Source organism: Lynx rufus, unplaced genomic scaffold (assembly GCF_022079265.1).
Source record: "Lynx rufus isolate CCGP_SWC_20201006 ecotype Redwood Valley unplaced genomic scaffold, mLynRuf1.p SCAF_12, whole genome shotgun sequence".
In the NCBI taxonomy this organism is placed as follows: Eukaryota; Metazoa; Chordata; class Mammalia; order Carnivora; family Felidae; genus Lynx; species Lynx rufus.
Genome location: NW_025814826.1, coordinates 54,070,823 through 54,142,911, shown reverse-complemented (window position 1 = coordinate 54,142,911; position 72,089 = coordinate 54,070,823). Strand labels below are relative to the sequence as shown.

Genomic DNA, 72,089 nt, shown 5'->3' with positions numbered 1-72,089 from the left:
AAAAGACGCTGTCAACCCCATATAGAAGGCGATTCCACTTTTCTAGTTACACGGTGCTCTTTTCATCTAATTTCTTCTCATTTTATTATAACCCAGTGCTCTTGGTTATTATCTTTCACTTCCATTCATACATTGCCCCGTGAACTTATCCAGATAATTTGATCTGCTGAAAGAACCAATTAGCTTCTGTATTCTCTAAAGAGGTCTCCTGCCTCTTTGGAGAAAGAGGAGGCAGGAGGAGGAGGGAATTAGAAGACTGATTCCATGGTGGAGTTTGGAGCCTGAGGTTAGAAGAAACAGGATTGTTCTCTCAAGAATAATCTGCTCAGGGGTGCCTAAGTGGCTCAGTTGGTTAGGCATCTGACTTCAGCTTGGGTCATGATCTCGTGGTTCATGAGTTCAATCCCTGCATCAAACTTTGTGCTGAGAGCTCAGAGTCTGGAGCCAGCTTCAGATTCTGTGTCTCCCTCTCTGTCTGCCCCTTCCCCCTCACTCTCTCTCTCTCTCTCTCTCTCTCTCTCTCAAAAATAAACATTGGGGCGCCTAGGTGGCTCAGTAAGTTAAACACCCAACTTCGGCTCAGGTCATGATCTCCAGGTTCATGAGTTCGAGCCCCACATCAGGTTCTGTGCTGACATCTCAGAGCCTGGAGTCTGCTTTAGATTCTGTGTCTCCCTCTCTCTCTGCCCCTCCCCAGATCGTGCTTTGTGTGTGTGTGTGTGTGTGTGTGTGTGTCTCTCAAAATAAATAAAAACATTAAAAATTTTTTAACTAAATAAACATAAAAAAAAAGAATAATCTGTTCATTCCTGCCCCAGTGCTAACTGGGATTCCATACCTATGACTCCTTGAAAATCTCAGGCTCTCAGACAAGGAGGATTGAAAGGATACTACTGGGCTACTGGAGAAAAGTCAATCAACATAATTCTGCTGCAAATCCTGAGGTCCTTTTCTATGCACCAAAGATTTTATGATAATAATATATAAAGTACACAAAAAAATTGTAACCATGTGTGTTGATGGATGTGAACCATCCATCCAAGATGTGGATCATCTTGCAATATACACATATATTGAATCATTGTGTTGTGCACCTGAAACTAAAATAACGTTATATGTCAATTATGTAACAATTAGAGATATATTTTATATACAATATATAATACTAAAATATAAAAATAAATTTGTATACATACAAAATATTAGAAACAAAGGAAAATAGACATCAATTCCAACATCAGCAAGGGGAAGGAAGGGATAAGGAACAGAGACAGCTTTATTGGAAAAAAAAAAAAAGCCCTTTGAAGGTCATGATTGGTTTTTCATTGTCATCCCAGTACTGCATAGTGTGGGGAGCCTTGAGTGTAATACTAAGAAGTGTGACTTTTTTTTTTTTTTCTATCTGGAAAGGAGGTATGACTTAACAGATGGAAAAGAGACTTTGTAGTCATATAAACTTTGGTTTGAAAATCACGGTAATACTCGGTAGCTGGGGGAGGTTTCAAAATGTATTTATTGCTAGCCTCAATTCCCTCACTAGGAAGGATAGTGGGTAACAGTGTCCAGATTATAGACTTGTTTTGTCAGTAAGATAAGAAACTATCCAGATACTTGGAAACACCCAGCATGAATCATGCAAATCTCCAAACACTTAGCTCCCAATTCCACATGATCATATCAAATCTTATGAAAACATTTGTCAGATCGAAATAAGGGCTCTTCAGCATGGGATTCAAACCATCCACAGCCTGGTGCCTATCTACTGCTCCAATTCAGAGACGTAAAACTATTTACTCATTCATTCAACAAATAGTGATAGAACATCTAGCATGAGTAAGGTACTACATCAAATGTTAGGTGAGTAAACTTTATTCTGATGGGAAAAGATGGTGGAGATGGAATTTTATAGATTTAGATTTTCATTATTCCAGTTTATTTTCCAAAATAAATATGCATTAGTTTATAATTATTTTTCAAAACCATACCAGGTCCATATTATCCCTCTTTTATTGATGAAGACAGAAAGGCTCAGGGAATTAAGTAAATTTCTCAAAATAGAACAGGATAAGGAAAATGCAAGCAGAATTTGAATTACAAAATTTTAAAGTGTGTAATTTTTGTTTTGGTTTCTCCAATGTTTTTTTATCTGTGTCTTCTCTAATTCTGATAAAGAAATTTGTGTTTTCAAAAATATTTTTATTAAGGTGACATTTAACCAAACATTGAGGAACACTTGTTTTTTTTCTCCTCTGTGCCCCCATAAAGGAATTTCCTGCCTTAGCCAGAAAACATTGAATGATACAGTTGAGCAATGTAGTTCCTGAATCTTTGTAACTATTTTCTGGCCTGGAGTTTTTCTCCTTGGGAGGTTCAGAAGCATTATTTATACATGACATTTTGAGGTTGGTAACCCTCTTCACAAATTTTCTTTCCTTCCAATGTCAAGGAAAAGAAAATCTCTTTGCATACTTTTTTCCCCTTAATCTCAAGAACTCTTCAGACATGTAATCAATTTTGATCCATTTGGAGAGCACTACATCCATTGAGAAAACATGGTTTCTCTGACCTCTATAACAATTGCCCCAATTTTCCCACCAGAACCAAGGAAGATCTTAATGACATCAAACTCTTATCAAAATGTTCTCACTCATTATGTTAGCCAGGCTGAGCAGTGGCCTAATTGTTCTGGAGTTTGTTTTGTTTTGTTTTGTCGTCTTTTCTCCTTGGGCTCTAGTGTAGACTGAGATAGTCTTGCTTCTGAGAACCAAGGGCATGAATGACAAACCAAAGGATCGGAATATGCCCCACATTCTAAGGAGACTGTTTCTCCTCTAGGAGTCTCCTAAGTTGGAATCTTTTCTCCTAATTGTAGCTCTGAGGCAGCACATTTGACCAACACACAAAGCTGTTGGATCTCCTAAGCTCCGGCTCCTTCTCAGTTTTCCTCAAGTGTTATCTTTCCCCAGATGTTTAGGGATTCCAAGTTGTATGTTAATTTTTGTATGTGAAGTTTCCCATCAGACCGTCTGATGCATCTCTCTGCAGTGTCGGCTGGAGGTAACCACAGAATGTGGCTCTGAACACTACGTGTCCGAGAGTGACTGCCAACCATTCTTTCCTGGAGTGACCAGTCATCCAGGGTACTGTCTCTTATATGTGACACAAGCTCCCACACCCTTTGCTTGCACCTGCAGGCAAACATCCAGGTGAGGTTATATGGCTGTATGGTCAAGGGCCAAGCTATTCCTATGGGCCAAACGAGTGCATTACTTTGCTGGTTGCCACGGAGTTGGTTCTTACTCTGAGTCTAGGTCACTCCCAGGTGTGCAAACTTTTGCTGCCAACCTCAAACTTGTTATCAGACCTCCTTCGGTGTTTTTCGCTGTGGTTTCCATTTTCAATTCTATGTTGTCTATTTCATGTCTTTCAGGGTTTTTTCATGGTTCCCAGTACCTGAATGACTCTTTTGCCAGCATGATGTTTATGGATTTATTTATTTATGTGCCATTTTTGTCATTTTGCACTTGGAGCAAGAGAAGAAGCTATGATATATTTCAGGCTGCCATCTTAAACAAATGAATCGCATATGCCCTCTATATGCTCAAGAATCCACAAACATCACCAACAAACATTGACAATTATTCCACTATTTGCTTTTGCCCTCAGCAAATTGGGTAGTTGAGACCACGTCTGTCTTTAGGTCTATTCCAGGTTGATCTCCAATCTGTTATCAGAAGAAAAACAAAAATGAAGCTGGCCATAGTCTCTCATTTTCATAAGAATTCCCCCTTAGAAATATTCAGTAAAAAAAAAAAAATTAAATGTAAAGGAGAGTTTAAATTGTAGGAAGCTGAGACAACCCAAAAGATCAAACTGCGTAATGAGACTCAAGAATCAGAGATTTCTATCTACTACCAGACCTTACTAATGTCTTCAAGAATATAAGTTGTCACAAAAACACAGGCAGAGCAGGGAAAGGCCCAGGCCTTCAGTGCTACTTCCCAGGCCCTTTCTGCCTACATCAGATGAGTTATGGCCCAGGTTGACTGATGTGGTTTCTAAGTAAAATGTCACTAACTCTCAAAGCTCTTTCACTTTATACTCAGACACTTACCTAGTTTATCCAACCTCTTCCAGGGAGGCACCTCTCATGAATCCATGCATCCCAGATTTGTTTGCTATAAACAAACCTAGACAACCAGGCACATTCTACTAAAAACATTCCTTAGATAAGTATTCTGCTAGCAGAAGCCATTGTTTGATTGACAGGAGGTCTAGTATTAGTAGGTTAAAAGGCAATTAGACTGGGGCACAAGGCTTCTTTCTCAGGAATGTCTCTTCCCAGTTGCCCCTCCACCACTCCCTCCATAAAAGGAGTAAATGGGTTGACTTGCTGCTCATCTCTTCCCTTCCCAGCAAACAGTCAACATGAAATCAGTTTTATCTCATGTGGGCCACTGTCGCATTCAATTCTAATTCAGCAGGTGTAGAAAGAACCTAAATTGTTGCTGTTTTTTTTTTTTAATTCTTTCCTCAAATCCCCTTGAAAATTCAAATAAAAAGTACAGAAATAGAGCAGTTGTGAGAATCATTCTTTATCTACATAGAACATATTTTCCTTTAGTTTATCTTTTTTAAAAATGTTTTGAAAAGCATCTCATTGGCTACTCCCTCCTAACATATTATGCCACTAAATGTGTGGAATCATAATTTTTAGAATTTCACCCTTAAAAATTATGGTTTTAACGTTTAGTAAGTAGCACACTTACATAGAGAAAAACTGGTAATTCTCACAGTAAGATGTAGAAAATAGTTTCCATATTGTTTGCTAAGTCCTATCCTTTGCTAGTGCCTACCTGGAACATTGTATTGAGAAGGATTTGCAAGTTAGTTATAGATTTAACAACAACCAAAAAAACTCTATGGTTAATTGATAATTTGGGTCATGGGCATGGATCTTACCATTCATGATCTAAGCTATCATTAGACATAGTAACTTACAGTTAAGTTGCAGTGACAAATCTGGGAACAGTTTTGATAGATAAATGACATGACCCTGTTTGCCTGAGATAGTTCCGATCTTGACCTACTGTCCCCATGTAATTTTTCATAGTAATTTTTAGTATCATTCACTCTCAAAGGTATCCTATGAAGAGGTTATGTTGTATGGCTACCCTAGTAATAGAATGCAAGAAACTGAATGAGGAGGCATTAGATTGAGGCTCTTGTTAGGAATCTACATAAGAGGTTACAGAAAATAAGATTTAATAAGAGACCTTAGGGACAGTCAAATGTGGAGAGATGTGAGGATTATTGTGGTAAAGGATTGCCTGCATGAGTCTTTAGAGCCTCTCAAACTTGAGATCCCGGTTTAAATATCCTATTTCACTGGGGGATCTGGGTAGCTCCGTTGGTCAGCACAGAGCCTGGAGCCTGCTTCAGATTCTGTGAGTCCCTCTCTTCGCCCCTCCCCTGCTCACACTCTCTCTGTCTCTCAAAAATAAAATAAATGTAAAAAAATAAATAAGTAATAAATAAGTAAATAAGTAAATAAGCAAGTAAGTAAATAAATAAATAAATAAATAAATATCCTATTTCACTGACTGGGTAACCAAAACTCAGAGAATGAGAGTTTAATTTAATTATTCAGTTGCACAGCTTGTTTTTGGCACATCTACTGATTCCCAGATCAATGTCTCTTTCACATACAGCATGCTTATAACACCATTTTCTATCATTTGTCTTGAGAAGCTGTGGTGGGTTGATGAGTGTCCCCTAGAAATTTCTGCTCACCCAGAACCTCACAGTGTGACCTTATTTGAAATAGGGTCTTTACATACAGATAGCTAACAGACATATGAAAAGATGCTCAATATCACTCATCATCAGGGAAATGCAAATCAAAACCACGATGAGATACGGCCTCATACCTGTCGGAATGGCTAAAATTAACAACATAGGAAACAACAGATGTTAATGAAGATGCAGAGAAAGGGGAATCCTCTTATACTGTTGATGGGAATACAAACTGGTGCAGCCTCTCTGGAAAACAGCATGGAAATTACTCAAAAACTTAAAAATAGAATTATCCTACAAATCCAGAAATTGCACTAGTAGGTATTTACCAAAAAGATACAAAAATACTGATTTGAAGAGACACATGCAGCCCAATGTTTATAGTAGCATTATCAACAATAACCAAACTATAGGAAGAGCTCAAATGATGTCCATCCACTGATGAATGGATAAAGGAGTTGGTATATATTCGTTACACACATACATACACACACAATGGCATATTACTCAGCCATAAAAAAGAGAATGGAATCTTGCCATTTGCAATGATGTGAATGGAGCTAGAGTGGATCATGCCAAGCAAAATAAGTCAGGCAGAGAAAGACAAGTACCATATGATTTCACTCATTACGTGGAATTTAAGAAACAAAACAGATGAACGCGAAAGGGAAAGAAACAGGTAAACCATAAAACAGACTTTTAACTATGGAGAACAAACTGAGGGTTTATGGAGGGAAGGTGCAGGGTGGGGGTGGGGGGCTAGATGGGTGATGGGTACTAAGGAGGGTATTTGTTGTGACGAGCATTGGGTATTGTACGTAAGTGATGAATCACCAAATTCTACTCCTGAAACTAATATTACACTGTATGTTATTTGACAGGAATTTAAATAAAAACTTGAAACTAAAAAAGAAAAAGAAATAGGGTCTTTTGCAGATGTAATTAATCTCAAAATTAAATCATCCTGAGTTTGGAGTGGGTCCTCAATCTAATGACTGGTGTTCTTACAGGGAGAGAGAACACAGAAAGACACACCACACAAGGGAGAATGCCATGTGACACCCACGTGAAGATGAGGATAGTGCATCTACAACCAAAGAATGCCAAGAATTGAAGACAGCCAGAAATTAGGAGACAGGTATGGGACAGATTCTCCCTCACCATCCCCTGAAGGAACCAACCCTTTTAACACCTTGGTTTTAGACTTCTGGCCTCCTATCCTGTGAGACAATACATTTCTGTTGTTTTAAGCTATCCAGGCTGTGGTCCTTATTACAGCAGCCCTAGGAAACTAATGTACCAGCTCTTCTCATTCACGTAGATTTCATAAGGTCATTAAATTGCAATCTTTAGAGGGCAAGGATGAGATGATGTTGGTTCATGTGTCTTTTCTTTCATGGAGGAATGAATTTCAGTAGTTTTTTGATGGTAGAGCTAGAAACACAGAAAAGCCTGAATCCTGCTGCATAATTTATCTCTACTTTCTCCATCCTCTCTCCAGCCCCCAAAACCCCCACCCCAACCAAAGACAGTTTCTTGGAGAGCTATATATAAAAGAGCCATTGTCACATGGAAAACAAAGTACTACTTTATTTAGTGGCATAGCACCATGCAATTCCTAGAGCAAAACTCCAATAAAACTTGAGTAAAGTGTATATATCAAGTTTGAGACTTAGGTGGGACCTTCTGATTCCCTCCTTCCTTTGAGTCGTGGGATAGAAAGGCAGACAAATTACAGACTCTGAGTGAAGGAGCAATTCCTTCTTTCTTGGAGAGGAATGAGGAACTCAGTGGTAAGGGGTAGAATCTTCCTACCATGGAAAAGAATACAACAAGGTCTTTTCCCTTCTGCTCTTCAAATTGAACCAGTGCCTTGCATGTAGTTGGGCACTCAATAATTGCCTATGGAAATACAAAAATCACTTCAAATGATGCACATAAAATATGTAACTGCTATCCATTTATTGGACCCAGTGTGGTCTCACTTTTGCTTAGATAAAAGGGAAATCTCAATGTGCTTTTATGTCTGTTTATTCATGTAAGCATATATAAAGAGACTATTAAATTGCAGTTTTTTTGATGGGCACAGGATATCCAAAGATGAATGTAAAATAGTTTATGGAGGTCAGAATCCAATGGGAGGAGCACCTGGGTGGCTCAGTTAAGTGTCTGACTTTGGCTCAGGTCATGATCTCACAGTTCACGAGTTCTAGCCCCATGTCGGGCTCTGTGCTGACAGCTCAGAGACTGGAGCCTGCTTCAGACTCTGCGTCTCCCTCTTTCTCTGCCCCTCCCCTGCTTGTGCTGTCTGTCTCTATCAAAAATAAATAAAAAACATTAAAAAAAAAAAAGAATCCAATGGGGATATGTATAGAAAAAAAAAGCAAAGAACTATGATACTTGTGATATCATTCTATGGGTATGTTCAGCCTTCCATAGATGCACAGGGGAGATATATCTAACTCTGAAAGCCAGGGGAAGGAAGACTGGGAAAGGTGATATCTGAGATAGGTCTTGAATGACACATACAAGGTTTGATCAGAAGAATAAAGGACAGAAGGTAAAATATTTGAGGCAGAGGAGCGTTTCCATGAAATCTCATAGAGAGGAGACAGGGTTGGGTAAATAGAGGAGCCACACTCTCTGAAACACTGGGTGTGTGTAGAGGAAACAGATGAGGTTAGAATGGCAGGCAGGGGTCCTGGAGGGTCAGGAGTGGCAGAACTGCATATCTCAAACTGAAGATTCATGACATCCATGATGATTATGACATCGTCAAGCAAAGGCTAAGTGAAGTTATGTTTGGCATATTCTGATGGAAGAGATTCACTTAAAAAGTACAGTGTTACCCAAAAAGTTAATTTTAATACATATTTATGATCAATAAACTATACAGAAATAATTCACCTATTTTATTACTAAAATTTGTATCAGAATGGATTGACTAATGTTCTAAACACATTTAACGAAATATTATCGCTCATGGTACAGTAATCCTCGAAGGCAAGAACCATTATAATCTCCATTTTACAGACGGGGAATCTGAGGTACGGGGAGAGGTTACATATCTTGCCCAAAATGACACACCTGGTCAGGGCAGGATTCAAACTCAGGCTAAGTCAGGATCGCGTTCACTTATACCAGTGCGTTGCCATGTCATTAATGATGGACTGCCAAGACGCGCATGATGTAGGTGCCCCACCGATTTGGGGTTTATTTGGGACTGAAACCCAGGATATAAAATCAGGGGTGGCTCTACCAGACTGAGAGAAGTCCTACGCGAAAGCCACACATGAAATAACTTGTTTTCCTCTACCTCTACTTGTTCATTTTCTGCAGAGCCTGATCCAAATACCCTGCTCTTGTCATATTCTTTGTCGCTTGCAGACAGTTTTGCGATAGGTATAACCTCATCTTAGTAGTCACTAAACGAATGGGTCCTTGCTTTTCCAACCAGTTTATGTTGTTTATGAATTGCTATATCATCTTGGACTGGAGTCTGAGTTCTCATACCTTTCATAAACCACTCTACATGTGTGACTCACGCATGAGGCGAGTATGGCTGAGTTCTGATGGGGTGAAATCACTTGTGGCATGACAGGTCTAAGCACATGGATATCACACACCCCGTAGAGCACATACCAGCTTTTATGTGCTCTATGTGACTATCCGGCAATGGGTCTTGCAACAGATTCTGCAGATGCCATACCCCCACATGCAATGCCTTTCCTTATAAATGGCCAAGGCAGTCACAGAGTCCTTGAGGCTGAGGTCCTTGTTAAAGGCTGCTCACCTTCAAATTTCAGCTCCACTTTGTTAGCTGTTAGCTTCGACAAACCACTGATGTTCCCAAGCCTCAGCTGCCTCCTCTGAAGATAATAGTGCCTAGGGATTTTTTTGAGGAGCCAAGCTGATAATGCATGCAAAATCCTTGCTGTAGTCCCTGGCTTATCTAAGCACTTCACAAACATTGGTTACTATCATCATCATTATTATAAGTGGCTGAAATCCAAATACATTTATATGTTGATTACTCGTCTGCACTTAGGGCTGAAATAGGAACATAACATTTCGCAATAATGAAGTGTCCCAAATTTCCAAGTAAGTCAGGGAGGTGTTCATTGTAGTCTGGTTTGAAAATCTGGATGTGTGATGGTTGGCTCTCTCATGGTAGCAAATCTTGTCGGTCGGTTTACTTCACATGCATCCCTAACTATACCTTCTTCCACTATTGAAGGCAAGGGGACTCATACTTTATTTCCTAGCCCAGTGTTGAGATTGAAATAGGAGTCTTCTATAAAGAACCTCCTTTCCTAAATTAAAAGACAAAGCCCACCTAGTGTCCAGATCTTGGTTTCTAATGCCATTCCAGTAAAAGAGAAAAGGGCTCCCAGGAGAAATGGCTTATTCTAGGATTGGAGTACAAAGAATACAAGATGGGCATGAAGAACCTTGTGCCAAAAAGTAGGGAAGTGCTCAAAACAACAATGGGGGTGTATCAAAGGGACACAGGAGTGAACTGAAGAAGCTCCCAGCAGCCAAAGCTAAAACAATTTGAGCAAAAAAAAAAAAAAAAAAAAATGCACAAGGTAACATTGGATTATAACCCAAGGCATAAGAGAAATGTCAATAAGTGTATATGAACATAAACAAAAGGTTGGTTAAATAAATGAATGGGAGAGGAGAGGCAAATCTCTGGTGCAGAAACTAAATAATGCCATTGTGCCTTCAGCGGTAGGCTTTCATTCCGTAAGTATTTATGTATTATTATTCGTGACAATAATTGTGCAATGTTAAGATTGATTGGTCCCTGTCTCAGCCCAGTTCTTACGTTGAATCTGCTTGTGCCCACCAAGCACAGTTGCAGACATTATTTCTTTCTATACATCCACCATCCATCAATGACCAGGGCTCACCCTTTCTCATGCATGAAGGAGAACTCAAGGACAGTGAGGGTAATTGTTCAGTCAAGAACCAAGCAAAGGGTAAGGCAGACATGGGTATCTGTCCATAGGCAGTCCTGGACGTGCTTTGGACACTAATGACAGCATCATGAGTGTAGCCCCTCAGATGGACAGAACAGTGCTCACTCAAGAGAAACTGAGCCTTCCCTAAATTCTTTTCTTTTTTTATGTTTGTTTTTGAGAGAGAGAGAGACAGAGTGTGAGCAGGTGAGGGGCAGAGAGGGAGACACAGAATCGAAGCAGGCTCTAGGCTCCGAGCTGTCAGCACAGAGCCCGATGTGGGGCTCGAACCCACAAACTGTGAGATCATGACCTGAGCTGAAGTCGGACACCTAACCGACTGAGCCACCCACGCGCCCGAGCCTTCCCTAAATTCTGAGTCTACTCCTCCTATACGGTCCTTCCAGTTCTGAGGCCCTCATCTGGGGCCACACATTCCGTCCCCCTTTGCACATTGTGCACCCTTCCCTTTGACAAAGCCTGGAGAAATTATTTTCTCATGTCACAGATGGAAGCCTTGCTCCTCTCTTCATATATTCCAGAGTTACTGTGCCCACCTTGAGTAGTTTCTACCGATCACATTTTAGGATTTTGAATCTCAAAACCGTCTTTCTGCTGCCACATCCTTTATTCAAGGCACTCAATGAATGGCCTAGTTTAAAGAGAACCAAATGATGACAGAGCTGGAAACAAAATTAGCTATTTCAAAAGCATTCCACTTCAATCTGTCTTTCCTCCTTCTCTCCCTCCAGTTCTTGAAACATCCACATATTCCCATGATCATAGTGCAAAGCAGGAAGTCTCCAGAGCCTTACCGCAGGCACAGATGAAATGCGGATGCAGACGAAGGAGAGAACACTGTCAGCTTCCGAAGAAACCTTGAAGGATTGGGAGTTGGACACGACCCAGGAAAGGGCACTCCTGGTGGAAAGAGTAGCCTGGAGCCAGGCAGGGAGCAGAGAAGCACACATCCACAGCAACTATAGCTAAATGTGGTCAGTGTGTTTGGGCACAGGTCAGAAATTTAGATTTTTCTGACAGTGTGACGAATGAGGACCTGCTGAAGGTGTCAGACAGGGGTGTGGGGGGGCAGTGATAGAATGGTACTTGCAGAAATGAACTACTATGTATCTGAAGGACAGACAGATGAGAAATGAACATGGAAACAGCAAGACTGGTCCAAAAACTGTGCCACCACATGAGAGGTGACAAAGGGCCTAAACCAGGGCTGTCACCATGGAAATGGAGAATAGTGTGGTCAACCTGAGGCTACGTAACAGTTGGAACCCCTTACCTGCTCACTCTGTGCCAGATACGGTCTTCCAATTTTACCTGGATTATTTTGTTTAATCCTCATTAGAAGCCAACGGGAGTTACATTATTATTACCGTATTCTACAGATAAGGAGATTGAGGTTGGATGACAATCACTGGAAAAACCCTGGGCTCTCTCTCTTTTCCTAGCATAGTCATTGAGATAGCTTCTCTCCAAGAGGGCCACCCACTGTCATTCATTTCCCCCGACCCTAATTGTCATTTCCCCATCAAAAGGTAGAGTCTCTTCAGCCCTTTCACTCCAGGCTGTGCTACGACTCCTTCGGTCACAGAATGTTGTGTGTACCATACTGCCTTTGCAGTCATCCTCAGCCAAAAAACAGGAAAGACTACCAGTGAGAACCACCTTGCCAAGCTCGCTCAACACGAGAATCATGAGAGATGGTGACTATGCCTGCTGTAAGCCACTGGGTTTTAAGGTTGTCTCTGCAGTAACTGATAACAAAAACATTAATGAGACTTCTTTTGTCTCTCAGAAGTGTTCTGCTGTGGACAAGGCATTGCATGGTTAACCTGCGTTTAGGAAGTATAAACAACCGGGACAACCCGAACTCAAACCCAGGTGTATCTGTGCTCTGAACCGTAAGTTCACTACGTAAGAGAGTAAATGGTGTGTGCATTTAAATTCCCTGGGGAAAATGAGATGTTTTATTAATCTCTTCACACATCAGATTACCAGGCACTCTGTAAGTACTGAATTAAAAAGTGTTTGTTAAGTGAATAATTAAATACATGGATGGGTTAAAGAACGGATGAGAATCTGTGGCCCTTAGTTGGTAAAACAGTTGGGGAGACGATGCACTTTTTTTTTTTTTTTTTTTGCAGAAAAATAAGCCAGTGGATACATTTATCAGCTCACCACATGCTCCCACCTCCCATTCTTCAGCCTAAGCTTTAACCATTGTGGAGATGAAAGGGTGCAAAAAAAATCTAGAATAAAACCTAATATGAGGTTTCAGTAAACTCTAGGGTAGACCTTTTTTAAAAGAATGATCTGATTTTTTTTTTTCTAAAACAGAAATTATGCCTAGCTTTTATAATGGCTCAGGCCTTCCTCAAGCACTTTTCTCATAAATTTTAACATTAGCATCCTTGGTGCTGCTTAACTGCAGGTAATGTGTTTTTTCAGCCATATTCTTCTCCTAGAGCTCATTAAAAGCTCTCACTCCCGTAATGATTTCTGGGCCTCCAGTCAGACTTATTAGTGCAAAAGGAGCGATAGATGCCTAAATGTCAGGTCTATTTACCGGCTGAAAGGGCTGTTACTGGAGAGGCATTTGTCTTCTGTGGGGACATGCTGACTGTGGCTAGTTAATTCCAGTCTTCCTGATGGGAAACGGTCCTCCTGAATCCAAAACTATTTAGTCCAACCAGGCTCCAGCTTGGCGCACGGCAGTCCGGGTCATGCAACTTCCCAGTGTGTTTTCAACAGAAGGAGTGATTACTGAAGTGGCCTCAGAAACTGCCCGGCAGGCCAGAAATGCCTCCTGGGCAGGCACTAAACGTGCATTTAGCATTTATCCCCCAAACATAAATAAGTGTGGAAAAAGACAAAATAAGGCACAAGAGGTCTGAACGTAGCACCAAGAAGCAACGTGGTTCTTTGTGAGACTGGGGTCACGCAGCAGATGCCGCTGCAAAACAAAAGCCTAACGAACCATTTCAGACGTAGGGAAAGGTGCAGAAAAACAGAACAAAAATCTGTGCACCCAGCACCCACTTTTAGAAGTAAATAATTACATACACCTAAAATAGATGTTTTTAAGGTTCAAAAGAGTCTATGCATTCGAAACGTTGCCTGGCTGTTAAAAATCTAAAAAGCACAGCACAAGGCTTAGCACGATGAATGTCTACTCCTTCTCTTCCCCTCCTTGCAAAATGTGTAAATAAGCTCTCTGGCAGTGAGACTTCTAGACCAAAAGATACGTGTTTGCGGGTAAGTTTGGGACGGTGAAATTGTTATAAGCGAATAAAGCAATTATTACTGTTGTACTTTCCAAATGAAGTAATGTATTCTTACGGGAGATTTATTTTCTCTTTTTTAAGTAAAGATTTTGTACTGAAATGCTTTGGAAAGCTCCCAGGGATAATTCCACTATTCAAGTACAGTCTCACAGATTCTGAGGGTGGAGAATGAATGATAATTAACTCCACTCATTGTGGAGGTTTTTGTAATCTCCTGTTTTAGTTCGAGCATGGGGGGGGGGGGATATGTCCTTGCGAATCTGTAGAGAAATTAGCCAAGTATGTAAAATCAACTGAATCAGACAAGGTAAATAACAAGAATGTAAAAGGGCATAACAATAATGAGCCACGTTCACTGACCAGCTTTGAGGTGAGAGTCATTGTGCTAAGTACTTCATGGGTATCGATTTGGTTAGCCTTTGTAAGGACTTGGGGGTGTTAGGTACTGCGATCCTTTTTTTTTTTCTTTCAGCCAAGGAAATCCATCATAAGACAGGTTGATATGTCTGGTGTCAGAGACGTGGGAAGTGGTAGTGCTGGGTTCAAATCCATGTTTTTAACCACTGTGCCATACCTTGTACCACTCGGAGGATATTGGCAAAGATGGGGATCCCTAGTCACCTAGGAGAAGCTAAGAGATTGCACTAGTCCAACCTCTTCATTTCACAGGTGAGCAAACAGGCTAAATGGGGTAGCACCTCTGCAAGATTACAGGGCTGAGGCTTCGGTTCGGATCCCTGAATCGGACTCATTTCCTCTTTTTCATATGTCCGAAATAGAGTGGATCGTTTTTCTTCTGAAACCTATTTATCCCACCATATTCCAGACCCATGAGATCCCAGTATTCTCAACCCTGGCTGCCCTGTGGAGTCATCTGGAGAAGATTTAAAACAAAACACAACGAAAGCTCAACCAGATCGATTTTTACCGAATTTACAGGTTCACAGCGGCTCTCATTTCTATCTCCTTGACCTTGGATCCAAACCTTCGGCATCTCAGTAAATGGCACAACCAAGTTGCTCAGGCCAGAAACTGACCAGTTTGAATACTCAGGCCAGTATTTATCCTCGATTCCTCTTTTCCTTCCATCTACAACCAAACCACCGACTTGTGTCAGGCACTGGGTAAATGTTTGTTCAATGAAATCAGACATTTATGGTGTGGGTCTTCATTTGGAAGGGCACAATTTTTTGGGTTATATATGTTTGTGTTGTGTACACACACACCCTGTCTGGACTCCTTCTTCTATCCCTACGTGTCTCCTCTCTGAGAGGATCAAATTCAGACTCTAAAGAGAGACCCGGTACTCCGAGTGACATCCTGACCCCATGACGAGAGGGCTTGGGTCGCTTTTGAGCTCTTACATTTCTGTTTTATTCTTCCCACCCATCACTCCTGCCTTTTACATCATTGGCATATCCACAGGTAATTTGTGTGGCCCTGAGAATTCTCTGCTCTGCAAAGAACTGATAGAGAAATGTCCTTTAAAGCAATAATCCCGGCCGTGTTTTAGTCAAGCAAGCAATAAAGGGCTGCCAAGATTGATTAAACAGAGAAGCCAAGACGCGGCCTCTCCTCAGTCATGAGAGCTGTCTGTCTAGATGACACTGCCCCAGACAAACAGACCCCTCTGACCTTCTACTCCATAGCTTCTGTTTGGTGCTGGGAATAGACCTCGCCGACCCCGGGCTGTGACCACCCACATTAGGGAGAGTCAATGATGGCTAACAACTTAAAAAGTCAGAGAGCCGGAGAAGGACATTTTTCTCTTTTGATGTTCATGAGGTCACATGGCAGGTACGGTTTTTCAAAGTTCATGCTTTGTATTTTTGCCTAAGGAATAAAAAGATCCCAGGGCAGTGCTGTCAACTACAAGCAAATAAGAGCAATATATGGAATTTTAATTTTTCTGGCAGCCATATTAAAAATAGTAAGGAAGGTGAGATTAGTTTTAATCATAAATTTTATTTGGCCTAATATGTTAAAAAGTATCGTTTTCTCAGGGGATAAATATAAAGATTATTAATGCAATATTTTACATTCTTTCCTTATACTAAATCCTCTTTCCACATGTCCAAAACATAATGGATCTTTTTTGCTTCTTTTTTTTTTTTAATTTTTTTTTCAACGTTTATTTATTTTTGGGACAGAGAGAGACAGAGCATGAATGGGCGAGGGGCAGACAGAGAGGGAGACACAGAATCGGAAACAGGCTCCAGGCTCTGAGCCATCAGCCCAGAGCCCGACGCAGGGCTCGAACTCACGGACCGCGAGATCGTGACCTGGCTGAAGTCGGACGCTTAACCGACTGCGCCACCCAGGCGCCCCTCTTTTTTGCTTCTAAAATCTGTTTGTCTAGCCATATTCCAGGTTCAATGTGTATCTTATGCTTATCGCACATATCAACTTGGATGCTAAATTTTCAAGATGTTAAGTGAAATGCAGTCACACTGAAACAATGGTTATATTTAATGGAAAAATATTTTAATTGTTAAAAAATTGTTAAAATTATATAAAATTGGAAATTTAGTTCCTTGGTTATACTATCCACAGTTCAAGTGCTTAAAGCCACAGGTAACTTATAGCCATTGTCCTAGACATCACATCTCTGGAGACTAGAATGTGGTTTGTACTCTTTTATGGTATTCTCAGGACCTTTTAAAGTACTCAGACTTATTGAATGGCATTGACTAGCTATTAACTAAAAAAGATAAGACAAATCACTGAAAGAAAGAAGGAAAGAAAGAAAGAAGAAAGAAGAGATGGAGGGTGGGAGGGAAAAGAGGAAGGAAGGAAGGGAAGGAAGGAGGGGAAGGAAGGAAGGGAGAGAGGGAGGGAGGAGGTGAAGGAAGGAAGGAGGAAGGAAGGGAGGGAGGGAGGGAGAAAGAAAACAGAATAAAAAAGAAGAGCAAGTTTGTTTTACATCTCATAAACTCATTTTCCTCATCTGTGAAATAAGTGCCTTGGCAGCTTCCACGCTTCATCTGTGGACAAATGATTCTGGAGCAAGCAAGGTGGGGAAATGCTGCATAGCACATACTAACCCATCTCACTGGAGATCCACAAAGCAGATCAGCATTATTTTCCTTCATGGATCAGAGATATACAGAACAATCCCTGTTTCACACTATGCTTACACCTTTGGTCTACAACTATTTCTCTTTGCTTTCTCCTTTTGTAGCAATATAATAAGCACATATGAGTCTACTACCCAGTCACAAGTCCAAAACTTTTATAATAGTTTACATCCCTCATCTAAGACAGTCATCATCCCAAACTCTGTGCTCATCATTCCCTTCCTTTCACTTGATATAGTTTTACAACACATATTATGTATTACTAGAGATGTTATATATAATTTATTACATATACATATAGTCATGGTATAGTGAGTTGTCATGCTATATAAAATCTTGACACTTGCCTAACACTGAGTCAGATTTAAAAATCCATAAGCCATCTCCTCATTCAATCTCTCTTCGAGCCCTTGTCATCTCCAGGTGGACAACTGCGTTATTTTTCTAAATACACTGTGCCTAACTTCTGTCTTTCCTCTCTTCATCTTCCACACGGCTTTCAGAGTCATCTCTCTAAAACACAAACTGATCATATAATTCTCTGTTACTAGCATATTTTAGAGATGCTGCAAGCAATAAAGTCCAAAATCCTTGTAAGGACTGCAGAAGTTGTTTAACGTCCCTAACCCTTCCTATCTCAGTAAGACAAAGATATGTTGCAGAGCGGCTTTCCCTTTGCCCGCCGTCTGGTTGTGGAATCTGTTTCTCCATCCTCTTGAATCTAGACCAGTATAACTTGCTTTGGCCAATGGAATATGGCGGAAATGACATAATGCAACTTCCGGGGTTGAGCTTTAAAAGGCTTTGCAGCTTCTGCTTCGGTTCTCTCGGAAAACTTCCCTTAGCCAGGGAAGGCAGCTGAACTAGCTGAACTAGCCTACTGGCAGATGAGAGGTCATATGCAGAAAAAACTGGAGAATCTCAGCCAAAGGCCAGAACCAAGGGTCAAACGTGTGAGTGAGGTCATTTTGCACCTTCCAGTCCAGCCAAATCTCTAGCTGAAACAACACATATGTGAGGGCAGGCAGAATCGGCTTGGGAATCTCCAGGCTGACCCGCAAAACGATCAGACATATTAAAAATCATGATTGTGTTAATTCACTAGGTTTTGGTATGGTTTGTTGTATAGCAGTAACTGTAACACCTTTGTTAAGATCTTTAAATACTGAAAGTGGTGCTCTCAGGAAGACAAAAGCCCTGGCCCTCTGCATTCACTTAGGCAGTCAGAATTAGAAGATCTGACTCAAAAATAATTATGGACGCAGTTTCGTGGCATAGAGTGAACTTCTCAACTTCGTAAAAACCCACAGAATTAAGAGAATCGTATTAGTGAAAATGCTGGCACTGTGAATCACAAGGGACAAAGGTAGTTCAAACTGGGCTCCCAACTTCCTGTATTCAGGAAACAGGCTACTGAACATCTGCAAACACGGGCCATTTGTCTTCTTGTGTCTTAACAGCTCTCTTGAGACATAATTCACATACCATAAAATTCACTTTTAAAAGGTACAATTATTTTTATTTACAGATTTGAAGCCATCCTTACAATCAATTTTAGAATATTTTTGTCATCTCAATTTAAGAAAAGAACATCGGATTTAGCTATCCCTTCCCCACCCACCATCCTTTCCAGCCCTAAGCAACCATTATCTTATTTTCTATCTTTTTACATTTTCTTATTCTGGACATTTCATATAAACGGATAATGCAATATGTGGTCTTTTGTCACTGGCATCTTTTACTTAGTTTAATGTGCTCAAGATTTGTCCGTGTTATAGCATATGTCAGTCATTCTTTCCTTTTCATGGCCAAATAATATTTCATTGTATGGATGTATCATATTTTGTTTATCCAAATATCCAGTTGGACACTGGGTTGATTCTACCTTTTGGCTATTATGAATATTGTTGCTGTAAACATTTGTGTACAACTTTTTGTGTAGACATAGGTTTTTTTTTTCCCTTTGGCCGTATCTCTAGGAGTGTAATGTCTGGATCATAGGGTAAATCATTTGAAGAAACTGTCAGATTGTTTTCTGTAGTAGTGACATTGCCTTTCCACCAGCAATCTAGAGGGGTTTCAGTTTCTCCACATCCTTGCCAACACTTGTTATTGACCTACCTTTTGATTCTAAGCTAGTGGGCTTGAAGTAATATCTCATTGTGGTTTTGATCTGCACTTACTTGATGACTAATGATCTATGGCATATTTTCATATGCTTATCAGCCATTTGTATGTCATCTTTGGAGAAATGTCCATTCAAATCCTTTGACTTTTTAAACTAGGTTATTTGTCATTTTTATTACTGAATTTTAAGAATTCTTTATATATTCTAGATACAGGTTCCTTATCAGATATACAATTTTCAAATATAGCTATAGTCCTTAGGTTGTCCTTTCACTTTCTTGATAGTATCTTTTGAAGCACAAAAGTTTTAATATATTTTTATTTTTTAATGCTTTTTATTCTTTTTTGAGAGACAGAGTGTGAGCAGGGGAGGGGCAGAGACAGGTGGAGAAGAATCTGAAGCAGGCTCCAGGCTCTAAGCTATCAGCACAGAGCCCGCCATGGCGCTCCAACCCACGAAATGTGAGATCATGACCTCAGCTGAAATCTGATCCTTAACCAACTGAGCCATCAGGCATCCCACAAATTTTTCAATTTTAATGAAGCTCAATTTATCTGTTTTTTTGTCTTGTTGCTTGTGTTTGGAGTCATATCTCAAATTCCACTGCCACATCTGATGTCATGAACATTTACCTCTATGTTTTCTTCTAAGAATCCCACAGTTTTAGCTCATAGACTTGGATTTTTGATTCACTTTGAGTTATTTTTTATATAGTGGTGAGGTAAAGATCCAACTTCATTCTCCTGTGTGTGACTGTATCCAGTTGTCCCAGAATCATTTGTTGAAAGCACTATGCTTTTGCCTTTGAATGGTGCTGGCATCTTTGCCAAAAATCAATTTTCCATAGACACCTTGACACACAACTCTTATTGGAGTCACGAGAAAAAATGGATGAGGAGTCTTCCATAAATGGTATGCAGAAGGGTGGTGGCTCTTTTCAGTAAGAAACTGAACACAAAAGATGGGGGATTTATTAACCATCAATGTTTTCCAGGAATACAGAGCTCAGATAAATACAGAGCTGACACTGTCAAACCCTCCTTTTGTTCAATAAGAATGAATATAATAAACTAACCTAAACAAGTAAAAGACCAGCATAAGCCTCCTGAGTGAGACAAAGCAGGATCTGTCTAGGACTTTTGTTGGTGTTGTTCCTGTAAAATAAGCTGAACCATCTGTTGAGAGGTTATAGCAAAGGTCAATTGTTTTAGAATCTTGAAGTCCAGACATCTTAAACAGGGTTATCTGAAATGAAAAATAAAAAATATCAATATAAAAGATGGAATTGGAGCACCTGGATAGCTCAGTTGGTTAAGTGTCTGACTCTTGATTTTGGCTCAGGTCATGATCTCTTGGTTTGTGAGTTTGAGCCCCAACTCAGGCTCTATGTTGCCAGTGCGGAGCCTGCTTAGGGTTCTCTCTCTCCCTCTCTCTCTTCCCCTCCTCCCCTCCCCCTATCTCTCAAAATAAATAAACATTTAAAAAAAATGGGGTGGCTCAGTCGGTCTGACTCTCAATTTTGGCCCAGGTCATGATCTCACAGTTCATGAGTTCAAGCCCTGCATCAGGCTCCACACTTATGCTGTGGAAACTGCTAGTGATTCTCTCTCTCTCTCTCTCTCTCTCTCTCTCTTTGCCCCTTCAGCACATGCTCTCTCTCTCTCAAAATAAATAAATCAACTTTTTTTTGTAAAGATGGAATTAAAGCAAAGAACTAGGAGTCAACCTTGTGAGTCACAGGTTTAGTGGATTCCAAAAGGCTGGTGGAAGAAAATCTTTTGATTAAGCAGTACTTCTGTGGAAATAAATGAAGGCCACCCAAATGAGAACAGGCAAAGACTATTCAGAACTTGCGACCATACGGAAGTCAGCCACCATCACTTATACTTGGCAGAGACTCAAGGCACAACTTAGTGGACCAGCTGTATAGTGAAATAAAAGGGAAGAAAGACTAGGTACGCCCTGATAGGATGCTGTTGGCATGAAGAAATTAGAATGAGACTAACTCGAGTTAGGGCATGCTATTAGTTCCCCTAACTAATTAGGGGAACATTTTTTACTTTTTTTGGAAATGAGGGACAAAACTTAGGGAATCAGGCGGTTATTAACCAAGACCTGACCGTTTGGGGCAGTTGCTGCAGAAACGGTGAGTTGGCCTGCCAGGCTGATTGCTACTGAGGCTGTGGATCAGAACTCTGTTTTTATAGTCTGAGAGTCTGGCCGTTGCCTGTATGTATAGTCAGTCTCCCAGTTCCTCATTTCAATCATTAACTCACTTGCAAGAAGTTGGCCAATTCAGAGAAAGCTAGTGATCCAAATCTGCGCTGCTCAGAGATTGTTAGTCACCTCCATGGTCAACTGTATGCGAGATCTTCCTGACCTTTCAGTTGTTTTGTCATCATTGGGATCATCTGATGAGAGAACAGCTGTGTGAGAACATTTAAGACTCTGGATAGAATACCACAGTTCAGCATAATGATCGCATGACCAAAACCAAAAACAATTAATAGTCCCTATAAAATGCTTCAAAACAAATCCCAGTTGCCCAACCCAAGCCAAGAGAACAAATATCATAGGCCATGAGGACTAACTTTAGATAGCCAAATAGCATTCTCCTTAAGCAATGTATAGCCTGTTCCACCCTATTTTGTTAATCCAAGTACAGTAAGAACTATTAGCAATAGCACAAGTGCCACTATGACTAGCTTAAAAGAAATTTACAGCAATGCAATTGGCCACCAATGAGTAGACATGTCACTCATGCCAATGAGTTGAAAGCGATCTGTATTCCGTCTAAGCGAGAGATGGTATCATTAGTAAGTTATGCAAATTAGTGAGGTTTCTTACACTTTTTTCTACTTGTATGATTCCCACTGATGGGAATAGTATCATGAACAATGAATCAGTAATTCCTACAGGTAGTGTCCTGAATGATCAAGAGTGGCTTTATTTTTGAACCTATGTCTGAGTTGGAATTTCTAGCCATGGTGATTTATAGAATTAAGGTTTCGGTTCACAGACAAGCATTGGATTACTATTCTTAAAGGTGTTAGTCTGAAACAAACAGAATCAGGAATCCTGGTTACAAAGAAAGTAGTACTTGGTAGGGACACGTGAGATCTAGGAAATAATGAGTTATATGTATCATGAGGTCAAAACTAACGCCTTCTATCAGTTGGGGTACATATTTGGGTTCCTGTTAATTTCTTCCAGATGGCAAGCATTTGGTCCATTGCCCTTAGAAAGTTGTGGGAAATAAAGTTTAAAATGATATAGGGTCTGATTGATTGTAATAATTGGTTCTTTTGCATACATGGACACTGATAAAGTCACAGGCTTATTTGTTTAAGGTCATTTTTCCATGTAAGTGCAAATGGAAACATCATTCCTTATAGTCTCATTAGACCATTCCTTATAGTCTCATTTGGTGAGAGGTTTTATAATGGGATACAGTGATAGATGGCATATCCAGCTGTCAGTAAGACCAAAGGCAGTAGCTACTGTTTGAGATAGTCTAATGATGGCATTAGAATGAGTATGTTCTGGCCTAACAATTATATAAGGATGGAAAAAGGAGAGAAAGAGCCTTTATGTGTGAATAGCAACCAAGGATCTATAGAAAATAAGGATAATTATTAGTAGTAGATAGATAAAACAAGAATCAGACAGAGGTCTTGGTCCAACACCCTGGGTAGAAGCTATTCATTGTCTGAAGCCATCTGCTTGTTCCAAAGAGATTAGGTGAGCTGTTTCCTTCCAAAGATTATTTGTGTCTACAAGATCTCAGAGTATCCTCAATTTAAATTCCCCTATTAAAGTAGCCTTGTAATTGTGCAGAATTCTGAATTGCTTCCTTAATTGTTAAGCATGAAACCAAGCATTGGCTCCCTGGCATTTTACTGTTGTATTTGTTGCTAACAGTACCTGATAAAGTTCCTTCCATTGAGATCAAAGGCAGCAGATTTCCTCTGTTGTTTCTTCCAACAGACAAAATATCCTAGCGGAAGATCATGAAGAGGTGATTCAGAAAAATGTTTTGGGGAGGTACCCTTAACCACTGGTGATAGAACTGGGTGTAATACAAGAGCCCCCTTGTAAATTTTTTGCCATGTCACCATGCAGTAGGGTGGAGTCTAATATCAGAGATGAAATTCCCAAATGCATGGATCTTGCAGTTACCAATTCACAGGGGGACAACTGATGTGTCCCAGAGGGAGTGAACTGTAGAGCTATAAGACCTAGTGAGAGTGTCTTTGACGAAGAGAACTCAAGGATTTCTGAAAGTTTTGTTAATTTAAATTCAAGGATTTCCATCAGTCTTTTCAACCTTTTCAGAAGATTGTGGGTGATAAGAACAGTATAGTTTATAAGTAAGGGTAACATCTTACAGAATTTTCTCACAAGAGTGTCTGGTAAATGCACATCCTGATCACTTGATATAAAAGTCGAGATGCCTCAGGCTGAAAACACAAAATCAAGCAGCTTTTTAGTGACCATAAGACCTGTAGCTTTTCAGCAAAGAAATGCTGCAGCCCATCCTGAATATAGATGTACAGTAACTAAAAATATTCAAATATCATAGAAGTTGATGCCAGTTAGAATCCATCTCAAGGTGTTTGAAGTCCCACTGAGGTCCTGGCTGTGTCTCCCCTTTACAGATTTTCCAGGATTAGGTTGTTGACAGGTGACACATGACCTGAAAATAACCTCAGCTATCGTTTTAAAATTTTCTCACCTATGTTAAGATGATCGATTTGTCTGTAATGAGTAGTTTCATGAAGAAATGTAGTTAATATCCACTTGAATTTATCTGGTTTAACCACGCTGCCATCTTGAGCACTCCAGAGATTATCTGAGTGAAAGATACAACCAGATCCTTCCTTTTCAAAATCGGACGCCATATGTTGATATTTTTAATGGCCTCTTTGAATCCTTCCAGAGATATATCCTTTGAGGGTTTCGGTAGGCTTATAACTTTGGTTAAGGAGAGTTTTTAGCATAATGATCTCCTACAGCATTTTCTTTAGCTTCTGTATTATCTCTTTTTACATGGGCCTCAATCTTTATAGTAGCCATCCCTCTATGAAGTAGGAGTACATCTAAAAATTCCATAACTTGTTGTCCATTTTTAGGAGGATACCAGCAGAACTGAGAACCCCCTTTGTTATGAAGAAGGCATCCCACAGTCTTGTACTACTCCAAAAGCAGATCTGCTATTCATATATATACACATATGTATTCTCTGATCATTAGCTAGTTGAAAAGCTCTAGGAAGGGCAGTTAAGTTTTGCCATCTGGGCTGATTTTACTTCAGGTAGAGGACTATATTCTAAAGAAGCATCTTCTTAAATTACTGATAGCATTTCCTGCTTGATAATCTCCAGTTTCAGTTGAGGTACGCTCCCTCAGCAAATAATATTAGGTCAGATTTCTCAGTGGGATCTTTAATACATTGTGCATCTGTGAGGTACAGATAGCTCCCTAACTGAAGTAAGACAATCAAGCTGTTGCAATTCTTTTAGGAGCAGGAGAGTGGCAGGATTCAGGTTGTTTCAAGGGTGAAGAGTAAAGAGGAGAGAGTTAACAGAATCTCTTCAGAGGTTAATCAGTTGGCTGAAAAGTGTTGTGTGTTCTCAGTCAATAGTAATGTCTGTGTCGCATAAGGAACCATGAGAGTGAGTGGAGAGCCTAGAACTAGTTCAGCAGAAGCACTGGTGACTTTTGTGATGGCACTGATTACCTTAAGTCAAGAGGGAAAAAGCCTTTACAATAGGGTCAAGGGTGAGACAATAGTAAGCAACTGGCTTTTGATGATTCCCATGAAATTGAATTGAAACCCGAAGGGCTTCTTCAAATTGTTCATGCACAATTTAATGAAATGGCTTTCTAGTTAGGAATACCTGAAGAAGGAGGCTATTGAAGGGCCTTCTTTAGGTACACAAGGCCTCTTTATATCTGGGCTCCCAGATCTGAGTCTCTTACCAAAGACTTAGACAATTCATAAAGAAGTGTTGCAATCACAGAAAAATTTGGTACCCATTGCCTGCAATTTCCAATTAAACCTAGAAATCCTCCCAGTTGTCAGCTTGAAAGAGGTCTAGGATAAATTTGGATAGTCTTTAATCTATCAGGAGAATATTTCCCTTTCTTACATAGGTCATTTCCTAAATAATGGACTGTATTGCGGAACATTTGTAATTTATCTTTTGAAGCATCATGTTCCTTTTCTGCTAAGGCTGAGAGTAAGTAAATGATTCTTTTCACAAGCTTCCTTGTCCTCTGAACAAAGTAAGAGATTATTATGTTATATTATATTATATCAGAACTAAATCACAAGGGAAATTTGGATCTTATAAATCTTGATTAAAGACCTGGGGAAAAGTGGTAGATGGCTTCAGTGCACCCCTGAGGCATGACTGCCCAGGGATATTGTGGTCCTCCTCAGTGGAAGGCATGGTCTAGAGGCATGCTGAAAAAGGCAAAGCAAAGATCCTTTCAAATGAACAATGAAGCCAGAGGCGGTAGGCAGATCAGATGGTATTTGAATTGCATACTACACGGAAACAAAAGATAACAATTTTGTTGATGGTCTTGAAGTCTTGAACAATTTATATCTTCATCCATTTGGTTTCTTTCTCGGCAGGATGAGAGTGTAGCAAGGGCTACTGCAGACTATGAAAAGATCTTTGAGAATAAGGTTTTTAAAGCTAGGTTTGAGCTCTTCCTTTGTGTGTCTGGCCTCAAAGGATATTGGGAAAGTTAGGGTAATGGTTTGGTATGATCTATCTGAATTTTAATAGATTCACCTCCAATTCCATTCCAATTCTGATGTTGGCATTTTTAGTCCATAAGGTGTCAGTTATGATGTCAAGATTTTTATCAGAGGTATGTATTAAATATTACGGAGAAGGCAAAGGTATATCCAGAGCAGATGCAATTTGATTATGAATAGAGGAGTCCTCTGGAATTTCAATATATAGCTCCTCTCGTGCGCATTTGCCAAGTAAATATCCCCTTATTAACTTTGCAAGGGTGGCATCACAGAACAAAAAAGAATGTTTTTCAGTTAAGGACACAGGGTTACAGCTAATGGCTGCAGATTATTTGAGATACCTGCTCCTGTGTGTGCTATGTTTTCTCTGAGGAATGTGTTGAGCAAGAGGTAGGATTTAACATAAAGCAGTACCCATATCTACCAAGAATTAATGAGGTTGACCATCTATATTTATAATTCACTTTGTTTAAAAGTAGTCCAGACTATTGAACGCATTTTCCTTCCTTATTAATCTGAGTTGAGGGATTTTTTTCATTTTGGTTTTTCTTTTGTTAAGATGAGACATTTTTTTTTCCAGTGCCCCTCCTTTTTTTCTACAATATCTACAAATGTCCTTATCAATAGGTAGTGGTCTACTTAGCTGTTTGATCTTCAGGGCCCAAGGTTATTTTAAGTCTTGTCTTATTTTTATTTTAAAGCCATTTCAAAATGTTAGGTCAGGTGTTTTAGTTCAGATAAAGGGGCTATTTCCCATTCTAATTTCTTTCTTTGAATTAGGTGCCCAATCTCAGGTTCAGCAACATTGACAAAATGAGATGAAAGGGCTGCTGTCCAATCAGCATCTCTCACTCCCACACATTTTTGGAAGATATTTTCTAGTCTATCCTAAAAAATATCCCATTGTTTCGTCTTTACTTTTATCACATGGAATTATGGTCCAATGACCGTTTATTAAAAATGTTTTATGTATGGTGTTCAGGAGACTTTACCTAGCTTGCTTTTTGAGCTTCTTTTTGAGCCTCAAGCTTAATGTGAAAAGGGGGTTCTTATAGGTCCCTTATTGGGTAGGTCCAATCAGCATTTGCCATACGGAAGTAAGCATCTGAGTTTCCAACCAACATGTGTACAAGTTGAATTCTAAAAAATTTTTATGGGTATTTGCTGGTCTTATCTAAGTTTAGAGAAATCTTTAGAATTCTAAGAATTAGAGCTTGAGTGCAAGGTTTAGATTCTATAGTTCCCTGCATACCTAGCACATGAGAAGGATGGATTTTTAGAGGCAACTGGTTTTGGTAGTTTTAAGAGTTGGGGAAAGGGTCTGGACAAGCAGATGGAGGTGTCAACAGAGGAAAGAGATTGAAATGATAAAAGGGGAAAAAGGAGAGTAGGATATAGGGAAGCAGCTGAAGGACAAGAAAGAGGATTTACTAGAGAAAGTACTTTGTTGTTACTTAAGTTTGTCAAATTCCTCATAGCCTTGGCCAAAGAAACTTTTGGTGAAGTAATTTTTTATTTAAACTTTGTTTGGAGGTCTCTGTGTACCAATCAAAAAATACTGCCCATATGTACTGAGAAATCGTATTCCTTTCTTTTCTAAGGAACCTTTCAAATGAACAATGTTTTGAAGTCAAATGCCCCCAAGTGCCCACTAAAGGCTTAATTCATACTTGGGAAAATTACAACATTTGGAAAGATAAGTACAAGAGTAAGGACTGTCATGAGAGTGGATATGTGAAACAAGAGTTTTCCCAGAAGAGGAGATGATTTAGATTTAAATGATCCCATGAGAGCTGCCAACGCTGGTAGAAATGAAATGTGTGTGCAACGCATATCTCAAAACCCAAACTCATGATTGGTCACCTTCAAACACAGACTCGACAATGTGTGCCCTCTGGCATGTGGAATATCAGAGAGACTGCTCTCTCTGAATCAGAAAGGGGGGAAAAAGCCCGAAGGACAAAATCTTGAGATGGAAAGAACCTCATCCAGTTTTATTGGGTGACTTACAACAAAGTTTGTCCAAATGGGCAGTTCTTGTAAGAATGGCAAACTCACTGGGGGCGCCTGGGTGGCGCAGTCGGTTAAGCGTCCGACTTCAGCCAGGTCACGATCTTGCGGTCCGTGAGTTCGAGCCCCGCGTCAGGCTCTGGGCTGATGGCTCAGAGCCTGGAGCCTGTTTCCGATTCTGTGTCTCCCTCTCTCTCTGCCCCTCCCCCATTCATGCTCTGTCTCTCTCTGTCCCAAAAATAAATAAACGTTGAAAAAAAATTTTTTTAAAAGAATGGCAAACTCATTGGTGTGTGAGGCTGCCATGAAAAATATGCTCAGAAGGCATATGCCTGTGTTCTACCATATGATTCTCCTTGTGACCTATAGCACTTTTAGACAGCAACCCACGGAGCAGTAACACAAATGCAAACAAAAAGGGATGAAAAGAATGGCTTGATTCCACCAATGATACAAACAAATGGGCACCAATAACAAAACCTAGCTACAAAAACTCAGAAGAAAGACCAAGGCACTCAACACGAAGTGTAGAGTTCAGGCCTGTGCTGACTTACCACATCGTTGTGGACTTGACGAGCAGTGAGCAGTGAGGCACAACAGGTTCTGGGTGCCTGGTCTAAGACTGGAGGCCACGGTGATGGTCAGTGCCAACTGTATTTTGGTGGAACTTCCAAGAAAACTATGGTAAGAAATGAAGATCACTCAAATGAAAACAAACAAATGCGGTTCATTCAGAACTTGCTATAGGAAGAGAATTACCACCATCACCTGAGATGGGCAGAAACTCAAATGCAGGTAGAGTTGTGGAAACTCTGGAGTGGAAAACAGGACGACTTTAGGTGAATGCTAATTAGAGGCAGTCGGCTTTCAGAAGCTAGAGAACTAACTAGAAGTGGACCATCTTATATGATTGATTAGAATATATTTTTTAGATATATAAGTTAGAAGTGAGGGCAAAAATTAGGGAAGCTGGCAATTATTGACCAGGTCCTGATTTGGGACTGATATTGAGTAGGTTATATTTGGCTTCTTAGACTAATTGCTCTAGAAGCTGTGGGTCAGAGCTCTATTTCTGTACCTGGTCTGGTGATTGTTTGTATATTCAGTCTCTTACCACTCACTGAGTTTTTTGAAGCTGAGATGTCAATTGTATTGGTGGTGATGTCCACAGCACTGGTTCTTCTCCAATAAGGATGGATGGCTCCAGTATTTCGCCACACTTGCTTGGTAGTGCAAGCAGTGGCCTATGCATGGAAAGAGCTGGACCATGAATGATCAGGTGGGATGATGAGTCCTTCCAATCTTATAAAAAGTCCTTAGGCTTCAGCTTGCAGTGACTCTTCAGATTTTGGAGGCAAAGACCAGCAAAGGCAATTTCAGAGTCCCAATAAAAACCTGGCAATCGGTTTGTAGTTCTCATGACTTCAAGTCAAGAAGGAGGCAGAAAAATTGGAAAGTTTATTTTGAGGCTAAGATTAGTTTATAGCCAAATATTGAAGGAAACTGTAAGAACTGAAAATCTGGTTAAGGGTTGACAAGTTGTGCAAGGTGAGAAAACACAGTGCAATTTAGAAGTAAACATCAAACTGGTTTTTGCACAAGGAAACAGAAAGCTTAGCTACCAGACAAAACAAAGTTTCCAGATAGATCTGCAATTTACAGAGGTGCAAAATAGCTCAAAGGCAATGAATAGGGTCAGAATTCGGTAATCCAAAAGAGCATGCTATAGTTTCCCTTTGAAACACCAAAGGCTCTCTACAGTCCCTTTCCCCTCTTGATCAAAGACAATCTCAAAGAAAGATTACTCTTGGTCACAAAATAAGGCTGGTCTCACTGGAGGTGGCCTGGTTATTTACATAGATGCAGCAAGAACGACGTGGTACCACGTAGGTCTTATACTGGCTTCTCTGGACGCTTTCAGAAAGAATCTCAGATTGGACTTTTCAGAGCCTCTCGAGGCTAGGAAGCCAAGCCAAAACTTCACCATCATTTTCCACCTGCAGTACCTAGTGATTTGGTGGGCATTCCTCTCTTCCTGAGGTCCTCAAAATAGCCTGGGATTCCTGAGCCTGCCAGGAAGTGACCTTCCTTGCTCACCTATAAGGCTGGGAACCCTATCAAGCCGGTTGCCAGGCCAGTTTTCCCAAGAGGGACTTTGTAAGCATTGGCCCATCATGTCAACCTTAATTGCTGAAAACGGTCTGGTCACATCTGATGAAACGAGCATCGTTCTCAACTGTGACATTACAGGCAGAGCCAGCCTTGATTAACCAATGCTTCCAATTATGTCCTATTAACAAGGTGGACAGGCTCTCACTGAATCTATGCAAATAACTACAGTGCCACGAAAACAGGAATACTCCACAAGACTTCCCAGAATTTGGAAGGGTGAGGCAGGGCAGAGAAGAGGAATGTTTCCTTTCTGTTTCACAAGGGCACAGTCTACTAAATTGTTGTGAGTGCTAGATAGCTTGAGAGAAGAGAGAAAGTGCATCCTTACATCCAGAAAATAGAACATGAGAGCATCAGCACTGTTCCAAACAAAGCCCATAATCATGAATGATCAGTTCATTCAGTCCTATGTGATAATTCTTGTTCCACTTGATCCAGGGTTAGTAGTCTCAGGAACACATCTACTTCTTGATTGGATGTCTGGAACTCCTGACTCAGTCCACTGGTATGATCTCATAGTTAAACAATGCCATCAGAAGCCTGCACCCAAGAGTATCTGGCAGAGTCTCCAGGCTCTTAAGACAATCCTTTGTTAAAAATGGAACACTCTGCCTTCCAGCTGATTCCAGGTATTTTCATGGAAGCATCAGGAGTAAAACAAAGCATACAAACTGTCTGTAGATGACAAAAGACTAGAAGGTCTATTATTTACTTCCTACTGATATTTTCAAAAGAGAATGATCTGAAGAGAGTTCATTACAATAATCATGCAATCGACAAGCATATCTGGTTGTGTCCATGGCACAGAGAACAAAATAAAGTCAATCCAAAAAAGTTTTTGACAAAACATGTTTAAACACAAAGATTCATGCCTATTTTCAAAGAAGAGATTGCATTTAATTTATGAAAACACATAAACATAATCTTCACAGAGAAAACATTTTCAGGTATAACATAAAAATCCTGAAATGTTAGGTATAAACCTAGTACAAAGTTAGAATATATCAAGAATATGTCAAGACTATCAAGTAAATAGATTTAATACATCTAAAGTAGGCTTTTAAACATCAGTAGTAGATTAATAAAACTTTATAGATAAGTGATGTGAATCCCCAGTAGAAAACTAGCCAGGAAATACACTGAATTCACATTAAAGATGTAAAGTTGCAACCAACTTAATGTTTTTAAAAATAACAAAAATTATGACTGCTAATATAATACTGCTTTTGTTTTACAGGCAAAGCAACACTAAAACTCTGATACACAGAAACGTATCATGGTCAGCAAAAAACACTGATCATTGTCTAGAACCTTCCCATACAGGATACAATTGTTTAAATATTTACACTAATAATGTTTTACCCAAACAAATTTAACCTAGGGAGGTCTAAGCATTTCTTCTGATTTGAGAGTATTTCCCACGTAACACATCATTAGTAACCTATCAATAACCCTAATTATTCCCAACATTTCTTTTTTTACAAGGTGAAAAAACAAATCTTAGTGGGAACCCTTTGCAAAATCTCAAAAACAATTTTAAGTGCTGACGAGGTTAATCAAACTTTGAGCTTGACACAACTTCGGGACCACAAAGCCCTCAATCCCATGTAAATTTTCTGCACTTGAATTTGTTTGCTCCTCTTAAGAGCAACCCCTGCCCCATGTGCTTAACCACAAACCAACACTTCCTGCCTTAACTTCCCTGTTAGTACAATATTTGATGAAGGTTAAGTTTCAAGAGCCCCCTCCCCTACCAGTTTTCAGCTCCCCACCTCCTACCCTCCACAGCCACCTATCCCAGGCGTCTCTGCATTTAAAAGCTCCGCCCACCCATCCCTCCCCAGATACATTTCTGACTTAGAGCGTCTTCCTATTATGATACTCCTCTCCTCCTATTGCAATAACCCCCTTCATATGAACATAGTAAAATCCTTCATAGTAACATCCATTGCATTTTTTTCTTTCACAGGGATGACGCTGTAACTCTGACAGAATGTCAGATGCCCCCAGGACCTTGCTTTCTTCACCCAGGCGTCAATGCCATCTGATCAGATGCTGGCTCCTTTCCTGGCCGGGGAAGTTGGGATCCACAGTGGTGAGTCTAAATCCTGGTCCAGTGCTTCACACATGTGTCTACTGTAGCATGGTAAAGACTTGGCTTTATTCTTCATTTTTGTCTTTTTTCCTTCTATTTCTCTGCCTTCTTCCAGCTTTTCTGAGTATAGTTAAAGCCCCTGACTCTTGGATCACATTGACTTATTCTGAGCAGGGCTCTTGAATCCCATGACTCCAAGATCTCATCCAAACGGTGCACTGCTTTTATTGTTCGGTACAAAGAAACAGAACAAAGTCTCTTCCACAAACATTTTCAGAGACCACTGCTTCCTTCCAAGGCCATTTCTCTTCCTCGGTGTTTTCTAAGACCTATCCCTTCCCATCATCCTCCTCTAACTCTGCCTCCCTTTTTCCACCTTCAACTTTCCCTTCAGCTCCCTAGAATCCTTCGTTCTCCCCCCTTCAACACCTCTACCTCCTCTGTCATCCACCCTGCTAGGCCTTTCCTTTCTCACTCAGGCTCCTCGTCCTGTAGATACCTGATATTTAAGCCCCTTACCACTGTCGGGGCTGTGAGGAGGCCAGCGACCCCAGGAGCGAAAGCCTGCAGCTGAAAAAGCTAATTAGAAATAAGCTTCAAGTTTTCTTTACTCAGATGGGCTTTGGAGACACCAATGGCCACTTGGTCTCTCCTCTGTCACTCTCCCAAAATGTAGTCCACAGCCTCCATTGGATACATATCGGGGCCAAGTACATCTTGAGGGTCTCCTCCACAAATACTGGGGAGACTGCTTCAGCTCTTACATTGAGCAGGTTACTTCAATTTGCCCCATCTGCCAGAAACACAATCCTTGTAAAAAGGTAAAAGTGAGGCAGGGATTAGAGTCAGCTCTTTTACATGAACCAGTGAGTTTTGAGTCTTTGCGTTTATATCTGAACCAGCTCTAAAAATTTTTAATTAAAATTTAAAGCTATAAGCTCTTTATTTGTGTCCATCTGTATGTGCGTATATGTATGTTGTATTATACACGTGTACTATTTTCCTACCTCCAAATGGTATGACCACATTAAATTCTGAAGTCCCTTAAAGGAGCTCCTTCTGGATTGGATAAGAGATAAATAGGAGTTTATAGAATTTTAAATATTTCTGAAATTCCCAGAAACCGAGACAATTAAATCTCTAATATGTTTAGTGTGGGGGAAAAAAGTATTCTTATAAAAGTTTACCAATATGTTTTTAAAATTCAGGCTCACGAGGTAAATCTTTGGCAAATGAGGCTAGTTTAAATGTTGTTAATAAATACAGTTATGCCTTTTGAGTTATCAGCCTTGTAAGAACACATTTTTATTTTACTCAAGTATGTTCTTCCTCAACTCATTCAGGTTAAGTTTACTTATTGCTTGATTATCTGGATATACCATTGCTATATTTTAACAATATGCTTGATATATGTTCATGGTATATCATGTCTCAGAACCATGATATCGTATCTGTCATGTTTTCCTCCAAAGATTATACTCATCCATTTTCATAAACTACATATAATATCCAGTCTTCTTTGAAAACAGGATTAATGATGCTAATTAAACATTAGCATGTTTTGCCTAAAACTGATTGAACTGACTTTTTCAGTGTCCCATAAAAATCAAATTTCTTTATCAATTGTATTATTTTTATAGTGAACTCTGCTCAGATCTTTCACCTTTGAAAATTATCAAAAATGAACTAACCATGGCTATTTTAAGTTTTCTGTCCTTCACAGGTGGTTTTATGTTCCTCTGATGCTTCCCGAAGAGCCCTTGCAAATCAGCTACCAACTGAGTGCTCTGCCTTCAACAAAAAAGGATTATCTTAGAGACCGTGGAAGCAGACTATGCCAGCCAGGTACTCTTGGGTAAGGCTTCTGATGGCACTGCTTAAATAACTTTGGGACCACCCTGGTAGACTAAGTCAGGATTTCTAGAACTCTAGGGGAGAATATAGATTTATGGACGGTTAATCCAAGATCAAATGGAACAAGAATTATTACATAGGACTGAATGAACTGATCATTCATGATTATGGGCTTTGTTTGGAACAGTGCTGATGCTCTCATGTTCTATTTTCTGGATGTAAGGATGCACTTTCTCTCTTCTCTCAAGCTATCTAGCACTCACAACAATTTAGTAGACTGTGCCCTTGTGAAACAGAAAGGAAACATTCCTCTTCTCTGCCCTGCCTCACCCTTCCAAATTCTGGGAAGTCTAGTGGAGTATTCCTGTTTTCGTGGCACTGTAGTTATTTGCATAGATTCAGTAAGAGCCTGTCCACCTTGTTAATAGGACATAATTGGAAGCATTGGTTAATCAAGGCTGGCTCTGCCTATAATGTCACAGTTGAGAACGATGCTCGTTTCATCAGATGTGACCAGACCGTTTTCAGCAATTAAGGTTGACATGATGGGCCAATGCTTACAAAGTCCCTCTTGGGAAAACTGGCCTGGCAACCGGCTTGATAGGGTTCCCAGCCTTATAGGTGAGCAAGGAAGGTCACTTCCTGGCAGGCTCAGGAATCCCAGGCTATTTTGAGGACCTCAGGAAGAGAGGAATGCCCACCAAATCACTAGGTACTGCAGGTGGAAAATGATGGTGAAGTTTTGGCTTGGCTTCCTAGCCTCGAGAGGCTCTGAAAAGTCCAATCTGAGATTCTTTCTGAAAGCGTCCAGAGAAGCCAGTATAAGACCTACGTGGTACCACGTCGTTCTTGCTGCATCTATGTAAATAACCAGGCCACCTCCAGTGAGACCAGCCTTATTTTGTGACCAAGAGTAATCTTTCTTTGAGATTGTCTTTGATCAAGAGGGGAAAGGGACTGTAGAGAGCCTTTGGTGTTTCAAAGGGAAACTATAGCATGCTCTTTTGGATTACCGGATTCTGACCCTATTCATTGTCTTTGAGCTATTTTGCACCTCTGTAAACTGCAGGTAGCTGATTGATATGCAAACTCTATCTCGTCTTATAGACACTTAGCTTCTTTTCCCACTGTAGATAAACTAGTGGTGATACCTACTTATAAATCAGATTTGAATCTTTTACTTTAGAGAGATTGTCAGCCCTTACCAAATTTTCAATTCTTGCAGATTCCTTCAATACCTGGCTATAACTTTTCAAACTAACCTGTACAACTTTTCTCCCTTTTTCCTGACTTCAAGTCACTGAGAACCAAAACACGATTTCCCATATCCTTATTCGGACTCTAGGTTGCTTTGTCACTGGCCTTTTCCCCCAGGATCTGAATAAATACTGCAGCAGTCCATGCGTGAACCTGGTTGCCCTCTGGCCAAGCTGCTGTCTGGGTCACTAAGAAAGTCTGGTGAAATGCTCAGGTCATGTATCCCCTGATAAGGGAGATAACCCGAGCTCTGAGTAACATAATTAAGATCACGATACGACTCAGGGAGCAGTGCTGCACAATGAAACGATTTCATCCACTGACCTCCTGAATTTCACTAGATTGGATACTCTTAGGGTTTGACTTCTGGCTCTTTAATACATTCCTTTATGCTAACATTTATCTTTTTTTTAATTTTAGGCATCCCATTTAAGAACACTGAAACAATTGACCTCTGCCTGCACTCCAGATGATTCAATTGGTCTTCTAGGGTCATCACTGAGAATATGGTGGCCCTGAGGTCTATCTCACTCAGCCATCCGCTGTTTGAGTTATTCCTTATCCTTGAATTGTCCATGAAGAGTCTCTCTGAGCCCACCTTGAACAAAGAGAGGGACTGACAAGGCTGAGGCAACTTTATGCTTCATATAAGTTTAGGCTGCTTTGCTGAGAACCACTAGGTCCCAACTCTGCAAACTTTCTGCATTTTTGTTTGTTTACTTCAACTGAGACCAGAATCCCAAGTCGTTGTGCCCGAGGACACAACTTTCCTGCCTCAACTTTTCTACTAGTACAACACTGGATGCAGTTCATTATGTTTCAAGGCACCTTCCGCACACCAGCTGTTAGCATGGCATCCTTCTGCTTTGCACAGGCACCTATCCCCGGGTCTCTGCTTACAGAAACTTTGCTTGTCCCCCCCTCCACCCCCCCCCCCCACCTGCCTGACACTGCTCTGGCTCAGGCTTCGAGCACCTCTCTGCAATAGTCTCATTCAATAATACCTTTCCTTACTCGGGTCCAGACTTAACTTTTTTTTTTTTTCTTGACAATTTCTTCGGCAAAAGATAACATTTAGGATTTGATTTTTGGAAATTAAAATACAAAAAGTAGTCAGGAAATTTGAACACTTGATTAAATAGGATCGTGGATTACTGAGAAATAATAGTTGGTTACCTAATTAGCCAAAATGAAGATATAAATTTAAAAGTAGGCATAGAAGGGACGTGACTATAAAGAACTCCAGTTCTTTTTAAGTGAAAAGACTTTGTTCTTTCGAGTAATTAAAGATATGATAAAGTCAACCCAAAGTATAGGAAATGAGTCTAATAAGACCCTGAATAGTTGTTTTCTAGGCAGATTATAAAGGTAAAGAAAAATATTTTTTGCAAGCACTTATTAAGAAAACACCAGTAATCCAAGAAAAAAAATGTCATTTTAATAGAAAGAAAACCAAATGCTAGTTTTGAAACAGCATATTTGGTACTAACACTCTTATTAAAAATCTTCTATTTAAATTAAAAAAAAGAAATGGAAAAAAAGATTCATAAAAACAATCTTATAAATAAGCCCATCAGCCTTAGCCAGCTGTGACTCTAAGAAATACAATTCCTTTTCCATGCACCATCTACAACTTTCTCTATCCAGACAAGTTTGTCATACACTTGTCTCTCATTTTAGACAAGTTATTTAGTTTTTTTACTTTGGAACAAAGCTACTCTTGTTTTTCTTAACAAAATACCCCCTGCACACTTCACGTGCAAAGTTGCTCCTCTCTGCTACTATCACTCCTGTTAGAGTCTCATTCACATATACTGATTCTAAGTTTTCACTACAGCCACTTCTACTGCATATAGAAAACCAGGAGACAGTGTAAGAGTTATTCCCAGGCAATGTGTTAAAGCTGCGAGGCAGATCTTATTAGAACTACTGCAGTAGAGGAGAGAGACTTTGGTATTCCATTCCCATGCAGCACAGACAGCTGGAGATCTCAGCCAAGGAGCCAGTGAGGGGGTGAGTGGATAGGAAATTACTGAGAGGAACTTGGTTAGATACCAAAGTAGGGGGACTCTTGCTAAACTGGCTTCACAGGATTCTTACTAAAAGCAGGTGCCAAGGACTTAGATATCCAGGGCAGGGTATGAGGAGCTTGATCAGATATTAAGGATGATCCCATATGAAGGGGGGCAAGTGTCAATTAACTAGCTTAGGATTCATTGCTAAAGCGGGGGCTCAGCAGGCCAAGGTCGAGCCTAGTCTAGAAGAAGGCTCGCCGGAGCCTAACTAAAGTTTGGTCAAGGAAGGAGTATCTGATAGTAAATAACTGTAAACTGTCTTTCATATACTAGTATTTTCTAGCAGACTAGCAAAGTTTATAAATATACATCTCAACATCTCATAATTTTTATAATCATAAGCGTTCCTTATAGGTACAGCTTCTCAATGTGGCAAAAATGAACATGTGCATTAACAGACCCAAATAGATAGCCTCTCTGTATTATAGAAAAGTAAAAGTCCAAAAGTATATAAAATGAAATTGTATTCAGCAATTAATGCTTCAATTTTTTCTCTTACTTAGATAGGATTTAGGTGTCTAATGAATATTCATAAATTAAGTCAATTTAGCATCAGTCCAAGGTTTTAAGCTACCAATTCATTTTGGACACTGTCTTTAAGCTGACATACTGCAAAATATAATTACTTTGAAATAAAGTTTGTCCAAATAATGACTTAATTTGACTAATACAAATGTACATTTTTATAATCTTAAAATATAGGAACTGAAATGATAGTATATTAAATCAGCCAAACTTTATAAATTGAGGAAAAACATGCTTGCATAAAATAAAAATATATGTTTCTATTACATTTAATGCTGACAACTCAGAAGATATAGCTGTTTTTATTAAACCAATAATATTAAATTAGTCTCATTTGCTAGAGTTACCTAAATTATGTAAACTTGAATTCTTAGAACATTTGAATTACTGCCTATAAGAATGTATTTTGAGCACATTGAAAGTATTAGAAATCTAATTTTTTCAATATCTGGGAATTTTTAGGAATAGTCCTTTATTTGTATATGCCTTTAGCTAACTCTAAGTCAATTAGAATAAAACTCTTTAAAAATTTTCTTATAATCTAATTTAGTAATACCATCTGGAAGTAGGAAAATATTACATATCTATAGACACATAAACATACATAAAAACCTAGAAAACTTATAGCTTCTATTCCAAAATTTTAGCCCATACATCAGGGATAAACCCAAAAATACAAAACTCATTTTTCATATAAAAAGAGCTCTTCTCTAATGGGTACAAATTCTTAGTTGATTTGAGTTCAAAATTGGGGAAAAATGAACAAACAAACAGAAAAGAGTAACAAACATGATTTTCTGTCATCTTTCATTCAAAAGAGAAAAATATCTATAAACCATTTAATTCACTTACAGAGAGAGCCAAATTATCTAACTACAAAACCAAAAAAAAAAAAAAAAATCCATCACCAGAAATCAACTAAAGACTCAAAAAAAAAAAAAAATCAAAATCAAATTCTTACCATGCTTCCAACAGACAAGAGTCTGGACATAGGACCAGGATCAGGACTCACCTTTGGACCCCTGGGTTGCCAGCCAGGAATGGAGCACGAAAGGCTCCAGATGGCCTGATTACCTGGCTGGAGCAGATGGGAATCTGGAGGCAAGGTGCCATCCTGAGGCAAACTGTCAAAGACAAAAACCAGACAAGTTAGGAGACCAAAATGAGGGAGACTATCACAATAGCAGTATCAACCCCAGTCTAAATATCTTCGGAGCACCTCTACTCTTATAGACGTTTGCAAATGAGGTGGTTTTACACCCTGGCTTTGCAAGCTGCAGAAATAAGCCTTATTTATCAAAACAGGAAATGGTTTTTCCCAAATATGGCTAGCTTGCTACCTTCGGAGAGCAGAGAGTTTTAATCTCCGTTAATCAACCATGAGCTAAAGAACAGGATGTGAAAGTGTCTTGTTTTGCCTTGTCAGCACGTTCAGACCAAAGGGGAAAATGCGTGGGGTTTTGTCACACGTGATCAAAGATCTTGGAGCCAAAAGCTTCGAGCGGAAGTAACAGCACGTGATCAAAGATCTTAGAGCCAAGAGCTTCAAGCGGAAATAAAACACAGGAAATGAGACTTCTAGCCCCCCCCTGAAGCGAGGCTAAATCCTTCCTCAGCCCAGTGGGCTCTTCTACATGGAATACACTTACTTTCCATGCCCCCCACCCCGCCACGCACACGCACCTCCTTACATATAGCCTCTCTTCCCCTCTTAACACTTCTATCCACATCTCTCCATTTCCAGATGCCAGCCCGCTCTATCACCCGATCCCTTCAAGGCTACTGCAATACCACCTAAATGGTTTCCTGCCTTCCTGACTTTTCTCCCACAATTCTGTTTCCAAGAAGCAGTCAAAGCGAAACGAGGTGAAAACTGATTTTTTACTACCCTGTTCAAAAGTTTTCAGTCTCTCCCTGTTACCTTTCCAAAATGGTCTACACTGCATAGCAGAATGTGCAAGCCTTTCACATTCTGGCTCACCTCTTCTTTTGCCAGCCCTGAGCAGACTCTACTCTCCAGCTCTGTTGAACACTTGCAGTTCCCAAACAGCCCATGCTCTTCTCCACGTCTAGACCCTTGTTTGTGTTTTCCTTTCTGCCTCCAATGCCCTCTCTCCACCCGGCTACGTCCTTAAGGACATGCGGGCTAAGTCCTGCATGTATACACGAGGTTTAGATGACACATACTCCGGGCTCGCCCCTGGCCCCACCTGTTCTCTCAGCCTTCCCAAATCTGAATGGGCTGCAACTTCTCCATTCCATACTCTCTTCTTTCATAGTACTTACTGTACCATTTGGAAAAGTGCTCTTTGCCTGTCTCTGCAAATAAATGAGAAACTCCCTGAAAGTCAAGACTATGTGTTCTTTATTGATTTTTCATGGCAAGAGCGATGGGGCGGGGGGGGGGGGGGGGAAAGGGTTGCGGTAGTGAGTGGGCATCGTTCCCAGAAGTCAGTGCCTGATGTATCACAAACATGCAACGAACCCTTGTGATATTATTAAGTGGGTGAACTTACCGTGCGCCGTGACAATTGGACAAGATGGTGGGATGATACAACATATCGCACAACCGTGTTGGGGAAACAAAACAAGCTTCTGTGAAGCAATTAGAAAAAGCTGAGGACTACATGGGGTAGAATATGAAACTGATTTATTTTTTTAAAAAATGTGTCACATTTTCACAAGACCTAATGAACGTGTGCACGCACCAACCAGCCGCTTAGGGGTCTGGATGTGTGCTTATTTGGGAGTTGCCTCTCTTCACTCAAAAATGGGAAGGAATTCCTCTCTAGATCCTGGTTCCAGAAACAGTATCTGAGCAAGCTGCATTCTGAAATCCATTTCGCTCCTTTTTAGCTAAGCACCACGAATATCCTCCCGGCTTTCATGACTAGGGAATGCACTCCCCAGAATCAAATTTACAATTACAACGATCCTGGCACCACACAGTGCCCTGTGCATACACAAGACTTGATAACTTCTTGCTGAATCAGTGACCTGCAGAAGAGTTTCCCGACCACCTCGCGAATGATTGTGATTTTCTTAATTTCCCTGATTTTCTTCTGCTGAAACATTCCGCTTGCAATACCGCTCATGATTATTCAGACCATAGTCAAAAGGAAAAAAAAAATCTTTACCCTGAGTAACCATATTCATAAACATGAGTTACGGAGTCGGAAACATTTTCCAAAGGAGCATGCTCTGAACCTGCAGAGCGGCACCACAGGTAAACTGCCTTTTAAAGAAACTGCATCTCAGCAGAAGATATTCATGAGAATACGGAAGTCCTGAGGTTGAACCTGTCTTAATTTGGGCTCCCCCAGAAGCAGATCCTGACACAGGGTTTATTGCGAATAGACGTGGAATAAGATCCCAGGAAATATCAGTGAGGGGATGGAGAATGGGGACAGGCAAGAAGCAGCCGCCGAGAGAATATCCTTGTGGGAGACCGGGTCTCAGCCTCCAGGAGGCACGGTGGCACACTTCTCAGAGATCTGGGATATGTCACGCACTAATTCCCATTGGACGAGAACGGCTCTGGGGATATTAATGCCGCAGCATCTCCAGCCCGTCTGACATCAGGCCAAGCATGCTAGCTTACCAGAGGAAGCCCTTAGAACACCACCGGTCCTTGTAGCCTGAGGCAGTTTCCCCAACCACCGAGTCCTCAGGAGACATGGGCCAGGAACACGGGCAGTGTCCGTAACCTACACTTTGTATAGTCAGGTTCTGAACCGCAAGATGCATTCGCAGAACTTAGACTCAGTCGCACGTCAGTTGAACGCAGCCAACTGCACCTGTAACGGGCTGTCTCAGCTCATACCCAGCAAAAAAGAATTAGGAATTTCTTTAGCTTCGTTACATTTCTGCAAGGTGCCATGCAGTAACTGGAATTCTAAACTCTTCTCCAAATTTTTCTGCCCTCCTTTTGTGCCTAAGGGAGTCTAGTTCCCTCAAGCAAATTAAGCATGCTTATCCTCTCCCTGGAACCTTGATCCAACCCACCCTTTCAGAAGCGGATCCTATAGTGAGCAGTCCAGTGCGGGGGAATGTGTTAAGGAAGTACTCCCACAAGAAACCAGGAGGGGAGGAAAGGAAGCAGAGGACGGAAGAGGAGGAATCCAAATCAGGCTGTGATTTCCATAAAGCCCCAGTCTGTAGCCTGATCTCGCAGAGAGCTCTGGAGTGTAAGCTGCACTCCAGTGGTGGTCGTGTCTTAAGACGACAGAGGAGGGCCCTTGCATTCCCACAGTCACCCAGGATTAGCAACAGCCTTCCCTGAAGGAGTGTGAGGCCCCAGTACCCAGGCACAGTCCTCTCCAGCAAACAGGAAGAGGCTAAGAGCCAGTAAAAGGGATCTGAGGGCACAGTAAGTTCACTCCTCTGTCAGAGTCTTGCATTTTCTGGACAGTCACAATTTCTGGGGGAAAGAGAGTGGAATAAGCTAATCTCCTGTGGCTGCTTTGGTCCTAAGACCACAGGTGGTACCGACCCTCTCCTTTCTCAATCCCTCTTGTAGATTGCCCTTAAGCTTTGGTGGATACTTCTCACATTCATCTCTGAGGAGCCTGGGCCCCCAGTTGCCATGTTTTATGAGACCATAGCACAGGAGTACCAAGAGATGCCCCAGTGGGCTTCCTGAGTGCCAAACGCTCACTGCCTGATCCCATTATACAGCAGCAACCCCTGCTTATGCCCCAGTAACTTCCCTCTTTCACCCTCTCCTGATGCTACAGTCCTGCTGAGTTTCAGCCCAAGATCCCACCTCTTCCATGAAGCCTTCCAGATGCTTGCAGACCTCAGAGCTTTCTTCTTCCCATGACTCGCAGAACTTACCTTAGGGCTCTCGTTTGGCCTGAATCACATTTCACACCGTGATTCCTCATTACAGGGTCTTTATTGACTTGGGACAGTATCATTTGGTCGACTTCTGAGGGTAGGTCTTGTCTTTCCAGTGGGAACCTGAACAGTATTTACCGGCTACCTCCAGGGCCCAGCACGGACTGTGTGCATCCCGGGGCTTAGTGGCACATGCTGAGTTCGCAGCTGAACAGCTCACAGTATAGCACCTCAGCACCCTCGGACTGGACCCTGATTTTCTCATCAGCAGTCTTGCTTCCCAGAGTCCCCTGATTTATGGCTTTCAATGACACTCTCACTCAGTCCACACTCATCTTTCAAACAAGAACAAAGAAAGACAGTTTTGATAAATGTAACTCTTTCACATTTTGAGGCATATATTTTTAGATATTTTATTACAAATGACTCACAGATCGAGCCATAAATTCCCCCCTCGCGCCCCCCCCCCCAGAGGAATCTTCTCTTTTGTGGTACTGTTTCGACCTTGGTGTTGACAAACATAGTTTGTTTGGGGATAGTGAGTATTTGTGAAGAAGGCGTAGAAGACATTTTCAATAATCACATAAAAAAATCCATTTAACTTACACTCAACACCTCTTTGGTGCCAGGAATTGCCCTAGGTATTTCATACAGACTGGATTGTCTAGAAATCTTTATTTTTTTTCCCTCTTCTTTCTGTTGCAGTGTTTTGAAGCATGGCATAGCCTCTTGTGGAAGCTTAAAGAGAGAGGGAAAACACAAGTCACATCGTTTTGCAATTAATTGCTTCTTCTGGGAAGGCTCTTCCTTGTAAATTGTGGTATTTATCTCTCTGTATTTATTATTCCTGATTGTTTCTGTCTTGTATACTGTACGCAGAAACAGAAAATGTATACAAAAATAGAACTAATCTTGACTATGTGACTCCAAGTATGTCACCTACTCCCCACAAGCAGTACTGGAATGAAATCAAGTATTTATATGGCTAGTAATAAAAGGTAAGGTACATCTGCTTGCTGTGGGCCAGGCACTCTGTACAGTACTTTATACACATCATCTCAGTCAATACTCATAGCAAGTTCCAGAGACAGGTGCTATTAGCTCTGTTTTATAGATACAGATATTAAGGCTCAGAGAGGCTGAGTCACTTCCCAAATCTCACACAGCTAGTAAGTATAGGGGCTGAAATAACACTGCAGAGGGCAAAGAGCCCTGGTTCTCTACTTGGAGAGGACTTACTGAGGCGTATTCTCAGCCCTGGTCTTGCCAGCCAAGGGACCAAAAGTAAATCACAAACACTTTAGGCTTCCGTTTCTTCACTTACCGACTATAACCCCGGACTGTTATTCACACCTGTCCACCCATCCATTTGTCTGTCTTCGAATGTTTAACTTTCACTGCTTTTTATTTTGTTTATGAGTCACTGGAAGCTCTCCAAGAGCAGGAAGTAGGTCATGCTCATATTCATGCGTATAGCTCCTAAGCCACTGTTTCATATACTTAAATTGACTCGTTTAATCCTTAAAATACCATAATGAAGGTTTTATTTTTATCTGCACGTATTTCACACTTAAGAAGGTTACTAGACCCCAAAGACGATTATATTAAAGATGTCAGATGAGGGGCGCCTGGGTGGCTCGGTCATTTAAGCGTCCGATTTCGGCTCAGGTCACGATCTCACGGTCTGTGGGTTTCAGCCCCGCGTCGGGATCTCTGCTGACAGCTCAGAGCCTGGAGCCTGTTTCCGATTCTGTGTCTCCCTCTCTCTCTGCCCCTCCCCTGTTCATGCTCTGTCTCTCTCTGTCTCAAAAATAAATAAACGTTAAAAAAAATTAAAAAAAAAAAGATGTCAGATGAATCATCTGGCTTAGAATCCACGTTCTTAAAATTACTATGGCATACAAGAAAGTAGTTTACTTCTTTTTAAATCCACGTCTAGTTCAGAGTAGGTTTTTAAATGGCTTTCGTCTCCCCTTTCATTGGACTCTTTTGTTTCTACTCTGTGATCTGTTTTTAGTTTTGTGTAATCCGAGATGTGATTTTCATTGCACTCGATTTGAAAAATCCCAGATGTTGGGGCACCTGGGTGGCTCATTGGTTAAACGCCCAACTCCCGGTTTCGGCTCAGGTCCTAATCTCATGTTTCGTGGGTTCAAGCCCCACACCGGGCTCCACGCTGATGGTGTGGATGGAACCTGTCTGGGATTCTCTCTCTCTGCCCCTCTCCTGCCCATGCTCTCTGTCTCTGTCTCTCTTTCTCTCTCTCTCTCAAAATAGATAAACTTAAAATTTTTTTTAATTAAAAAAATAAAAATCACAGATATTAAATCTCATATATATATTAATACTAATTTCTCGTTGATCTTTTTCTTAGGAGCAACATTGAAAGAAAAATGGCTTCCTCTAATTTTCAAGCTTTAAAGTCTTAACTGTGAAGGGTTAACATTTGGCCACCCCAAAATATGCCACTTCAGCATATGGATTATTTCAGACTGAAGGCAATTAAGAAGGACCAGACCTCCCTCCCCCGAAAAGAAGAAGAAAAAAAGCTCTCTGCTTTTCTCCTATTTGCCTAAAAGCAAGACATAAAATTATAAAAGTGTCTCCTTTACCCTCTGTACCAGAAAGGACAAAAGTTAATCACCATAGACCATTTTAGTCCCTTCTCAGCCTGGAGGTGGCATGAGAGAAAACCACATGCCAGACTGTGGTGACTAGCCTTTTTCTGCCATTAGTTTCCCTTAGAGTTGTTCTCACACAATTTGCTGGCCTGGAGACCCACAGTCCTTTTCCTTTATCTCGTCTCTTCCCTAAAAATACCTTTCCTTGCTAAGACCAGGTTCTAACCAAAACTATGAGTCACTCATCTCCAGTTTCTCCTACGTATACATAACATAAACAGGTTAATAAAACTTCTCTTTGTTTCTCTCCTGTTGATCTGCCTTTTGTTACAGAGCCCTGGTGTGGGGCGGAGAGCCACCAGTCAAGAAAGAATTCTTGAGCCATTTTTGTTGCAAAAAGGCCCCGTGAGCAGAAAGAGCGCACTGGGAGTGTGAGGAATAACTGATTAGGTACTTTTTAGTTAGTGGGGGGTAGGAATAGCGTTAAGTCTCTAAGGAATTTGGAAGCAAGGTTTCCAGGACCCTGAGGGGCTAGCCGCTGTTAAGATAAGGTTATTTGCTCCTATCTAGTAAAACATTAGTCATGAGACCCTTCCAATGTGTATCAGTGGGCCGTATGTTTGAAGGACGATTGCTAACATATATGGGGTGGAGGGGATATATATGGTAATCAGAGGGAAGGAACTCTGACCAGAGCAAAGCTCTGGTGGTGAAACATTAAAGGAAGTCCTCGAGGTAGCTGTAGGAGTGTTACAACCTGTGTGCTTCAAGAATCCTGCCTGGAGACTATGAGCCGCAGTGAAGTCTAGCCTTTTTCCCTTTTTCTCCCATCAAGCCCTCGCTGAAAACCTAGAAGGGTGAAAACATAAATATGTGTTTCCTCCCCTACAAATGCAAGGTCATAATCTCACACAGGTCCAGGATGAATGTAAGTAACAGATACAAGAATCTGAATGACTATAGATCTTGCCTCTTAGACTATGAGAAATCCAGGGTTTAGATGAAAATTAACGCACATCTGAGAGACACAAAACAAACACCATGAGCATTAGGTCCCAGATATGCTAATTTGGCCCTAGCAGGACACAGAAAACATAAAATACATAGGGACTGAAAAAGATTGCTAATTCCCTAAAAAGAAAAGCAAGAAATGGTTCAAGAATAAACCTAAGTGAAGTACCATTTTAAAAAATAAGCTCTCTTAATTTTTTTTTTAAAGGAAGCAGTAAAGTATCTGAAGAAAACTAGCCAAGTAGGCATCTCATTGTGAAAATCTGAAGGTATAATCAAAGAATCTCCAAAACAATTTCTGACAATCAACACACCCACCCCAAAGATTTAGATCAAGAAAGAAATGAGTCCAAACCTAACATAGAAACAGATTCACTTTTTAAGGTGACTTTTATCATTTACTTAAAAATCTGCATCAGGAAATATAAAATGGATATTCACCAGTCGCCAAATGACTACTTCCCCACAAGTTCTGAACCCACTGCAGCTCATTGTTACAGTCATTACCAAAACCATATACACATACCTTCTTCCCAGCCTTCCAGCCATTGTTTTGGGATTCACTAGGAAGATATGCCCTTGTGACCACAAGTTAAACAAATTCAGAAGGGAATGGAATGGAGTGAATGCAGTGCAGAATAGAATAGAATAGAATAGGACACAACAGAACCGAATGGAATGGAATGGAATGGAATAGAAATGAAACAAAATTCAAGCATACAATTTGAAACTATGGGAATAATATGCAAGGTAAAGATAGATGGTAGATAGACAATTGATAGATGATAAATAGGTAGATAGATGATAGATAGATAGATAGATAGATAGATAAAGAAATACAGAGGGGCACCTGGGTGGCTCAGTCAGTTAAGCTTCCGACTTCGGCTCAGGTCATGATCTCACGGTTCGTGGGTTCGAGCCCTGCGTCGGGCTCTGTGCTGACAGTTCTGAGCCTGGAGCCTGTTTTGGATTCTGTGTCTCCCTCTGTCTGCCCCTTCCTTCTCCACTTACACTCTGCCTCTCTCTCTCAAAAATAAACATTAAAAATTTTAAAACAATAAATAGATGTGGAGAGATTTCAATAAATTTATGTTTAAAAACGTTGGTCACAGTATTCTCTCAGAATGCTTAACTTTGGAAATTGATACTCCTAGGCTGTCCACAAACCTGAGCAAGTCTGCAAACTGTCCATCACCCCCCTCTGAGGAGTACTGATATTGAGAGTAAGTCTTCAGAAACTTACAACAGTCTAGCAGAGAAAGCTCATGGCTGTTGAATCTAATTATGCCTTTTAATTTTTGCAGTGATTCATTTTTACGGTTTTTTATAAAAGAACCAGACTGTGATGGATTAGAAATGTAAACAATAAGACTGCCCCTTTTCCACAGGTAGCCTGAGACGTGTGTAATAAAGTTAGATTTGGTCAGGGGATGCCATGGATGCCTCGCCTCTCTGTGGCTGTACAAATCCCTGCTTTCACCTTTCCAGGAACTGTAATTGTTCCCTCGCACTGTAAGAGAGGTGAGAGGAGCTGAATAGGCTGTGGGAAAAGGGAAAGTGGCCTTCCTGCCTAGCAGCTACCAGCTAGAACTGTAAACGAGGTGAACCCTCAGAATTCTGCAGGGGGCACGAGGCCCCCAGCTTGCCCATTTATACCAATTGTCCTAAAGTTATTGTTCTTGCCTCTGCACACGGTTCTTCAAAATTTTGTCCTAGACTTCATTCAGTCACCCACAGACACCACAAGATAACCTCTCCTTTGAACTCCTAGGCTAATGGGCAGTGGATACACGGGCCCCTTTCTGGCTTTGGGGAGTTAAGACAGAACCCACGATTCGCTCCCTTGTTTTGGTGGCATTTATTATATGGATGTGGTTTGCGGTCTGTGTAGGGCTGAGCGGATTCCCAGTGGCCTCTGCGTGCACTGGAAGAGCTCAAAAGTGTACAGAGCTAAGATCTTTCTGCAAAAACAGAAGCTGTAAGCCTCAAGGTTACACCCCCCCATACAGGCTGCTTAACTCCAAACCACAAAAAAGTGCAAAAGGTACTTTCTCAGATTTGTTTACTTTTATGTCAGATTTTTTGAGAAGAGCTGAGGGTTAACTCCCCAGATTCACTTCTCGGAAAATTAATAACAATTCATTGGCCTTCGAGAGCATCTGCCTGGCACCCCCCGTCCCATATTCCTACTGCTTGGTCCACTTGTCTCAGGGCCCATAAGACCTATAACACATCAAATCTCTGCTAATTGCCAGATGGCACAGCCATTTCCCTTCTAGATTGACTCTCCTCCTGGCAGCAAATAAAGCCTCTTCTTTTCTCACCTCTACATCCTTCAACAAGAGATTTGTGTCAGAATACAGTCCCTCGTGTTGCCAGCCAGTGTTTTCTGCAGAATTCCTTTGTGTCCATGCTGTTTGTGAGCTGGGATGTACGCCCTAATATTGAGTTCAGTGCTGCAGATGATGCTGATGTCGAAAAGGACCTCAGGATAGAAGTGAGAGTGTGTCCCCCAGGTGTTAGAACAACTAGAAGAGTTTAAAACTCACTGGCTGAGCCCCACCTTCCAGTGATCTGTAGCCCCCGCGTCCATCCCATCCCGACAGTTGGGAGTCCCCAAGGACACCTGTAGCTAGTTGTGTTAAAATTGACACTGTTGACTGACAGAGGTTTAGGCCAGAAGGCTGCCTCAGAGAGTAGAGTAGTCTGATTTAAAGATGGAAAAAAATATGAGGGAAAACAGAGTTCTAAAAACTCGCGTTAATATTTTAAAATAGAAGGAAAATTAGGTGAGCGCCAGTTATCTTCCAAATGAGTTTCAAAGAGAAAGTGTTTCTTTTTTTTGAATGTTTATTTATTTTTGAGAGAGAGAGAGAGAGAGAGAGAGAGAGAGAGAGCGCGAGTGTGAGCGCACGGGGGAGGGGCAGAGAGAGGGAGACACAGAATCCGAAGCAGTCTCCAGGCTCTGAGCTGTCAGCACAGAGCCCAACGTGGGGCTCGAACTCACAAACCGTGAGATCATGACCTGAGCCAAACTCGGATGCTCAACCAAGAGCCCTGAGAAAGAAAGAATTTAAATGCATAAGTTGCACATAATATAAATACATGAAAAGAAAACTCTGGGAACAGGAACAGTCAACCTGTAGGGTAAAAGAGGAAATCCAAAATGTGTCCAATGTACCTTTTATTGTGAACAACCTGGCGGTTTCTATTAAAAAGAGCCTCTTCTAAATTTCAAAATAAAATACACTTAATTATAGCCTTTGTAGAGAAGAAAAATTCCTTCCTCTGTCCTTCAAGGTCTTCCAGCCGGACTAAAAATTAAATTGACATGAGACAGATTAACGGGAGAAAAAAACCCCAACATTTTATTATGTGCCCATGGAGACCCATTACTGAAATTGAGACCTAAAGAAATAACCAGAGAGGGCAGTTTTCATACTTTTTAGGAAAACAGACAAGAAATCTGTAAGGAATTGACTGGACAAAGAAAACAACTTTGTGAGCTTCAGTTAGTGAGGAATTGTAAACAGCAGGTGGGCTGGGGTAGTAACTTAATAAAAAGTAACAAAAGTTGTTCATACAGCCTTCTCTGCTCTAAATGCCCCATCTCTGGTGACAAGGATGTCCCTTTACCTCCTGGTACAGGAGGACAGCTTTCACAAGGGAGATATATCTCCTGCTTTTGGGGGGAACAGCATGGGGGGCAGAGTATCCTTCCTGCACAGGCTGTCTCTTAAGTAACTTTTATGTAAAATAATCAATATTCCAAAATGGCACATTTTGGGGTGGACTGCCCTTGGCTCCTACACCTACAAAGATGTGTTTAATATAACAAAATGAAAACATGCATTCAAAGTATAGGAAATAGTGCCAAAGAGTAATTAACCGGCAAGAATCTGGTAAGTCATGTTATTACTATCACTAACTAGCACAAAACCTACCCTCAAATATGTATTAAACAAATAAAATTAAAAGCCATAAAAAGGGAGAAGGAATATGACAACACAAAATCATGAATAAAACAATGAAAAGATAAAATAAGATTTGTATGAGACTATGATAGCAATATTAATAATGCTTTGGGAAAAAATCAGAGTGTATATGTTGGAATTTAACCACTGTTTAAAAAACTGGAAAGTATAACAATTAATAAAATTTGGAATAAGAAATGAGAAATCTAGTCATTTACCTGTACCTATATAATATCTATTATTTTATTGTGTCTACAGTGATTCAGTTCAGTGTCTGACTCCCTAATAGGTTGAGACTTTCATGGGGATACTTGGTGGGTTGTGCTCAGACTCTGGTTTCCCACATAACAAATGCCTGGTAAATGCTTCTAAATGAATAAAAATGGGGGAAAAAAGAGATTTTGAAGACACAGGACAAGATCAAGGGATTTAAATCAACATAAAAGGTTAATAGTAACTTTAAAAGCGCTTGAGTCTGACAAATTTACTGGACAATGTTTCCACACATCTGAAAAAAAGAAAAAGAAAAAAGAAGGATAAGAATGAACAAACGATTATTCTGGAGGAGATAATATATGCCAGGCACCAGGCTCAGACTTTACATTTTTAAAAAGGGAGGTGTGAGAATCAAAACAGAAGACACTGAAATATCAATGTTTGTGGGTGATACGATTGCATAACTAGAAAACAAGAGAAAAGTAAACCCAAAAGACAAATTAAGCTCTTTTTGCTGTAGGATGGAAGGAAACACCAAGCATTGCAATTAAATTCTTAGGCACTAGTGGTAGCTAGAATATGAAATAAATGAAACCCATTCCTGGCAGCAAAAAACTGAGTACTTAGGAAGAAATGCATTAAGAAACAGATGTTCATCCAACACACACACACACACACACACACACACACACACACACACCACCCTAAATGCACAAGAACACACACATCGATGAAGAGATAAAGTCTCCACAACATTGAAAAGACTTTAAAATATCTGTATTATTCTAAGTGCCGGTCCATTTCAGTGATATCATTTCTGAGTCCTACCATCCCTACACTCCATCCTAACTTTCACCACCAGATCCATGATCCTAAAATAGAAATTTATGATGCACCCACTGGGCCAAAACTTCCTCATCCACCAGACCCCGATCCTGCCATAGCACAGAAAAAGGTCAAAATCCAAAGTCGTGAACAGGTATCCCCACTTACTTCTTTCAATTTATAATTGGTTTTTGAGATTTTTTAAATGGTAGAACGCTCAGAATGAGATTTACCCTTTTAACAAATTTTTAAGTGTATGATTCAGTAGGGTTAACGGCAGGCACAATGTTGTAACAGCAAATGTCTAGAACTCAACTCATCTCGTGTAATGGAAACTCGATGCCGGTTAAATAGCAAGTCCCCATTCTGCCCCTTCCCCCAGCCTCTGGCAGCCACCATTTTTCTAGGAGTTTGACTATTTTAGATTCCTCCTGTAAGTGGAATCACACGCGATTTGTCCTTTTGTGACTGGCTTATTCCACTTAGAATAATGTCCTCCAGGTTCACCCATGCTGTCACACTTAGTTTCTACATTCATTTTCTGACTTCTCCATAGTTGCCTATTAACTGACCTCCAATGACCACACCACATGCTCCCCACCCACGCGTTTTTCCATTTGTTTCTTCTCACGAAGCTTTCCCAGATTTTTCCAACTTGCGCGACCTATCCTTTCATCATACAATATGCCACTTACTGAAATCTTACACTTCCTTGTGACATTTCTTGTGGGCTTTACCGGCACTGCAGTATATCAGTCTGTGTGTTTCTGTCTGTATTTCCAATTAGGCTAAACACGTATCCCATACAACATTTATATCCTTCATAGTATTTAGTACAGTGTCTTTACACATAGTAATTATGCAGTAAATATTGTTTAATCGATTGGATGGTTGGAAACTCCTCAAGGGAACATTTAACTTACCTTAATGTCCCCAAGGCCTAGGAAGTACTTGACATATAGTAAATGCTCAATAACTATCGTATTGTGTATGGGGAGAAACAGAGAGACTGAGATCATTTGCTGAGACCACACACAGAGGTCAATTCTCAGTTCTCTCCTTATTTGACTTAGCAGAGGCATTGACCCAGCTTCTGGCTCCTTCCTACTGAAAACATCTCCTTCACCAGACTTTAGGACATCCACTTTCTCAGCTTTCTTCCTTTGTCACGAGCTGCTCCTTCTCAGTCTTGCTTTCTGTCCCTTTGTCTTCTCCCAGCCTCTTCCACCTTGCAATGGCTCAGGACTCAGTTCCTGGTCCCTTCTTTCTTCCCCGCTCCTCTCCTCTCCTCCCCTCCTCTTTTCTCCTCTCTTCTCTTCCTTTTTCTAACACTCACTCCATAGGTGACCTCATTCATTCATGCCTTCAAAACACCCGTATTCTGAGAACTGCTGTATTTAAAACTCCAGCCCTGACACCTTCACTAACTCCAAACCTATAACATCCTGATCCCTACCTGATATTCCCACCCGGACGTCTAACCATGTTCCAGATGGAACACATCCTGAGCTGAGCCCTCAGTCTCCCTCCTTGCACCTGGTCCTCCAGCAGCGTTCCTCATCTCAGTTGAGAATGGGAACATCGTTCTCCCAGGACCACAGGCATTCTTGACTACCTCATTCTCTCACATCTCAATCCATCAGGAAACACTTCGGGGCTCTACCACCAAAACGCATACAGATGCCAACAACTTCTCACCTCCCGTCCGTCCATCAGTGTGATCTGAGCTGCTATCATCGCTCACCGGGGTTGTTACAACAGTGGCTGCATTTGATTCCCCACACAGCAGCCAGGGAGACCCTTTCAGAATGTAACTCAGATCGTGTCACTGTGCTTTTGTGACCCTGTACCGGCCCTCCACTTCACTCAGGGCAAAACTCGAAAGTTTTTAGGAGGCAATACCCAACTGGACTTCCCATGTACTTTTCCGACTTCATGTCCCTGGAGACTACTTTCCCCGTGGCCCGCTCCCCTCGCCCCACAGTTTCCTCCTTGCTATTTATCCCAGTCATCTCTTCGTTCATAACAAACTTCCCCCAAATTAAGTGGCCTAATACACTTTGTTATCCCTTGGTGGCTCTGTAGGTTGGTTGACTTTGGCTGGGCATTCTTGCTTAAGGTTTCTTGTGGGGTTGCAGACCACTGTCAGCCAGATCTGCAATCACCTGCTGGCTCAGAAAGGCGGGCGTCCAAGATGACTCATTCCCATGACTCACGGTCGATGCTTGGGTCTGAGCTGAGGCTGCAGGCCAGAGCGCCTCCATGTGGCCTCTCTACGCGCCCTGGGCTTCTCACAGAGGGGAGTCGGTGTTCGAAGACACTGTCCCAAGAACAACTGCTCCAGGAACCGGGAAGCCAAAGTTTTCTGCCAGGTAAGTAAGGGCCACACGTACAACCGGCACGGCAACACTTCTGCCATGTGCTATGGGTGCCGGCAGTCCCAGAGCCTGGCAGGACTTAAGGACTTGGAGAAACAAAGTCTCCCTGTCCACGGGAAGGTGGCAAGATGGCACTGCAAGAAATGCATGTGGGATGGGAGATATTACCGAGGCAATCTTCAGAAAACAGAATTTGCCGTGCTATTTTTCACACACAACAGCGACACTCCCACCGCAACGCCTCATGCTAGCCTTCCCTCTAGCCGCGATGCTTCTCTCTCAGTATCAGCTTTTTGTTCTCCTGTTGCTCTGAAGTCTTTGCTTATTCACTTACTTCAGCTCTGACAATATGCCAGTGAGCCCCCCCCCCCTTGACCACTGCATTTAACGTTGTACATAAATGCTCCTCCCTAGGACCAAGTGCGCGCAATCTCTCTCGACATACGCATTAAATGCTGCTTGACCAAACTTCAGGCAGGCTCCTCTCCTCCACATGGGCCCCTAAATATTGGCTTGTCCTCAAGTTTAGACAAGCACTAAACCACTAGGGTGCAAAACATCCGCCCCTAACACACCTCATTCTGAGAATCTGCTAACCATAAAGAAAAACATTTCACTGCAAAAACACCCCAAAGATGCCACCTGCCCACCCCACCCACTTGCCCTCCTCCCCCACAGACTTCCTGCTAGCTCTTCCCACCCCACCCTGTAAAAGAAAAGCCCTTCATTTCTTTTTTGATGGATTTTTTAAGTTTTTATTTATTTGAAGTGAGAGAAAGAGAAAGAGAGGATGAGTGGGGGAGGGGCAGAGAGGGGGATGGGGAGAGAGGATCCAAAGCAGGCACCACACTGACAGCAGAGGGCTTGAGACAGGGCTCGAATTCAGGAACCATGACCTTAGCCGAAGTCCGACGCCTAACCAGTTGAGCCACCCAGGCCCCCCAAAAGCCTTTTATTTCTGTTTAATTTTGAGATATTTGCAGATTTCTAGGATCAGAGGATTCTGCCTATCGAAACAGTCTTTTAAATGAAGTCTCTCTTTATCTAAGTCCGTATTTAATTTGACTTGACACTTAGCACTCCCAATCCTTTTTACCCTGAACCACTTTTTCTTACCACTTATTCCCTTCGCACACACTATGTATTTATCTACTTATCATGTTTATGTCCTCTCCTCCTCCATTAGAACACAAACCGGATGACAGCAGGATGTTTTTCTATTTTGGCTACTCAATTTCCATCAGCCAGGACAAACGTTGCAGGTGCTCAAAAAGTATTTGTCAATTTAGGGGATAAAGTCTCACATGTGATGTGATGAACGCATATCCATCTAACGCACAAAGATACAGGATAAAGAAACATTCGCTACTGATCTTCTAGGATCTTATTTTCTACCCCAGATAATTGCATCTCTGACATGTTGCTTGAGCTAGCTTCTCGTCTCCATCATGTGGTTTCTGTAAAACTCTTGTTAGCGCAGTCCTATTTTTCTTAGTCTTTCCTGACTTCTTTCCCTCTCTGTTCTTGAACTTAGCTCAGAAACTGGAGCCTGGTTACTGGTGAACAGTTTTCTCTGGTGCTGCTAGCCACTGGACTTCCAATCATTTTCTCGTAGCATACCCCTGTCCTGCTACCTTACGTTACCATGTTCTATGACACGTTCGCAGATACTGTATTGTTATTTGATTTGATCTTGGTGTTTCCTCTTGTCCAGCTGATCTGGCCACCCGAGCTTGTCTGGCCTCCCCGGGCAGGCACGTGGCTGTTTCTGACACCTCCTAGTCTTCCACGTCCTACCCGGGTGACTTAAGTCCCTCACAGACACATCCCGAGGCAAAAGAAAAAGAAACATCTCTCCCTCGTGATCATGCATAGGTAACATTAATGGAGTGAGCTTTTGTCAAAAAGATCTCTGGACACAACGATTTCACGTTCCCAGTTATTCCTCCACTCCTAGGTTCTAGACAGAGAGAGAAAGAGGGAGAAAACAAATGATCCTCCGATCATAAGGAGTTTCAGCTCGCGAGCACATCAGTCATCTTGTTACTACACACCGCTCCTCCTTTCAATAAAGTACCAGAGCCCGATTACAATGAATGAGATATCAATGCCTCAGAATTTCATCCAAGCGTTGCTAAGGAGTTGGTTTGCCTTATCTAATATATAAAACACATTATTGGGCCGAAACAGTAATTCCCAACCGTGGGCAATTTTGGCTCCCAGAGGATATTTGTTAATGTCTTTGAGCCAGTTTTCTTTGCTGCAGTTGAGTTGGGGTGGGGGCACGGAGAGCTACTGGCGTCAGGTAGGGCAAAGCCTAGGGTGCTGCTGAACATCCCACAGTGCACAGGACCTCACTCCACGACACAGTCATCTGGCCCAATAGGCCAATAGTGCTGAGGTTAAGAAATTGAACTTAAAGTATCCAAACCGTTGTGCAGGTATGAGGAATAATGGACAGATAATGGGAGAGACTGGAAAGTCCATGTACAGCCTTGACTCTACCTAAAAGCATTACATATAATAAAAACGTCTCTCTCATCTGGTCAAGTATTCAATAAATGTGAGTGGACCATCTGACTAATGGATTGCAAGGGATCCATTTGTATTTTATACAAAAAAAGATTCAATTTTTTATAAACAGAAGTAAAAGAAAAAACATAAGGTGAATAGTTATTTAACGTTAAGATAGACAAGATATTTCTTTTGTTTAATGTTTATTTTTGAGAGAGAGAGAGAGACAGACAGAGCACGAGCAGGGGAAAGAGAGAGAGAGAGAGAGAGAGAGGGAGACACAGAATCCGAAGCAGGCTCCAGGCTCTGAGATGTCAGCACAGAGCCCGACACGGGACTCGAACTCGCGAACCATGAGATCATGACCCCGTGAGATCGTGACCTGAGCCAAAATTGGACGCTTAACCGACTGAGCCACCCAGGTGCCCCGACAAGCTATTTCTGAAAGTAACATTAATTCTATCCACTGTTCAGGGTCCAGTTCAAGTTCTTGAACCACGTTCCTGGGAAGTGGCAAGAAGAATGGAATAAATTTCTATCGCCCAACAAACAGAGTAAGTTGCAGCTCTAGGGAGGCTGGCTTATGCCTGCAGATAAGCAAAAGGCCTGATTAAATAGGATTTTGTCAAAGGAGCTTAAGTTTCACTTCTAAGTCCATGCTTTCAAACAAGGATAAAGAGTGTTCCCAAAGAGATATGGATGCTGGAGAATCAAGTCCCAGCTCCAGTGTTCAGCTTCTGTCTAGAGAACACGGCCAGCAAGCGATGCACATGCATCTTTCCCTACTTGTGGTTACATCATTACATTTTAGTCCTTGTGCCTGGTTTATTTACCCCCTTGCAAACCACATGGGTTGGCTCACCTTGACTGATGAAAACAAAATCAATTGCTACAGTGTCATTTTCGAAGAGAAAGGGGGATATATTATATATAAGACACCAAAATGATGCAATTTAGAACCGATACCTACAGCCACAGACAAGAACATCTTTTCTTCAATATGGCTACAAGTCTTCGTCCGATGTTTTTTTCTTTAAATTCTCCATATAACTGTCCCTGCAGGCTTGGGGGGTGGGGGGAAAGATGCTCTGGTCTCGTCTCAAGCCAGCAACATGCACAACTGTATCTGTAGCTGTTCTCTTCCAAGAGTCCATGTATAACCCAAAGGCAGTTCTGGGTGTGTTTGGAGATGCTCTTCCCAGTCCCTTGCTCCTCGTTCACTTCCAGGCTGGGCAGAGAAGTCCATACTGGCCTATAACCTTGTTCAGAATCAGAACGGGGAGCCAGTCCCGTTACCGCTGGCATCCCAAGTGAGGAGGCAAGAACGCAAGTGGAGGACCAGGGCTCCAGAAAGCAGATGAGGCTCTTTACAGAGAAAAAGAGAGCAGAGCACAAGGAAGGTGAGTTACATTTTAAGTAAGGAGACTGAGCATCAAATTAGACAGCACAGCCTATTGTACTTCAAAGAACAAAATACTTTCTAAACCTCTGCATATAGGGGCACCTCGGTGGCTCAGTTGGTTAAGCATCCAACTTTGGCTCAGGTCATGATCTCACAGTCTGTGAGTTCAAGCCCCGCATGAGGCTCTGTGCCGACAGCCTAGAGCCTGCTTTGGATTCTGTCTCCCTCTTTCTCTGCCCCACTCTTGCTTGCATTCTGCCTATCTCTCGAAAATGAACAAGCGTTAAAAAAAATTAATAAATAAATAAACCTCTGCAGACAAACATGTGGCTTAAGTGTGGAGATTTTCTTAGGCTACAGTAACTGGACATTGGACAAACTTTCCTTAACTATACCACACTCCTGGAAAAGATTTCTCAGTCCATTCCGGTCCTCGGTTTGTCCATATTACCTGCCCAATCATTTGTTTTTCATATAACTTCCTGTATTTTTTGCATTTCCAAAATCTTGATTTGCCATTTAATTTTGCATATAACTGTACCTGGGCTTTCCATCTATGCTTGGAGTAACTTGAGGACGGGGAGTTTGCTTATTTTGTGTTCTCCAGAGTAGAAAGCATAATTCTTTTCCCCAAACTAGTGGTATTTGTGATTTTAAACTGTAACTGCTTAATGAATCCACACAAATGAGTGGAGGACAGAATAATATCTCATCTACCCAGAACTCACTGCCCCAGTAGTCTTATCTTTTTGAAGCATGTGAAAGAGTCATAAGAAAAAGAAAAGCTTTCAAACATCCAAAATGGGTGTTATTAAGTTCATTTGTACCATCCTAAATGAGCGTGAAATAACTAAAGGGAAAATCCTGAGATTGTTAAAGCTAGGAATTATTTTAACAATGTGATACAGGAATTAGAATAGGGTAAATAAGTTTTGACGCAGATATTTCTTCAGATGGCATGACATTGGAGTTTTTGTTTTCTTTTCATCAAAAGCCAAGCAGCCTAAATCTCTCTCCTTGCTATACAGAGGAGACACTGTTCCTGGATGACGAGGAGTTTTAGCACCGCAATTTTGCCAAATGTACTTGGGATGAAAAAACCCAACAAAACAAAACCCAAAACCTTATTTTTCATCATTTTCATGGATATGTGCAATAGGCAACAGGAACAAGAATGGCTAAAAGAAATGCAATAAATGATGATTCTGTTCATAATGGGTTACTACAGGGAATTACAGATAAAGCATTTAAATTCTCTGGAGCTAGACTTTCTTTATTTTTAACTTTGTTAATTTTTTTTAACATTTATTTACTATCGAGAGACAGAGAGAGACAGAGCATGAGCATCAGAGGGGCAGAGGGAGAGGGAGACACAGAATCCGAAGGAGGGTCCGGGCTCTGAGCTGTCAGCACAGAGCCCGATGAGGGGCTCGAACTCACAAACCGCGAGATCATGACCTGAGCCAAAAAGTCAGACGTTTAACCATCTGAGCCACGCAGGCGCCCCTGGAGCTAGACTTTCAATCCAGGTACAAAGTAATGATTTTTATGAAACAGAATAATTTGGCAAATCTGGCATAGACAAGTATGAAACACAGAAGAGAATCAGCAAAACAGACAGAATCCGACATGAATCAGTATGAGCACCCAGGCCGGAGCATGAGAGCAGTGCGGCTTAACGTGTGACTAAAGGACTCGCCATCACCTGAGGCAGGGGACTGTGGTGTCAGCCAGTTATGTTATCACTGGATCAGGATTGTCTCTGTGCTCTGTGACCGTAACACTGTGCTTAAGTGAACCGCCGCTGATCTTACGTATTAAAGTAGTCACTCCTGACTCGCTCTTTGTGTTACCTTTAAAAAGCATCAAGTCAAAAGCACTGTTTAGGTATTGTTAGAAACCGGTTTCATGCAACAGTTACAGGTTCCATTTAGTTACTCAAAGTGACGGAACCTTGGAGATCGAGAAGAAAACGACTCAATAATTTTTCTCTTCGAAGCTCATAAACAGAAATTGCTATTAGAAATAAAACAAAGATTAAGTTAAAACTGCTGATAAAAACAAGTACATTGTTGGGGCGCCTGGGTGGCGCAGTCGGTTGAGCGCCGACTTCAGCCAGGTCACAATCTCGCAGTCCGGGAGTTCGAGCCCCGCGTCAGGCTCTGGGCTGATGGCTCAGAGCCTGGAGCCTGTTTCCGATTCTGTGTCTCCCTCTCTCTCTGCCCCTCCCCCGTTCATGCTCTGTCTCTCTCTGTCCCAAAAATAAATAAACGTTGAAAAAAAAATTAAAAAAAAAAATAAGTACATTGTTGGGGCGCCTGGGTGGCTCAGTCGGTTAAGCGTCCAACTTTGGCTCAGGTCACGATTTCGCGGTCCGTGAGTTCAAGCCCCGCGTCAGGCTCTGGGCTGACGGCTCAGAGCCTAGAGCCTGTTTCGGATTCTGTGTCTCTCTCTCTCTCTGTCCCTCCCCTGCTCATGCTCTGTCTCTCTCTGTCTCAAAAATAAATAAATGTTAAAAAAAAATTAAAAAAAAATAAGTACATTGTGGGGGCACCTGTGAGGCTCAGTCGGTTAAGCATCCGACTCTCGTTCTTGGCTCAGGTGATGATCTCACGGTTCATGAGATTGAGCCCTGTGTTGGGCTCTGCACTGACAGCATGGAGCCTGCTTGGGATTTTCTCTCTCTCTCTCTCTCTCTCTCTCAAAATAAATTTTAAAAATTAAAAATAATAAGTAAATTGTGTTAAATTTTAAAAGCATGCATTTTAGAACCTAAATTTCCAAAGCCACTTTCTTCTGTTTACTGTGAGTAACTTAGATAAGATTCAATTAAAAAGGAGTACTGTGGGTGTGGCCATGACAGACTATGGGTTCTAGACCGCTCCCATCCCCACTACTGTAAACAACTATAAAAGTGGACAAAATAAGCGAAGCATTTCTGATGGAGAAATGGGAAAGGAAAGGGGTGATGTCAGCGCACAGCTTCGTGCTACCAAAAAACCAGACACATGTGGCAAGCTCAGTATTTTCTCAACTTTCTGCTTTGGGGACCTTCAAGGTTCCCATATGTAACCAGGAAAAGAGCCCAAGGAGAGAACGGCACTCTTGCTAAGCTGATGAGGCAGCAATCAGAGTCAAGGACTTCTAGAGCCACTGGAATTTGCAGGACCGTGACCTAAAGAAAAGAGCACTGCGCAGACAGGAGGTTCCAGAATGCTGCGTGGGGAAACAGATTCCTGGCCAGGGCTGGATAGTACATATGTAGGGAGAGCTTCTTCTAGAGCGAGAGGAAATACCGCAGTGCTTCTAGACTCTGCTTCTGAGTACAAAGGAAATAAATCAGCGATTCAATAAACTAAAACACAAAAGAAAAATATGCAAACATTTGGAAGTTGCACAACACCTTTCTCAATGCTACAGTCAAAAAAGAAGTCACAAAGGACATGGAACTATTTCAAGCAATCATAATGGAAAGGCACCGTGTCAATAATTTTAGGAAGCATCGAAGGCTGTGCTAGAGGAAAACTTCCAACTCTGAATATTCATATGCAGACCGAGAAAAAAAGAGCTAAAAACGAGTGATTCATGTTTCCACCATAAAAGGATAGAAGAACAGCAAAATAAACCCAAAGCAAATAGAGGGATGGAGTTAGTAAATATGAAATCTAAATCAATGAAATAGTAAACAAACATCACAGAGAGTAAGAAAGCTGAAACGTGGATCTTTAGAAAGAGAACCAAAAATTGCCAGAGTGAATGTTACATGCCACCCCAGATGCTCTATGTTAATTAAAACAACGCGGTCCATCGCGTTCCGGCTCCTGAGTTCACCATTTTTGAGGTTTCCTAGATGGACCTGATGGACGGTTCAGCCATAAAACATCTAAAAGTTCATCTAGTCCAGCAGGGTCTGAAATGCCAGAAGACCTCAATAAATATTTATTGAATAGATGATTGAAGTGTTTCCTTTATCAGAGGAGGAGGCCGAGAGGCAGGAAGGGACTTGCCTAAGGTCACCAAAGCCGTAAGTGGTAGAACCTGGGTTCAAGTCATATCTCTGGACTCTGGGGTTTGTCCTCCCCACAGACCATGTTTTCTGCCTTAGCCAGATCAGATTTTAGAGTTTCAACTCTCTAGAACTCTGGTGAACCTTAATAACTAGTTCTGTATAGAGGAAAATTTTAAAAACATTGTCATAATCAACCAGGCTCAGGCAATGGCCAGAATTTAGCAACTCTAGTCAGAAGGGAGGAAGAGGTAGGAAAGAAGTGATTAGAGGGGCTGGCATCTGAGGAGGCATAACATGATCTACCTCCTCCTAAACGCATAAAACAACAGCAAACAGATACATAGCATGTACTTTAAGTCAGGTGCTTCCCTAAAAACTTCACAAAACTAACGTGAAAGTACTCAGTCCTCACGACAACCCCACAACATAAGAACTATTATCATCCCCATTTTACAGGTGGCAAAACTGAGTCAAAGGCAGGTTAAGTACCTCACTTAAATTCATGGAGCTAATATGTGGTGGAGTCAGGCTTTAGATGCAGGCAGTCTGGTTCCAAAGTCTATGTCGCCCACATTATACAAAGAATCGCTTTTACTATGGACCCTAGCTCCCAGTTAGATAGGCAGACCAGACCTCAAATTCTCCTCCAGAGGTTGAAACCCCATAAAATAATGACAGGTCCCCACTGATGTTGCAAGCCTTGCACACAGCTAAGTCGATGGCGAGTACCATGATACCCGTTCCTTCCTTCCCCCACTCATTCGTTATTAATCACGTGACACATCAAGAAACGTATAGATGTGAACTGAGTTAGTGTTCTGAAGGAATGGAAGACAGTGTTTTCAGAGCGAACCACAAATATTATTTCACACCTAGCATACACTAGCTTCACAGATCGGAGACTGGCCGGGACTAGAGAATATTTACAGTAGTGGTCCGTGATTAGAAACGTCTGTGCCAGCCATGTTAGACTGCCCCTGCTCTTATGGGGCTTGCAGGATAGAAGGAAAGACAAATACCAGTAAGTTGATCCATTAGAGAACGCATAGCTGCAGAGTGAGTGAGGTGCTCTAAAGGAAAGGAAGACAGGGCTGTATTAGTGATTCACAAAGGACGCTGAGCTGGCCCCAGGGCAGCACAATAGCCAGCCTTGAGAAAAAGATGCCTGGCTGAGAGCTGAAGGATGAAAAGGTGACACAGATCCACAGGGAGAGAGTTCCAGGCAGGAGAAGCAGCACTTGAAAAGGCCAGAGGGAGCTGCTGGTGTGGAAGCCCAAGGGACCAGGGTCTAGGTGAGCCGAGGCTACCGCAGGAGGCAGAGACAGGCCAGGCGGCGTCTCAGAGCATCATGATCTTTGTGCAAAGGGCATTAACAAAGCAGTGGCATGAAACCAGGAGCACCCGATACACCTGAAAAGAGACTACACAAATAATGACACTCAGATCCTTTGTCCTCTTCCTCCCAACCTCCAGCCTCACTTGAGTTCACGCCCGCCCGCAAAATTCAGCCAGCAGGGGTCCTCACCAAGCCACCAGATCACAGAACCTTGGTGTCAGCAGGGAGTTAGACAGCATCTATCTAGTCCCACCACCTGCTGGGTAAGCCCTATCTTGTCCCCTCTGAGGCCCAGGAGGTCTCTAATCTCCGCAAAACTAGCCATCTGAAACCAGCATAGGCTTAATAGCTAGGCAGCCTCCAGCAAGTGAAATCATCTCTACGAGCTCCATTTCTTCGAATGCACAGAAGGCGACTGTGATGTCAACTGATTATTAAGATGACGTAGGTAGAAATGTTTCCAGCACCATGCTCAGCCTTCGTCTCACAAGTGACAATTTAATCTGAATTCAGCCTTTCGTTTGGAGCTACATCTTTCTCCCGGTTGATCCTCACAATACGGGTTGGCTATCGTCCTCCCCTCAACCCCCACCAAGCAATTTTGCAGATGACGGAAAAACCAAAGCTCAGACTACGGAAGTAGCCTGCCGATTGCCGGCCGGCAGTAGCTCCCTTCATTCTGCTCGTAAACCGAGTGACCGGCCAGACTCTCGTCTCACATTTAGTCAGAAGAGGCTCCAAGAATCCTTTGTGCCTACTGGAGACTCACAGACCCCGAGGAAGCCTAGGCAGGTAAGGGTAAATGTTTTAAAAAGGAGATGGTGAGAGGAAACCTTGTGTCTCCCAGCAGCAGGGACAGTAAGGGGCAAGGATGCACGCCTGAGCTGGTCCTGCTCTGGAAAGAAGCCTCATGGTGCCTATTGTGTCTCCATGAGCTCACATCACCTTGAAGCTGGTGTCTGTAGGTGCACAGGCTGGTGATTGTGCCAGTCAACCCTCGAAGGGGCTTACTCTTCCAGAGACGGCCACTTACACATTCACAGCTTCTGGGGTTGAGGACATTTCAAGGCTGGAGTAAATGCTCCGTTGTTTCCCTAATGCCTCTTCCTCCTTCCCTCCCACTTGCAGCCTACACCTCGGAGTGGGGGATGATGCAACAGACTGAGGCTTTGGAGACTATTCTCTGTCTGTTTGTAGTCCCTAGGCCGCCATGTCTGCAGAATCCTTTCACTGCATTGGAGTCCAGGACCAACACAACCTGACACCAACCCTATCAGCTCCATTGACCTCCATGTCCCTAGGGAGTACACCATAGATGTGCCATAAATAATTCCTAAAATAATAGGGAGTGTAATGAATGAAACTCAAAAAGTGTATATTAGGTTTGACTTCATGGAGTTTCATTTATAAGCAGTAAGACCTGACTCAGAATCTTCTCGATACGGAATGTGTTGTAATGGCCTTCTACTTCTCCTCTAAAGTCCTGAATGATGCCAAACACGCAGAGGAATCAGCTAGGTTCCTGCTTGTTCTGAAACATCTCTCTGTCTCTCTCTTTGACACACACACACACACACACACACAACACACACACACACAGTACCTTTCGATCTCCTTATGAGTTTTAACAAGCAACAGAGTGTTGAATAGGTTAGCAAGCTATTGAGTGACTTCTCATTTGCTGTCAAAGTAGGCAGACACACGGTCCTAGGGAATGTGCATGGGTGTTGGTGGCACATTATGGACCCTACCATCTCCTAGTATGTCATTTGGGCAGTTACTTAGCTCTGAAACTCTATCTCCAGCAGAGAAGTGGAAATGATAATAGTCATTGAGTGGCAGGGGAAAGAATCATGATGCAGTCATATGGGGAAAGACATCCTGAGCTCAAACCCATTTCACTGCGGTGGATGCTGGAGTGCTCCATGCAGAGTCCTCCTTCCCATGACTCAGAAACCCATTCTTGCAGCTGCTGGGATTGTGGGGTGCTGACAGCTCACAGCTGAGTTCCTCCCCAGGAGCTGCTCTCCCCTGGCCTTGCCCAAAGTCACATCCCTCTTCCAGGGACAACATGCAAGCATTTGGAAGTGTGGGCCTCTTTTTCAATTCAGGGAAGCTCTGAGGCCAGAAGGCCTCCAATCCCCCAGCTCCAGAAATGCCCAGAAGATCAGCTTCAGGTTTGCTGCAGTCACCTTTACCCAGTCCTGCTTCTCTTCCTCCCTGACAGGTGTTTTTACAGAGATGTCTCACTAGGTAAGTTTCCACAAGAAAGCCTCCCTTTCAGAGTCCATTTTTTGGATAGTGCCTGTGAATTTTGCTCTTATAGCAATTCTCCAGAGTCTCAAGTGTCACACAGATAACTACACACGGTGGGGTTGGAATTCTTATGAGAATCCTGAGATTTCAAGTCCAGCCCTCCTCTTGACCTCTGTCCTTCTGTCCCTACACATGAAATGCGGGTGGAAGAAACCACACACAAACAGACCCATATAGTTCAGCCCATTGGTGGTCACCAGATTCTGGTCTTAGTGATAATTTTTGTCAAGAAGTTGGATGCTTCCTCATAACCAGGGTTTGGTCCAGTTTTGTGACCACAGAGGGATGGACAGTCTAGGCTCCAGTCAGACACACTAAACTTTCTAAAAAAGTCTTCCTGAGATTCATTTTTATTTAAAAAATAATCTTATTGAACTAATACTAAGTCCAAGCTTGAGTGATCAGAATTTGGGGGAGTTAATCCTACAGATGAGTAATGAATAGTCTCTGCCATTCATCCACTTATTTATATATTTTTAGCCACCTATCCACCCATCCATCTGCCCATCCATCCATCCAACCGCTATATATTGTGTGCATTCCATGTGCCATGAAATATTCTAAGTTTTCCACACATGCTCTCCACTCATCTTCCATCAATAACATGAAGCTTAGGAGGTGTTAGAACTTGTTCAAGATGACTTCAGTAGGAAGAGGCAGAGTGAGAAATATAATGCCCCAAGGCCCATGCTCTCCTAACCATTGTATCGCATTGCTCTCCCCATCAGAACACAGCTAAAATGAAAGTCAGATTATGAGAAATGATAGGAATTACTATCAGACACAGGAAAGAAGATACATTTAGGTGAGCAATCTAAGCCTTCCTGGAGAAGGAACAAGTTGGCCTTTGGAGTGACCAAGGCTCCCTTCCAAACAGCAAGCTCAGCAATTTTGCTTCAGAGAAAGAGCAGAAGGGGTCCAGGCTTCAGAGTCCTTCAGAGTCCTGTCCTCATCTGTTATTAGCCGTGTGACCCTGGACACCTTTCTTAACTTCCCTGAGCCTTCATTTTGTCAACATGAGAGACCTCATTGACTTTTTGTAAAGCTTAATGAAAGTATGAAACACATCTAGTCCAATACCTGAAACCACAGTGGACATTAACAAATGATGCTTGATTTGAGCCAACACAAATCTCTAGGTTATAGTTAAAAAATGGAGAAAAGTTCATTAGTCCGTTTCTCTAGTTTGTGCCTTAAAGAAGACTAAGCCAAAGGGGGACTTTGCTCCTGTCCGCAGATCTCACATTACTGATCATGAAAACCATACATTGGCACATACACACTTGCAAACACACACACGAGCACACACACATATGGCACACGTGCACACACATGCACGGACACTCAGGCATGAGCCACGGGCCCACAGGGAAGAAGCACATAGTGCGTTCTGGCACCATAATAAACCTTCACATGAAGTTCAATGTGCAGTGTTCTTAATTAAAATCTCTCAAGAACTCTTGTTGTTGGCAACATCAGCACCCAAAGCCATATTTACGTTGTTAATTATTCAAGTTACAGTGAATAAGAAACAACGCCCAGGCTTCCCATAAAATTGCCAAAAATTAAACCCGGGAAATGGGCAATAAATGTCATTTGAAATGGTACTGATGCCAGTTAATTGCAAGACAACTGTAAAATAATGGGGCAAGAGGTGCTTCAACAATGCCTAATTAGTAACTACATGGACATTTTCTTGGAAAAAATGGCAATTACACGGTGCGAACACTTAGCAGTCATCATCAAAGGCCCTTTACCAATATTAGCTAATTAATCTTCCCCACAACGCCCGGCAGGAGGCAGAACATGTCTCTGTGGAGGGAGAAGAAAAAGGCCCAGAGATGCGAATGGCTAATCCTCTTTCCTGCTTTGCTTGTCCAAAGTACAATTCGACACTTGCTTTCAAAGCACACAGGAGGGATCCCCAGGCAAGGGGAGAAGGATTTCCTGCTCAAGGAGTGACTTGCCCAGGTGCTGTGTAAGGTGAATGTGATGAAGTCTTGGCTTCCTCCTGATGAATTCATGCCTCTCAGCCTGGCTGTCCCTGGGAGCCCCCCCACACGGAGCTGCTGTCCCAGGTACACGCATACTCTTGAACGTATCTTCAGCCTCTGCCCTTTTTCTCAGCAAGAAGGCTTCTGATCTCAAACATACCGACCCAAAGAAGGGGGGCGAGACACTTGTTTTCTTAGAACACGGTTCGCAACTTTGGGTTCAACCCAGCTGTAAGGTTTAGCATTATTTCTGGAGTGTAGTTGATTTTGATTAGGTGAAAATATGAAAAAGCAATGGATGATATCTCGTATGTAGTAATTTAATCCACATCAAAAGTTTATGAGCAATGAGAAAATGGAGAAGAAGACAGGAGAGAATGGAGAGGTACAGAAAGAGGAAGAAGGGAGGGAAAAGAAGGAAGATAAGAAGGCAAGGAAAGGGAAGGAAATTCGGTGCCTTCAGTTTTTATAGCAGCTCTATGAAGGGGGTATAGTTACCATTCCCATTTTATAGATGCTGAAACTCAGGTATGGAGACGTTACATGGCCTGCAAGTTCCTGTAGTCAGGAAATTGGCGAACCAGGCCCTAAGCCCATCTCTATTTGATCTTAAATTCTTAGTTTTTCCCACAACACTGCTTTTACGATGAGTTTCCTGGCCACCTTCCATCCTGCCTCTAAATGCTTAGTTAAGAGATGGCCAGTGGGCAAACGTAAAGCACTCTAGAATTTGACTACCCTAACAAAGTACTTGATAAGCTGAGTTCTAGGCCCAGGTCAAATCCAAACACAATTTTCTTAGAGCAGCACAAGATTCATTATGTGCCTCTTCAGGATCACAAAAGAGGGAAGGCCACATAATACTGGAAGGATTAGCCTCAGGATCCGGAAAACTTGAAAATCCTGGATCATGTTTCTTACCTATAAAACGAGCAGAGCGACACCTGGCTGGCTCAGGTTGAGCGTCCAACTTTGACTCAGATCATGCTCTCACGGTTCATGGGTTCAAGCCCCACATCGGGGTTTGTGCTGACAGCATGGAGCCTGCTCTAGAGTCTCTGTCTCCTTCTCTCTCTGCTCCTCCCCCACTTGCACTCTCTCTTCTCTCTCTCTCAAAAATAAGTAAACATTTAAAAAAATTTAATGAGCAACGTAATAGCACCTACATTATGAAGCTTCCCTGAGGATTAAGTGAGCAAAACCTTAGGGCCTGGCACGTAGAAAGCATCTAATAACCGTTAGCTATGTTTTAAGCATATACTGCCCTACTCATGATTGCCAATGATCACTCCTTCACTCAAGATATGGTGCACAGATGAATTTTGCTGGCTGTGGAGTCAGCCACAAATTTAACTAGCTAAATTTCAACCCTGCATCATCTAATTACTCTCTATGTGACCATGGGAGAACTCTTCAGCCTCTGTGTGCCTCAGTTTCCTCATCATTAAAAAGAGTGTGATTATAACATCTGCGTGTCTTTTTAACACGGTTGTTTGTGGGGTTTGAATGAGACAATGTATGTAAGGCATTAAGCCTGGCACCTGGCCAATATCAAGGGGTTGATAAATGTTAGCCATTGGTATCCATTCCAAGGAGGCGTATCTGGCACACAAAAAGGACTCAGTCCACGTTTGAATCCTAGATACAAAAAAATTAACTCGATACTTCATCAACAAACTTTTATTGCACACCCACTCAATAATAGGCAGTGTCCTATGGGCTGTCCTATTTATTCAGACCTAAATAATCACATAGTTCATGCCCTTAGCTGAGAGAATTGTCTTCCGGTATAGACAATGGGGTAAGGATCTCTAGACACGAGGGCAGACTGAGAAGACTCTTCCGTCCCAGGGCATCCAGGAGTGTTGAAGAAATAAAGTATGTTGCAGTTCACGAAGTCTCAGGAAAAGACATTTTATCCACCTTCCTCCCCAAGGTAAGAGTTCGTTTAATCTGAAGGGTCACTTCAGGAATGAACAAACGAGGTCTCTCTTTCCACCAAGTGACACCCTGTCTTTTAACCTCCCTACAAACAGGACACTTTGTAAAACAGTAGTTTCCACTGCCTGACAGACAGCTCCGAAGTTCATCTACCTACTGCTTACACTGAAACCCAGTCCCCTTGAAATGTCCACCCCTGGTCATCGTCCCTCCTCTGGAGCTGGGCAGAATCGGTGTGACCCCTCCCCGCCCCACAGACCTTCTCACACGTCCACCCCACGTCCAACTCTCTGGTCGTCTTTGTTTCTTTAAGCTGCATTTGCAGATGTGTTGTGATGAAAGCCCAGTAGACATGAGCATCTTCTCCCAGTGGTGAGCTGCCAGGTGCTGGGGCACCCCCGCGAGACTGCGCCCTGGGGGCTTGGCACCACGGCTCTGGCCTCAGGGTCCGGGTCAACCCCACCTACACCTGTGAACTGGGTCCATCTGCCACAGTCCCCTCTCCTTAGTCTTTACTGGTGGTCTAACCTGTGCTCCAGTGTCAAGCCTCTGCATAAAGGAGCTGCCACCAAATCTGCCTTTGGGGACTTCAAAGATTTACTAGCCAAAAAAGTGACCAAGGCAGAGATTTCTGGGCCCCAAACGGGGCCACTGGGGCGTGTATGTGAACTCAACGCATTCCCTACCAGCTAAGGCCAAAGCAGTCTGGTCTAAAATCACGGGTCCTCTTCCAAAGGAGAATTGCCCAGGTCACCTGTACCTCCTCCCCAGTGACTGCTCACCGCTGCTGTAGACGGGGTTCGTGGGCTGGCATTGACCAATGACTGTCCTTGGTATCAGTTCTCTCCTGCCCGGAGAGAAAAGCATGGTGATGCCCTAACCCCACAGCGTTCCCTTCAAGGCTCCCTGAGCTTGGTTCCTCCTTATCTGCCCAGCCTTATTTCCCACCACATCCCCCCTCCCGCTCCCCAAGCCCCAGCTGATCAGTAGCCTTGTGAATGCCATTTCTCTTTGCAACACTCTTCCGGGCCACTTGTGGCACGAAGGCCTGCTCAGAGCCTAGCACCCCCAGGAGGCTCTCCGACATCTCCCCTGCCTCAAATGAATTCACCTCACTATCATCTTTATGGTTAGTTGTTTGGGGATCTCTTCTGGCATTCGGTTATTCACTCCAAAAGTTCTGTAAGCTCTTATTAGAAGGCAGGGTCTGCTAAGGGTACAGCAAGTATTTAATCTTCCCTAAAATCCTATGAGGCAGGTATACTAGTTTACAATCTTTGGATAGAGAGATAGATGATAGAGATAGATAGATAGACAGATGAGGAAGCTAAGTCTGGGCGCCAGGGCATCCCGGCATGATCACGTGGGCTGTGAATGGTAGAATCTTTTCTATCTGCCACCAGGGTCTGTGTAATCAGGCCCCAGGCTCTGCTCTTCACTGACGCTCCTGAAGCGCAGGAGGCCCAGAACCAAAAGACACTGAGGACGAGTTCCTGGAAGCCAAGCTCCTTGGACAGAGCAGGAGGAGCCACGCAGACAGGCGCTGTATGGAGGCCATGGAGAGAGGACAGGAGGCTACAGGCAGGACAAGCACAAGGTGGACCAGCGCTGAGCTGACGCCCCCTGGTGGCACACAGGGGAGTGACGCGAGTCAGGTCCAAAGGGCTCTCAGGAAGGAGGGGGCACTTTGAAATGGAAAGGTAAGGCTCATTTGCAACCACTGGGATGGAGCTGGAGAGTATTATCCTAAGCAAGATAAGTCAGTCCGAGAAAGACAAATACCATAGGATTTCACTTATATGTGGAATTTAAGAAACAAAACAAATGATCGTAGGAGAACGAGAGAGAGGCAAACCATGATACAGCCTTTTTCTAATATTCATTTATTTTTCGTAGAGAGAGCGTGAGCAGGAAAGGGGCAGAAAGAGAGGGGAACAGAGGATCTGAACTGGGCTCTGCACTGACAGCAGCCAGTGCTATGCGGGGCTCAAACTCACAAACCGTGAGGGTATGACCTGAGCCGAAGTCGAACGCTCAGCCGACTGAGCCACCCAGATGCCCCAAGAAACAGACTCTTAACTACAGAGAATGAACTGGTAACTGATGGTTACCCGAGGGGATGTGGTGGAGGATCAAACAGGCGATGGGGATTAAGGAGGGCACTTTTCAGCACAAGCACTGGGTGTTGCATGGAAGGGTTGAATCCCTAAATTGTATACCTGAAACTAACATTACACTGTATGTGAACTAACTGGAAGTTAAACAAAAACTTAAGAAAGAAAAAGAAAAGAGAGGTAGGGCCCTGTGTGGAGGCAGTGAGAGCAGGGGGCATGGGAATCCACCCACACAAAGGCCTGAATATCGAAGTGCTGTTTAAAAAGAAACAAGGTCTTCAAAGACAAGCGATACCCTTCCTGCCTGATGACTCCTCAGACTGCAAAGGACAGGGTTTTAGAGGCACCTACAGGGGCGCTGAGTAGCGTGTTTCCAGCCTATCCTCCAGGCGGGCAGAGGTCACGGTGCCCACCCCACCCCCCATTCAAAGACAGTGATGCCCTGTGTTGCTGTCAGACAGGTCCACTGAGACTGGACCGTGAAGGAGTTTGGGAGCTCCCCTCTGCCTTTCCGACCTTCTCCCAGCCAACCCCCCCCCCCCCAGTTCATCTATAGCAAGGAGCTTTTTGTGAAG

At 42.1% G+C, this 72,089-nt stretch overlaps 2 long non-coding RNA genes across 3 annotated transcripts; one reads left to right on the top strand and one right to left on the bottom strand.

Moving 5' to 3' along the window:
• Positions 1-19,767: 19,767 nt before the first annotated feature.
• Positions 19,768-31,985, bottom strand: LOC124507802 (uncharacterized). Of its 2 annotated transcripts, none has more exons than XR_006961127.1 (5): positions 29,161-31,985; positions 28,601-28,725; positions 23,189-23,261; positions 21,541-21,675; positions 19,768-20,509 (listed from the first exon to the last, which is right to left on the bottom strand). It is a non-coding gene; the product is annotated as an uncharacterized LOC124507802 (long non-coding RNA). The 2 variants fall into 2 exon arrangements; XR_006961126.1 differs by having other exon boundaries at positions 29,168-31,985.
• A 119-nt stretch (positions 31,986-32,104) lies between these two features.
• LOC124507801 (uncharacterized) lies at positions 32,105-40,376 on the top strand. Its single transcript, XR_006961125.1, has 3 exons — positions 32,105-32,313; positions 34,037-34,168; positions 35,845-40,376. It is a non-coding gene; the product is annotated as an uncharacterized LOC124507801 (long non-coding RNA).
• Positions 40,377-72,089: the final 31,713 nt, after the last annotated feature.